Genomic DNA, 70,012 nt, shown 5'->3' on the forward strand with positions numbered 1-70,012 from the left:
TTTATATATATATACAGGGTGTATACTTAATTTCTGACCCCCCACATGTTACAAACACAAGATTTTGAGTTGCTCTCTTAAATGCTACTTTAGCCCGAAAAATACTTTAGTATGTATTTTGGTGTAACTATACTTTCTGCACGTAAAACGCTCACTTCAGATAGGATATGACCTCAGAAAATGTTTATGGGAGCCATTTTGTCAACATACATAAAAATGATATTTTCATTCTCCTTGTCTTTCACGGCCTTTGGCATTATGACTATAGTTTTAGCACGATTTTTAAGTAAATTGTCCTCATTACTCCTTAATATGTGATCTTAGTTTGCCAATTAATAACACATTTTTTCTTCACTGTTTATGACGTATTGCTACTCTTCAAAACCGGGGTCAGAAATTAAGTTTACACTTTTTAATGTTTAGCATTTTGGCTACAAGAAATAATCAGCATTATTTTTATTTGCCTTATTTATATCAGTGATACTTGGTGTCTGTTTATGATTTACATTAATTACTCTGTGTGTATTTATATGTATTATATGTATATTTTACTGACATGTATTATATAACATGTGTTTTTTAGCAATTTACTCTGAAAATGAGTTCTGATAAACAGTTACTTCGTCACCGAATTCAAGTTTTATGTAGTCAAGGATTAAGCATTAAAGAAATCACTAGACAGTGTAAAGTTTCTCGAAATACTGTAAGGAAGTGGGCAAGAAAACAAGAGGGTGACGTCACAGATGCTCAGCGACCTGGAAACCCAACAAAGTTTTCACCAAGAACCAAGGACAAGGTCAGAAAGTGGGTCAAAGACAAAGTCGGAGTTGGAACGAGAACTGTAGCTAAGAAACTGAATTTTTCAGACAGTTACAAAAAAAGAGGAAAAACAATTTCACACAGTGCTATCAGTAAAGACTTGCGCAAGACCACATGGGGAAAGCATGCCTATACACAGAAAGTGAAACCCACGTTGTCGCAGAGAAACATCACTGATCGCGTAAATTTTTGTACTCGTTTGCAAGAAGAGGGATTCGCAGATGACTCACCGGATGGTAAAGTGAAACGAGCTCACGTATTGTGGACTGATGAGAGTCCAATTGAATTATATCCGGCTCCAAACCGTCAAAATCAAAGAGTACGTACAGCAACACCAGAGTCAATACCTTATGTTCGACATCCGAAATTCGGTCTCAAGATTATGATAGCCGGCGGCATTTCTCGATATGGCAAAACTGATCTGGTTGTTGTTGAGCAAAATAAAACTGTTGATGGAAAATATTACCGTGATATTATTCTACCTGTGTACAAACGTGCAGCTGATGATAAGACCATCTTTCCTGTGAGAAATAAAGTTATTCTGATGCAAGATGGAGCAACTTGCCACACGGCAAGAGCAACAATGAATGTGATCAACAGAGACTTTCCAGCAGTGTGGACCGACTGGCCTGGCAACTCGCCCGACTTAAATGTCATCGAACATATTTGGTCAAGACTCCAGGACAGTGTTTTACACAATCCTCGACCTCGTAATCGTGAACAGTTGATCAGATGTGTTGAACAGGAGTGGGCTGCCATTACGCAAGAAGAGTGTTTTCGCCTAGTAGAAAGCCTGCCAAGGAGAATTACCCAATGCATAGAAAGAAATGGACAAAATACTGATTACTGACTATTAACATATATTCTTTGTCTAATTAAATTGATATGACAGTAATAAAATGGTATGTGTTGAAATACCGTATTCTTAAACCGAGGTCAGAAATTAAGTATACACCCTGTATATATATATATATATATAAATATATATATATATATACTATTGAAGAATCATTTAACAACATTATTTAAATAATAAATAATAATATTTTTTTGTATAACAGTTTAAGGAATGCTTTCGAGTCTATTCCGCAAGCGCACATTCCGAAACGCTCCTTCCGTAAGGAACCGTTTCGCAAGTATTCTTTCGAAATGATTTGTTTTGCAAGTTTCTTTTCGTAAAGAGTTATTACGGAATAATTCTTATTTTTTTCGTATAACGCATTACGGAAGGTGAATATGCGCAAGAACAAATTCCGCAATAGCAACTTGAAATACGGAAGGTAAAAATGCGAAATTTTCGTAAGTTTTTGTTTACGGCGAGCAACCCTAGTTTACACAACGTAGGATTAACGTTAAGCAACGAAAAACGTAATTTTAACATAAATACAACGTAAATACTAATTTTGGGGCCGCACAGTGGAAAAAAAAGGTCTGTTTCGGGCCAAAAATTGATAACTTTTTTGTAGCTAAAAATAGAGATTTGAAATTTTGCACAAATTTAAATAAGTATATGACTCTTCTAATGAAATACTTTTTGTAAGAATTTTTGTAATGAAAAGTTAAAAATAAATAAATAAAACTCAAAAACTTCAAAATTGGCATTTTTTTTTTATTTATACTTAACATAATACTTTACAAATGTATGAAAATACCTTAAAATTATTAGAAACGGCAAAAAATACATACAATGCTTACCTACTAGTTATAGAAATATTTAAAACAGTTTCTTAATAACAATTTTTAAATAGTTGTTTTTATGAAGTAATGTATAGGTATACTAAAGGTACCATATCATAATTACATAGGGAGTTTCAGTTCCTGAAATCAGTTCGTTGACTTTCAAAAGCTGCAGAGTAACTTTATCAAGTTCTTGCACATTTTTGTTATACGGTTTTCTAATGCTGGTGATGTATGGATCGGAAGTGTACAGAAGAGTATGAAATACATCCTCATTTGTAACTGATCGAGAACATTTTCTGGCTTGATGAAGGAGAAATTTTTTATAATCCTTATAACGGGATTCTTGCGCATCTTCTGAAAGTTGACCGGTAGGAAGTACTGCAAAATGTTTTATGATATTTTCTCCGTGAAGTAAGATTTTGTGTACTGAAGATGGCATATAGTACCATCCATAATTGGTCACATAGATTCGGGCAGCTTCTGCAGCATAACTACCAAAACTTTCAGCATTTATCATAACACCTGAGGAGAGACTTGCAGAATTATGTAACATCGCTTAATCGAATTTTCATCCACTCCAGTGATTTCAGCGGAGCAGCTTGCATTGTAAAAAAATCTTATAGCAGTATTACATTCTTTGGTATTGACACTTACTTGTCTTGGTTTGTCAATGATTAACCCTAGCTCCTCACGAAAACGTTTCTGCACCAAGATCTTCTTCTCTTGCTTTAGCCGTTTCTTTTCTTCACTTGTGGCTGCTCATGTTTGGTAAAAAAGGTTGTAAGAAATATGTAATATCATTTCCATACAACGAATCCAGGCATGTAATGTAGACAATTGGTATTGATAAGAATTTTCATTTTCAGGCCTAGAAGCCACTTTGATCAAATCGTTTATTTGCCGTGGAGTAGCTCCACATATTGTACATGTAAACTCAGAAGGCGTATCCGTTAATGCCTGAGCTACTTTTCCATCTATCATTGTTAGAAAAAGTTCATGTTTTACTTGTACACTTTTACCATTTTTATTAATTATAGACGGTCGCAAAGAGTTTATTTGGCTCTTTATTTCATCTACAATGGCTTTAGTTTTCTCGGGAGTCTCTTTGCAAAATTCTATGCATATAGGTTGACAAGAACGAACAGATGAAGGTGCCGGATTTTGCCAAACAACTGCCCCAGTAAGTAATTTCTATTGCAGAAGATGGTGGATAGCAGGTCTGTTTAATTTCTTGAATTTTATAATATGGTGGGAATATGGAACAGTTTCGTTTATTTGTCACCTTCCTCATGTAAAAATATTGTGCTTTTGTTAAATATAGTCAATAAACACGCTGAGTGCTTCTTCATCCGTTAGCATAATTTTCTGACTTGCGTTTTCCTTAAAACTCGATATTAATTTTTTTTGTCTTTATCAGCAATCCTTAATGATTCCACAAACTTTTCTTCTGCTTCTTCTCCTATTAAACGCAACGGCTGAAGATATGTATTAAAGATGTGCTCGAATCCAAATTCCTTAAGTAACATGGAATTTTTTTTCTTTTATTGCTGGATTCTGACGAATCTCCATAAGACACGCACGGTCATCCGCGTTTTTCTAAAGAAGTAGATGGCGTGGAGTCGGTAATTGCCTCTTCTGAGTTAGGTAAAGATCCAACCAATCCACTGTTCTTAGATAAAAAAAAAAAGCTTCCTTTTTCCGTGACGTCTGTATCCATCGTTTATTAAACGACGGAATAATGTGCCTTTGAATATCACTGATTATGAAACACAAGCTGTCCTCAGAAAGTTGATAATTATCTTTTAAAATTGTTGACAGTGCCTCAACTGTCCTTCCTCCATCAATATAGGAAAGCAATAATTTACATTTGGAACACTTAAAAGTTTTCATTTTAAAAAGTCACTAAAGTAACCTACGTAATATTCAATAGTCAAACGTATCGGTTTAATTTCCACTGCGAATTTGTTATACTGATATAAATGTTTCAACTCTTTATATATTGGCAGTGTACATTCACCACAAAATAAGTACAAAAATACAAGAATGCCATGGTATCAATAAAAAATTGATAATAAATTAAAAAACATACACCAAGCTATGGTTATAAATGAACAAAATTTGAAACCACGTTAAAAAGCGGTTATTATCACTCTTTTCTCGATAATTTCGGAAACCACACGTTTCTGCAACTCATTTTTATACATATTTTTAATAAACATCTAGGCTACAATACTACACTAAATGTAAAGCGTGGGGAAGCGTGGGTAACTACCAAAAGTCTCAGTGAACTTGAAGAATATTATTTTTTTTCATTTATTTTATTGTTCAAATAATTACTCCTAAACTGAACCATGTAAGTAAAAATGTATAATTTTCTTAAAATCTCCATAAAATGAGCTTTTCAAAAATGTATAGTACTTAATACTTATTTCTAGAAAGTTTTATAGAAAATCAACTTTTAAAGTGATGAAGCGAACAGGTTTGAAATGAACATCCGCAAAAATAATGAACAATAGGGCTTCAAATCTTTTATTTTTACATAAAATTATGTGAAATTCCTGCATTATAGTAATGATTGACTATTAAACTATTAAATAAAATTGAAATATAATGACAGTAGCGACATTAGTAAAAAACATTTATGATATTGCTCTACAATATTCCACTGTGAGCCGGTGTCACGTTAAATAAGTAGCCCGTTAAAAAAGTAGACAAAATGTTGTATCTGCGCATGCGTTAATTTACGGATACTTATTTTAACGCCATTTTAGGCGTTAACACGTTCGCTGCCGAGCTATTTTAAGCTATGCGTTATTTCTTCGCCGAGCCATAATGTTTACAATGATTAATTTTTGCCGAGGCTGTTTTACGTGGTTTCATTCTCATTGCCAAGGCTAGATATCAACATTTCAATAAATAAAATACTTTTAATCTGAAATAGTTCTATAGTATTTTTTATTCTGAATATAACTGACAAAAAAAAAGCACTACGAGTATTCTCGTAGCTTGGCAATGGGGAAGGAATTTTTTTTCTACAGTGCCGAAGTACTCGTAACACCGCAATGAGTATAACTCATTGCGGTGACTAGATCTTTTCAAGATGTAATTGAGAACTTGAAAATTGTAATTAAGAAACGTAAGATGTAATTAAGAAACACAACATGTAATTAAGATACTTTAAAATGTAATTGAGAAACCCAACATGTAAATAAGAAATTGCAATATGTAATTTGAAATATATATTATATTTTCTCTGATTACATCTTCTATGTTCTAAATTACATAATGTTCTAATTACATCTTCCATGTTCTAAACTACATAATGCGACTTCTAAATTACATGTTACATTTCTCAATTATATCTTACGTTTCTTAACTACAACTTTCAAGTTCTCACATCTTGAAAAGGTGTAGTAATGCACCTTATTTGATGCATTATTATTATAGTGTTTCAATTTTTTTGCACATGCACATTGGCAGTTATCATGAGTAAAAAAGGTAATTTAGATTTTGTTTTCTTAATTCTAAATCGTTGTGTTTTTTAGACTAGAAGCTAAAATATATTTGATAACTACATTCTACTGTATGTTATTAAAAAAGTGAAAAAAAATGTGAAGTACACAATAAGATGTTTTTTAATACATTAAAAAACATTTTAGTGTGCACTTCGAATTTTTTACACAGTATACCAGTTAATGTGTTTTATAGATGAGTAATTTCTTTTTTATAAATAGATAATTTATAAATTTATCTATCTCCTATTAGCTCAACACAGATATTCCACAATTGGATCAGCACATATGGTAATGGAAGATTGTGAGGATAGTGAAGATGATGATATTAAAGATTCGGATTCATTTTTCGCTTATACTACGTCTTCGAGCTTGACTGCATCAGAATCAGGTTCTGAAGATATTATCACTGAAGAAAGTGATGACAATCAGTACACAGACGTTCATCTAGCAGCCAATGCAGAAGATTTTTTAATGCCGCCGAAAAGAGCTAGAACAACGGGTGGTCCATCTAGAAATTCAAACCAATGGAAAGATGAGCCGAATATTGTAAAACAAGTTGAATTTACTGCCGATCTTGGTTTGAAGATATACATGGAGAGCAAGAAACCATTAGATTTCTTTAGACTATTTGTTACAGAAGAGCTTATAAATACTATGGCAGTTGAATCTAATCGCTACGCAACGCAAGAAATAAATAAGCAGCGTCCCCTCAGAAGAAGCTCACGTTTTAAAGATTGGAAACCAATAAACTCAGAAGATATGCGGCAGTTCCTTGGAGTTCTTCTTCATATGGGGTGTGTCAAAATGACCAATAGAACACTATTGGTCTAAGAACAGTCTCTATATATTTCCCTTATTTTCTAGAATAATGTCACGAAATAAATTCCAACTAATATTACGGTTTTGGCATTTTATTAACAATGAAGATTCGGGTAGTGGACGCTTATGTAAAATTATTGGACTTCTCGATCACTTAAATAATGCAATGGATAACATCTACTGTCCTTATAAAAATATATCAATTGATGAGTCAATGATGCTTTGGAAGGGACGTCTTGTATTCAGGCAGTATGTGAAAAATAAAAGACATAAGTATGGTATCAAGTTCTATGAGCTTTGCGAATCAGATGATATTGTACTAAAAGTAAAAATCTACTCTGGCGAGACAACTCTCGGTAAACATTTGTTGGGTCAAACGGGAGCTATTGTTTTAGATTTAACTGAAACATTTTTGGGAAAAGGTGATCACCTGTACACCGATAGCTTTTACAGTTCCTTTGAATTAGCAAAGCACATGATAAATCAAAAAACATATATTTGTGGTACTTTAAGAACTGACAGAAAGTCAAATCCAAAAGAGTGTACAAAAGCAAAACTGAAACAGGGAGAGGTTATAAGCAGAAGCAGAGAGGGTGTAGTGGTTGCTAAATGGAAAGACAAAAGAGACGTGCTAATGATTAGCAACATGCATTCGTTGCAAATGATTGAAGTGACAAACAGAAGAGGAGAGAAGAAAATGAAACCCAACATTATTAAAGATTACAATCAATATATGTCAGGAGTAGATAGGGCGGAACAAATGGTATCATATTATGATTGCCTAAGAAAGACAATCAGATGGTATAAAAAAGTAGCACTTCATCTCTTTGATACTTTTTTGTTTAATGCTTACTGTCTAAACAGAAAATATGGGGTAGATAAAACAATTTCCTTGCTTAAGTTTAGAGAATTAGTTGTTACTGATTTATTGGGTCAACGTTTGAATGATATTGTGCCTCGAATTACCAATAATAGCTTCCACTACTTGTCTTCAATACCAACGAATGAAAAGAAAAAATTCCCAACCAAAACATGTCGAGTCTGCTCTAAAATAAAACGTAAAGAAACACGATATGAATGTGCTGTTTGTGAAAATAGACCTCCGTTATGTATCGGCGAGTGTTTCAGAATGTATCATTCAGCAGAATAGGTTTACACTTAAATTTTCATAAAATAAAATTAAATTAATATTAATGTTTTATTTTTATCTGTTTTAAGCTATTTCTGTATTTATCCGCATTTAAATTAGGTTCTCTGGATTTTTAAATTAAAATCTTGAATGTAATATTTTCTGAAACCAAATGTGAAGCCAAGAAAAAAAAAAAAAAGAAAGAACAGACAAAGCCAGTCATGCACAAATATTATTTGAAATAAGTTAGTATAACTACGAGTATTCTCGTAGTTGGCAAATAAATGACGCCAACTTACTACGAGTATACTCGTAGTTGGCAAATAAATGACGCCAACTTACTACGAGTATACTCGTAGTTGGCAAATAAATGACGCCAACTTACTACGAGTATACTCGTAGTTGGCAGCGAAAGTGTTAAATAAGTATCCCGTTAAAAAAGTAGACAAAATGAGCAATCAAGACAATATTTTTAACGCCAAAAGTAATTTTAAACTTAACTTTAAATTTTAAGTTAAGTTGAGATTAAGTTAAAGTTTTATAAAATCCTTATTAATAAGTATGACTTTAAAAATAATCTTATAAGAACTTAATATTTGCAAACATATTTAACGTAACAATACGATAAATGAAAATTCCTAAATTAGGAGCGCCGCACTGCCCTTGATTAACGATCTTATATTGTATTGGGTCTTATGTTTATAGATTGTGATATAAATGTTATAATATGTTTATATTTTGATATCTGGCGCCCACCTTACACGGGGCCTCCTGAATAAGTAATATCATCTCTTAATTTAATAGTATTTCTAAGAGTCATTTTAGTTAAAAAAATTTAAAAAAAAGCAGCTTAATCTATAAATTTTTTGCTGATGAAAAGTTTCATATTAGTGTAAAAAGTTTAAAATCTATTACACTTAATAAACTTTAGGAATCTATTTCTGATCTGGAAAACAAGTTAATGGTTTGAAATATAACGAGTTCAGTTTTTGATCTAAATATGATCTTAAGCCTTCCTTAACGTTACAATTAAAAACCAACATTATCCAAATTAAACCTTCCAAACACGCTTACGTGGGATAATGTGTAAGCGATTAAAACATGTAGAAGATTACAATTACTTGGAAACAAAATGAGAAATGTAAAAAAAAAAACATGATAGCATATTAAATTGTTAAAAATTTATTTTCGAAAATAAATTTACATTCAACTTTGTATTGTTATTTAACTTGTGTCCATTTAAATATACCTCTCCTAGATTGTCGGTGTTTGCCTTTTCAAATAAACACCAGGGATCGAGGTTTACCTATCAAATATACTTTTAACATAAGCGATGGAATCTTTTTTTTTAATTACTCCTAGCCATAAGAGCTTAAGTTGCTGTACCTAACTCAAAAAAAAAAAAAAAAAAAAAGAAGAAGAAAGTTTTCATTCATTTTATAAATTGAATTATTTACCAGATAATTATAATAAATTGACAGATGATACAAACAAAAAAGACAATTATGTTTGAGTTTAAAAAAGTACAATCTAAAGTGAAATATAAGAAAAATAATATTAGAAACTATTTTTAACTTTTTTATATTTATAATTTATAACTTTTACTTAATAGTTAGAGTGGTGATGCAACTAGAATTTAAACTACAGTAACAATTTTTTAAAAAAAAATTAAATTATTATAATAAATCTAATTTAAAAAACTCCAGATTAAACTCTAATATAAAACTGAGTAAACTCTAGTCTAGTTCCACCTGTACTACTTGCAGTGCTGGGCAAAATACTTTTTAAAAGTATTTGAAATAAAAATAAAATAGTCTACCTAAAAAGTATTTGAAGTGAAAATAAAAATAAAATACAAGGAAAGTATTTCAAATAAAAATACATTATAAAACTATTTTAAATACAAAATACAAAATACTGGAATTGTAACGACTCGAATCGTACATCACAACTTTATTGACATAATTTAACCTTTAAATCAACGTTTATTGGCCTTTAAAAGTAACAGTTTTTCGAATGTTGCATCACTAAGACAGTTCCTTCGTGGCGTCTGAATTTGTCCAGCGGTGCTAAATAACCGCTCAACAGGTGCGGATGAAGGTAAGGTCGTATTTTACCTCACAAATACGTGTTTTATAACTTCATATTTTGCCAAGATTTTAAAATCCGTACCAGAGTCGCTTAAGTACGATAAACATTCGTTGTTGACTGTTGTTTGTTCTGCAATGTTAATTTCGCTAAACGAGAAAAAATCATCACTCATGCCACTGCCACCAGCTGATTGAGTAGCTGGAAGTGGGTCAGGGCCAGAAATAGTATTAGCTCTGTCCAACAACTGTTGTTGCTGAGACTTAGCTGCACGAACGAAGAGATCACGACAGAAATCTTTTTTATCACCCGGAACCCATCTCATTTTCAAGTAGGGATGCGATACTGCTGCAACTATCCTGCTGGCATTATGTTCAGAAAATGATAGATGAACCTCAAATCTTGTTTTCAAGCTTGTAAGCTTAGATTCTGCAAATTTCTTAGCATGCTTCAGTGATTTCTGCTGCAGGTCCTGCAACTTCTGCTGTACGGTGTGCAGCGTCGGAAATACATCGCCAAAGTACACATTGTCACCTTGTAACCTGTCAATGGCAACAGCAATAGGAGCCATTATCATTACATACTCTTCTAGACATTCTAACTCCTTCTTTTTGAACTTTGGCAACTTCAAAACGTCGCATATTTCTCCAAGCTTATCTTGCAACTGGAGAATGCATTTCAGTGCATCATACCGGGAGTTCCATCGTGTAGGGACTGGTATCAGTATTGCCCTTGCGATGATTTTTTTCACAGCATCCGATGCCTTGGAACTTCTATGAAGCAAATTCCAAATGCTGGTACACTTGGCTAATGCAGCTCGATAAAGACGTTTGAAATTAGCATCAGAATCACATGCTTTATCTGCATCAGTAGTTGATGCGAGGCTGAGAGAGTGACTATTGCAAGCTTCATGGTGAGGCAGAACAACTTCAGTATCATCATCCGTGTCTTCGCTAACTGGTAAATTTAGGACTGCAGTCATGTCCGCTATTTCAACATCATTGTCGGAATTTTCTGCTTCATCATCATCACCAGTTCCTGTTTCCTGAATTTGTTCTTCAGCAGTTGCAGAGATCCCTGAACCAGATGCAGTACTGCTAGTATCTACAAAATATTCTCGGAAGGCTTTGCTGAAGTTAGAGGCATTATCTGTTACTGTTGCTGTAATTTTTTCCACGTGTAACCCATAATCATTATGAATTTTTGAGATCATTGCAGCCAATGAGTCGTAAGTATGACTTCCAACAAAACGTTGACAGGAAAGAGCAACAGATATGCGTGATACTGAGCATTCAGTACTAATATCAATATAGTGAGCTGTCATTCCTAAGTAGCTCTTTTGGTTCACTGACCAAATGTCAGCTGTTGTACAAACAAATGGTACTTTACTGAAGACTGTTCTTTTATCATCACGCATTTTTTGCAAACGGGCGTTTAATCGCTTGCCTAATGTTTTGCGACAAGGTATACTGACATTGCGATTGAGTCCATGGATCAAATTTTTGAACGCCGGCTTTTCCACTGTGATCAAGGGGCGCATTTCTTGCACAACGTAGTCAGCAATAAGCTTGTCAACTTCATCCTGTGAAATGGATGTTTGATTTCGAGGCATAATATGCATTTGTTTCAACTTCTTAGAAGCAGGACCAGATTCGACAGAAGGTCCACCTCCAACTCCAGATTCCATCTCAGTTACCGAGCGCTTACGCTGTTTTGCAACTGAAACCTTGTGCTGCTTGTATTCCTCGATTCGCTTTTTGCCATGAGCATTCTGCAACAACAACAACAACAGTCAATCAACCGAGATTATTGCATTTATTTGTGTTATGTTATAGCATTAGCGTTTGTCTGTGTTGCTTTATGAGTTTATTGTTTTTAATGTTTAGTGCGCAATATAATATAGTGTTTTTGTAGTTATATACATACCTGAAGATGTTGAGTAAAATTAGAAGTTGCTTTCAGTGAACCACTGTAGGTTTTTTTGCCAACACATAACAAACACTGTGCAATAATTTTAACATCCCCTGTAGTTTTACTTTTAGATATAATTTTGAAAAATTTTCCATCAAGTATGGCAGGGACGGCTTGTTCACTCTCAGCATTTTCATTTTCTACAATTTTAGTCGTTTCCCTCTCTTCCGCCATTTTGAATTTTTGGTAGATTGGTTCCCTCTAATATAGTAATTAAATAACAAATTACCATTACCAAGGGTGGTCTAAGGCAGCTCAATCCAGCCAAAGAACTTTTTGTAGTTGCGTCATTGTGTAATTCATTGTGCACAATGAATATGTAGTTCAATGACTATATATGGCTCGATGTGCATAATTCATTGTGCACAATGAATTAAGAAATGATATTTAAATTGTAAAAGCGGATGAACGTCAGGATGAAATACATAACGTATATAGAATGTAGTCGTCTTATTATTACACTTTTGGAAACCAAGTTTTAATTAATTTGCTGTTGGTGGAAAAGTATTTTGTATTTTGTGTTTTAAACAAAATAAAAAATGGCCTTGAAAAGTATTTGAAATTAAATTGAAAATACTAATGAATAAAAGCATTTCAAATAAAAATAAAAATAATACAAATGTATTTTAAATAGTATTTTAAATACTTTCATTTAAAATACTTTTTAAAATACTCAACACTGACTACTTGTAACTCTAGTTCTAACTCTAACTTATAACTGCTACTTGTAACTCTTCTTGTTGTATCTCTACTACTTATAACTCTAATCAAAAGGCGAATCAATCAAAGACACTTAAAATTAGTTTTTGTTTAAAATAAGTTTTCGTTAAGAAAATATTTTTATGTATTTAACAAAAAGATGACAAATCATTATGCTCACAAAACAAAAATTAATAAATTAAATATCTAACTTTTATTAAGGTTTTCAAAAAATTACTATTACACAAAGTTTCTAAAATTACTAATTCACTTATTAAAACAAAAAACTGAAAACCGCTATTATCACATGATTAGGTCAGCATATTGTAAATATACACTCAAATATTTTTACTATTTTATAATCTAAAGAGACACTACATCAATATTATTTTATTGTACAATGACAGAAATCATCACATTGAATTGATAATGAGCATACTTTTTTACCATATGATCAAGAAATGTAAGGAAACATCTCCATCTTATGACCTCCATTATAAAAGCAGTAGCATTTGCAATAGCATAAAGCCCACAATCATTTCCATTGTCTTGCTTTTGACATCTTATGACCTCCACATTCAAAGAAGAAATACATTCATTTATTAACAACAATCGTGCAACTCTGTGTACCAGTAATGGAACAGTGCCTTTATTAAATCTAGTAAACAGTGAATCATAATACTGAACAGAATTAGAACCATTTTCAGATGTTAAATTACTTATTAGAACCCAATGCGAATTTCTAACATTAAGTATCTGGACAAACTTTCCAGAAATAGTATAACCACCAAAGTTTTTTGAATTAAAAATCCAAGAACTTTGAAATCCACCTACTTCAGGAAATTGGTTTGAAAGAAAGCTTTGTACAATATCAATTAAAGTATCATCGAGCCAACAAGATGGATGTTTTAAAACATCTATGCACAGCTTGACTGACTGCGCTGATAATGTTGAATAAAAATTATCTATAGAAATTGCAGGACAAACTAATCTTTTGGATTTAGATATACTTGCGTCAGTTAGAGAAGTTGGATGCTTTCTATTGCTGGATTTTTTTTTAATTATTTTTAAATCATCATTTTTAATTAATTGTTTAGCCATTTTAAGACAATAACCATGCTCTTTTAAAATCAATTGGGTGGACAATGCTTGATTTTCTGATAAATAAGGCTTTATACATAATACAATTTACCATCTAAAGTATGTAAAAATTTAGATTTAATTCAATGATAATAATTATTTATTTAACAAATTATAATGTAATGTTTAGATACCACATAGTTTGAATTTTTTTGCATACTTTAAAAAAGATTTACGCTCTGATTTGTAATATTTCATCCTCACATCAGAGAGATATTGTTTAACATCTTCAACAGAATACTTATGAACAGGCATTTTTCAAATTAAATTTTTGACTTGTAAATTAGAAATTTAAGTAACTTTGAAGATAGACCTAACGGAACAAGGCTACTTATTTAACGATAGATTTCACCTACATAATGGAAACTTAACATCATATCTGCGCATGCTTATCGCATGCGCAGAGCTATTTGTCTACTTTTTTAACGGCTAGGGTAAAGTGACCAAATCCGAGCCAGTGACCAAATTTCAGCCACATTTTAAATTCAACCAGTGGCGTACCTAGGGTAAATAGCGCCTGGGGCAAACACCGATCACGCGCCCCTCCTCCCCCACATAAAGTACTTAATTACAATTTTTTTAATAAATGATGACACAAACTTTATTTTATATAATATATTTATTTTATATAATATATTATTTCTTAATTTATTTTATATAATTCTCGCTTATTGTATTGCAACCAAGTCTCTTTTGCGCCCCTTTCAGGTTGGCGCCCATGGCACGTGCCCTGCCTGCCATACCCTAGATACGCCACTGAATTCAACATTTCTGTCTTGGTTTCTGCTTTATGTTTGTAAATGCAACTTTTTTGAGACTAGTATGAACTCAGCCAATAAAAAAAAACAGCATTATTTTAGTTGGCGGGTGTTTATAATAGAAGTATTATCATAACAAATACTTATCTCAAAAAAGTACTACTTTAGATTTAAAAGATCATGTAAGCATCCAGTTTGAAGCTTATAAACTTTAAATATTTATTACTTAACGAAATGGTACATATTTTAAACTATAAATATATTTCTTAAAATGATAATTTTAGCTTTATAACTATGCTGAGTCATTTCTATAGATTGCATTTCTGAATTAAATGCACCTGGTAGAAAGACCTTTTTCCGGCCAAGGCCGAAATTTACCTTTTTCCGGCCAAGGCCGAAATTTACCTTTTTCCGGCCAAGGCCGAAATTAGGTTCACGAGTGTCTAAAAGTAACTCATGCTTGTAAGAAATTTATATTATTAGATTTTTTTCTTTTAATATAAGTACTTTATGTTACATTTATATCCTAAAAGTTATCAATCTTAAATATATGCATTTATTTAGTTAAATATTTAGGTAATATTTTTTAATTATGAGAATGATGACTTAAAAATAAACAAAAGTCTAAATAATTGAATAAATTGTTTTATTTAGATTATTGCTTATAAATGAAATTATATTTAAAAATAATCTTTGATTGAAAATTTTGATAATTTATTATATAAAGTTTTCATTTTAGAATGGCTGATAATAAAAAAAAAATTTATATTAAGAAATAATGTCTTCCAACTCGAGGTAAATATTTGAAATATAAAGAGGAAGTGTTACTTGAAGCTATAAACAGTGTTATTACTTCACCTTAAATGTCTTTTAAAGCTGCTGCTAAATTTTTTAAAGTACCTCAAGCAACTTTGCAGAGCAGGATAAATGGAAAAATTGAGATTGGTGCAAAAGCAGGAAGAAAAAGTTTGATGCCACTTGATCTTGAAAAAAAGTTACTCGATTTTGCAGACAACAGAGCTAGGATGGGCATTGGTTTTGAAAAAGAGCAATTCATGGTATATGCTGGCAAGCTTGCCAGAAAATATGGATATTCTTTTAAAAATGGAAAACCATCTAATAAATGGTGGTAAAACTGCTAAACAACCAACATTACAAAAAAGTAACTCTTCGACAACCAGAATCAACAGCATCAGTTCGTCATCAATGTATGAATCCAATAAAGGTGGCAAATTATTTTACCGCACTTAAAGAAGTCATTAAAGACTGTCAGTCTAAAGTAATATGGAACATGGATGAGACAGGGCTGCAGCTAGACTTTAAGGCGCACAAAATTGTTGCTGCAAAAGGAACTAAATATTTACATATGAGTACCAGTGGAAATCGAGAAATGATTACTTTAATTGTTTGTGTGAATGCAGCAAGAAGAGCCTTACCACCTCATGTGATTCCAAAAGGGAAAACAGTAAAATCCCTTCAAAGTTTTCAAGTTCTAGATGCCCCTGAAGGAACCAACTGGAGTCCAAGTAAATCTGGTTGGACTAAACAAGGGGTTGCAAAACTATGGTTTGAGCTTACATTTTTAAAAAACATTGGACTACAACGTCCACAAGTTTTAATTTTGGATGGACACGATTCCCACAATTTTGTAGAGTAAATAGATATGGCCATACAAAACCGAATTGATATTGTTGAATTACCTGCTCATACAAGCAATTGGCTTCAACCTTGCGATCGAACTGTATTTAAGCCATTCAAAGTTTCATATAAAAAAGCAGCCCAGGATATGATGTCTAATCACCCTGGGGTTATAATAAACAAGGCCAATTTCACAGGACTTTTAACCAAGGCCTGGAATAAAAGTATGACAAAATCCAATATTGAATCTGGCTTTAAATCATGTGGAATCTTTCCATATAATCCTTCGATTATTCCAGCTGAATCTTACTTGCCAAACTATGTGTATTCTGAAGACAGGTTAGTGACTAATCTCTTTGATCAAATTAAAACAACTGATAATACAACAACAGTTGAGCAGATTAATCAAACAACAGACAGCGCAAAAATACTTTTACTGGATATTGAGTCGGACCAACGTAATTACCAACCCAAGATTTGCTATAGCAAATGATCATGACTATTTAGCTGAACCAATAACCATAGTAGAAATTCCAGAACATAGCAGTGATAGTTTAGTGGAACTAAGTATGAAAACTATAAAACTAAAAGCTGCAAGTAATAAAGCTGTATTTACCAGTAAGTTTCAAGACAGCTTTAGGATGATGTCTGACTCTGAAATTGAACAACCTATTGATCAGTATGAAATTGATTTTACAGTTTCAACTCCTTTAACTTCTGATTTTGTAAAAACTAGATCTTTTGCCCCAAATTTCTTTTTTAAAAATTCATCTTTTCCAGGATATGGAGATAATGATATTTTGCCATATTCAGATGCAAATTTTACAAAAAGCAAAAAAGCTAAGTATGCAGACAAGTTTTTTGTGCTTACTTCTAAGGAAGTTATTAAAGCAGATACAAAAAAAAGCTCAAAATGAAACGGAAAAAGAAATGCATAAATTGAAAAGACTACAAAACTTAAAAATAAAGGAAGCAAAGGTATTGTAAAAAGATAATCCTAGAAAAAAACCTTTGATATAAAAATGAACCAATAAAAAAATAAAAAAACGTGTGATTTTATTATGTTGTTATGAATTTTTGTTCTTATTGTTTAATAAAGTCTTTTATATAGTTCACTGAATTCTTTTTTTTTTTTTTTAATATAAATATTATATTCTATGAAAATCTTTTAAAACAGTAGGTCAGGTTATTACATTGATATTTATTATCCTGATTTACACATAATAGGTTCTTATTTAAAATATTAAACCTAGTTTTATGTTTGGTTTTTATTTGCATTTTAAAAAAAATTTCCTTTTATTTATTACCAACATGTAAACGTTTTTTTTTTTTCTTGCCCATGGACAAGGTGGTGCAACTCATGAAAACATATTTTTTTACAAGTTGAGGCATCCTTATTAAGTTTAGGCAAGTTTATTGATTAATGCTTCCTGAAAACATATTTTTTTACAAGTTGAGGCATCCTTATTAAGTTTAGGCAAGTTTATTGATTAATGCTTAGTATTAGGTTAAGCAATCATTTTCTAATTGATGTTTAAGAACATGTTCATTTCAACTTTAAACTAAATAAACTTTAAGTGAATCCAATTTTGCTAAAACTGTTTTACTTATTGTTTATCTGTCAACCGGCTAATTTGTAGAATTAAAAAAATTACTGATACAATATTTAGTAATACAATTAATTTTTAAATATTTTAAATACTAACCCATAAAAGTATTGGTAAAAAGCTTGTTTTTTTTATTGGCTGTAATTGGGTTCATTCCGCACACGCCTGGCTGAAATTTGGTCATGGTGGTCTAATTTATATACTTTTTGTTATCGTTGTTTTTTCAAACAGTTTTCATTTATAATAATTGCCGTAATTCTATCCTAAATACTGAAAGATTTATCTTTCTAGAAATGTATAATTTTCATATAGACTTTTTTGTTAATATGTCAGTAGAAACAATTTTGTAAAGATGCGGCTGGAATTTGGTCACTTTACCCTACTTATTTAACGTGACACCGGAGAATGCAGATAGTTCAAAAATAAAGCTGGCGGAAAATGCAGATGGTCCAATTTTGTTTTACGCGGAGATTACAGATAGATCAATTTTGTTTTTGGCGGAGATTGCAGATAGTCCGATTTTGCGCGGAGCCATCGATATATGAAGAGCTTATTTTCAAAACGCGTTAAGGGACATTTTTGAAAAAACTGCCCATTATTATAAAAATAAACAAATACTTTTAAGTCATGTTAGTAACTATTTTCAAAGACTTCAATATTTTGATTTATTTTTAGCTAAAAAGTATTTTTATTTTCAAAACGCGGTATGATTTTTTAAATTTCAAGGAGGTTTAATACACAGGAGACGGCACGGTATATATGTTTATATAAAACGCGCTGAAGCCAGTTTTGAGAGTCAGCCGCCATCTTAGTTTACCCAAAACATTTTTATATTTTGCGCAGAACTATGGAGAAAACACAGATGAAACGAAATCAAAGCACTGCAACAAGTCAATAAATAATTGGCCAGTTATACTTTCGAGGTTATATTATGTTACAATGAATTGTTTGCTAACTGATTATCTGGTTCAGCTTATTCCAAAATATATGGAATACTGAAACAGACATTCAGATAGTTGTATGTCAACACAAAAGGGAAATATCAATAATGCACCTTTTGTTTTCAAGTTAATGCATATTGTTCTTGTTTGCTACTTGTATTTAGCGCTGAAATACATGTTTCACAGTGTAGCGAATTCCCCAGAATTTCCCCTAAATACAGCAAATCCTGCAATATAAGCCACAATACTTTGTGAACATGTAGACAAACAACTAGTATCAGGAACTAAAAAATAATCATGATCAGTTACAGAGTTTTCTAGTAGTTCAATAATCCTATTTCTGGTAGTAGAGTTATTCAAAACACAAACAGAAGGAACATCAATGTTTTCAATATTTTAGTATTTACTAGAAGCAGTCAAAATAGGTACAATTTGCAATAGCAAACAGTTTCCACGAAAAGTATCTTGAATATCATTATGTACTGTTCCAATAAACTGTTATATAGTTACAAACCAGGATATAGCTTACAAATTTGAAATTGAACACAAAAAAAAAATTTTGTGTTAAATTTCAAATTTTCTTTTGAATAACTTAGGGTAGTAAAAGACATGCATTTAAAAACACTGTTAACTTCTGGAAGGGGGATTTCAGAAAAATTACTTAATATTTTTTTATTGAAATAAATATATTATATGTGAATTTTTTTTTTTGCAATAAATATACTACATATGATTTTTTATTTATAACTTTGTCATTATTTTAGATATTAGTAGTAAAATTTTCAGTAGTAAAAATTTCTCGTTTCCAATATCAAAATATGAATTTATAAACTTTCATTTTTATACTTTGCAGAAAACTTGGGAAAATTTTCTCTCTGTATCAACCATTTACATAACATTAAAATGTAATGCCACCAGTACAATCTCAAGATGGTATGTCAATTTAAATCTGTTTTTAATATTTATCATTTTATTATTATTCAGTATAAATCATTAAAAGCTAAATAAAAAGTTATAACTTAATTATTGTTGTAAACCATAATAAAAAAGTCTTTCATGTATATTTTGGCTTTTATCAAATATAAGAAAAAGGCTATACAAGAAACACAAACTTTTATCGTATATAAAATAGCGTAACTAATGACCGTATGTATAATAGGTTTTATAAATAGCGTTACAAATAACTGTAATATTCAGAAGACGTCAGAAATATTCAGAAGTGACGTCATGAATGTTATATTACATTATTACTTAAATTATAACAATTATATATATATATATATATATATATATATATATATATATATATATATATATATATATATATATATATATATATATATATATATATATATATATATATGTATATATATATATATACATACATACACTTAAGTTATAGCTTCTTATCTTATATACATCTAAATACATCTTGTTTCAACTCACAAACATATGGTTTTCTTTTCACAAGAATCTTTCGTGTATCTGAAATACAGTCTCTGTTGGTAGCATGTTTAAATACAGCTATCTGAATGTCTTTTTCAGTATTCCGAATGTTATTGAAATGAACTGAAGAAGACTATCAGTTAGCAAATAATTCTTTACATGATAGTATAAGTTACCAAGCATAAAATGACCAATTATTCAATCATTTGATTGCAATCATTGCAATGTTTTGATTTGGTTTAACAAAGTTTTAAATAAAATCCTTAGTTTCGCGAAATTCTTTTGGGTTAACCAAGATGGCGGCCAAATTTCAAAACCGGCTTCAAAAAAGTCACGTTATGCCGTCTCCTGTGTATTAAACCTCCTTGTTAAATTTATTTTCAAAACGCGGTTTTTTTTTGGACCAATCATAGCGTGTAGAGAGATAATTTTTCGCAAACGCAATAAACAACTCGAAGAAAAACTTTAAAATGGCTAACTATGATTGTTTGGATGAAAGTGTTGTTGTAGCGTTGAAGTCTCGAAAAAGAAAAAAGCAGTGCTCAGCAAGAGAAATGAGAAAGTTATTTCGACATTCAAGTGGAGGAAAAATTCCTTCTATATCGTGTAATCACGTTGCAGGCTTTTGCAAGGTGAGTTTATTTGATTTTATTGAGCTTATTGTTGTTAAATTATGTTATAATAATCTTTAAATTTATGACAAATTTATTTCAGGCTCGAGATATTACACCAGACAATCTGTTTAAATGTCATTCAGAATTCTATTGTAATTCCAACAAAGTGTCACAGGATGCTTCTATCCTTCAAGTCGGCTTGACGTCACGAGAAAACACAGAAATAGCAACCATTATGGTTCGGGGGAAAACAAACTGAGTTTGTAAGTGAAGCAGTATAGCTAAACAATTGACAAAGCATAAAAGACAACCATGCCAAAAAGCTGTAGCGTTCCTGGTTGTCAAACAAATAAATTAAAAAATCCAGAACTTAGATATTATTGTTTTCCAGCAAAAGAAAGTTTAAGAATAAAGTGGATAAGTGCTATTCACCGAGCTAAAGTTGATGATTCTGGTAGAGTAAACCACAACAAAAATTGGTCTCCTAAATCAAAATCAATCTATGTTTGTTCTTTGCATTTTATATCGGGTAAATAAATAAATATTATTTTTAATACGTTTGAAGCTCCTTTGATTGTTTAAAAATAATTTTCAGGTATTAAACAAATTATTTTCCTACTTTTAGGACGGAAAGAAAATTTTGAAAAACACTCTGATGCTATACCTTCTAAATTTCCATGGACAAGTATAAGATCTCCATCTAAAATCTCAAAAATAAAGTTATCCAATGATATAGTTTAACCTCATCTCCAATTAAATTTACCTAATATATCTGGTAGGATCCAAAGATGTCAAAGAAGAATAAAAAGGGCTTCTGGTATTTATATAGAGTTATATATAAGTATATAAATATGATTCAGGGTTTTGCAAGCTAATGATTTATTAATAGTGTTTTGAAATATATTGAAGTCTTTAGTATAAATATTTAACAAATAATAGGAAAGTTAAAAGGATAATTAAAACTTTTCATTTTAGTTAAAAGAAAATTGATCAGCAATCCTAAATCAATAAAAAAAGAATTATCTGGTGAATTATATGATTATAAAGAAGAAGTTGATTTTTCTGTTAATGATGGAGAAATGGAAACTTTTACTGATGATATGAATTTGCAATTACCTGTGGTATCTTCTTCATCAGAATTAACTTTTTCTTTGCAGTCACCTATTTTTACTTCAGAAAGAGAGGAACTTTATAATGAAATGGATGAACTAAGAAATGAAAGGGATTGGTTAAAAATAAAAAATATTGAGTTAAAGTTAGCTGCATCTCCATTTTCTTTAGAAGCTTTGAAGCAAAATCCGTCTGTTTGCATGATGTTGACTGGCTTAGACTTTAAAGTGTTAGAAAAAACAATAATTTATGTATGTGAAGATATATTTGACAGCAGAAGACCAACAAAATTGAGTAGTTATGATCTAGTTATTATAACCATAATCAAGTTAAAGCAAAATTTAAATTTTGACTTAATTGCATATATATCTAACATTAGCAAAACAACTGCTATTGAATATTTTTACGAGTGGCTTGATATAATGTATTGGAAACTTAACTTTTTGATAAAAATGCAAGATCGAGATCACATATTCGACACTATTCCTGGCATTTTCAAAGCTAAGTTTCCACGTTTAACATGTATTATTGATTGTTTCGAGACATGTTGAAGCACCATCTTCGCTCTTAGCAAGGGCTCAATTTTACAGCCAGTACAAAAGACATTGCACAATTAAAGTGTTTATTTCCTGTACTCCTCTTGGGGCAATAAATTTTTTGTCAAAATGTTATGGAGGCAGAGCTTCGGATTTACTAATTACACGCAAATCTGGATTTTCTAGTAAACATATGCCAGGAGACCAAATCTTAGCAGATCGTGGATTCACTCTACAAGATGACTTTGCTACTGGGAGTTCTGCTGAGTTGTTAATCCCTGCATTTACACAGGGGAAAAAACAGTTATTTGTCAAAGAAATTGAAACATCTAGAAAAATTGCATCTGTTAGAATTCATATTGAACGAGTAATAGGATTGATGAAAAACAGATACACTATATTAAAAGGTATCATACCATTAAAGATTATAAAAAATATTAAGAATAAGTCTGCAAATAGTATTTTGGCAAACTGTGATAAAATAGTTACTGTATGTGCTACTCTGACAAATTTGGGAGAAGGCATTGTATTTAATGATATGAAAACCTAAGATTTACTTTGTAATGATTTATTGTATATATATATATATATATATATATATATATATATATATATATATATATATATATATATATATATATATATATATATATATATATATATATATATATATATATATAAAATTAATGTTAAAATCTTTAATTTCAATTGTTGGTTATTTTATTGAGTTATTTTGTAATTCATTTTATTGATTTACTATGTATATTTTTTGCCCGTTTTTACATCTCTGTATGGTCTTCGAGAGTTTTTTATTGTTAACTAATTTTTAAAAAAAAACAAATAACATTTACATGTCAAAATCATGTTATTTCTAAAAGTTATAACTCAGTGCCTTAGAGAGGGAGGGGTAAAGAAGGCAATTTAACCAGGGCACCAAGATTCAAGAGGCTCCTGCCGACCGGTTAATTTTTTTTTTTTTTTTTACAATAAATCGAACAAATACTAATGAATGTAAATGTGAAATCTGCTTAATAACCTGAGCACCATTTTTTTGGCTATTGGAAAATAAAAATAAATTACAAAACCAGAGTCTCTTTTAATTTAGTTTACCGGTAACAAAGAGTCGTAAATCGTAACGCTCCAAAATAATCCTAATAATAATTTATTCGCACAAAGAGTGTTTATACATTTATGATATTAGGACCATTAAAATATTATAATTTTTTCGTTTTTGGAAAAGATTTTTCGTCACTGGGTAAATAACATTGGTAAAAATAATATTTTTTCTCATAAACTAAGACAAATAAATTTTAAATGGTATTGTTTCTTTTTGTTTATTCAAGTTTATACATTGTTTGCAGTACCATGTTTTACCTTTCGGTAGTCGTTTCAAACCAATACAAATCGGGTGGTACCAGTTATTACATTTATCGCACCCTACCATACAGTCTAATTCTCCAGGAAACCCACAATTTTACAGGATATCACTTTTTCAACTTCGTTAGGGGTATGGCTTTCCGGAGCTGACGGTGTGGAGCATTCTAAATTCCGAGTAATCAATTCGGGCAAAACATTTTTTTTCCAAAAAGAATCACAGCAGCAGAAGTTCAGAAGAAAAGTTTTTCAATTAGATCAATGAGAAACTTTTTGCTCATTTTTAGTGACCTTACACATTGTTAGCTGAAAGTCTAATTTCCGACATTTTTTGAAAAAGCAGCTGCCTAAATAATCTAAGGATAAAACAACGTTGTTGTAACATTATTCACAGTTTTTCACAAAGAAAAGTCTGATTAAACTAAACTCATAAAAATGAATTCCCGCCAGAACCGGGCGTTTTCACATAAATATTGAGCTTTCATACAAATATTGAGTCCTAAAAAAAGATTGCTTTAGCTTTACAAAAAACTGGTTGTCCAGAAACTGTTTTTGTATTAAATGATCCTAAATTTTATAGCCATGTATTGAAGAAGCTGGATTACAATATAGAGACTGAAATTATAAAGTTTTCGGCAACTTGGTTAGTCAGTTCTTTGTAATTTTTCCTACTAAAGCTACCTTGTTTTTTTTTACTTAAATTTTGAAAAGAAAAATGCGCTTTACTTTGAAACAAAATTCTCTTAATTTACATTAATTTATTTTAATTTATTTTAAACTTAAACAATTGTTTTAAAAAGCTCTTATGCATTAAAACTGCGTCAGCATTCTAAATAGACTGTTTTGTTTCTGTTATCATGTTGCGAGCTGAGAATTCTTTCAATTTAGAATCTAAATTTACTTCAATTTATCAATAATTAATTTCTTAACTTAACTTTACTAAAACCGTGATTTTATATTACAAAAAAGAATTAAATTTTTCTAATTCAGATGTATCACTGAGATTTTTGCTTCCATTTAATCAATAATTAAATCTTTAAATTAACTATAACCGTGATTTTATACCTCAACAACGAATAAAGTTTTCTTATTCATATACATCACTGAGTTATCAAACACAAATTTTTTCCGATGATATGAGTACAAAACATCTACCACCATTGAAAGAGTTATTTGAAATAAAAAGTGAAGTGACTGGTAACATTTCATTTACCTTTGTTTAAGATTAAATCAATATTAACTAGATGTTACTGTTTGATCTTTATAATCGAAATCATCAATAATAAAAATATTATACAATAAAAGCGAAAACGAAAATGAAAGCTTATACATACTTTTTATTCTTATCACTCCTCATTGATAAGCCAACCGATGCGGAGATGCAATACAGCTACCCAATAAAGAAGACATCATCTCCATATTCTTACACAGTCTATAAAAACAAAAAAGTGACTGCTGGTATAAATCCAAACAGTTTTGAAATACACACTAGTTATCAAAACTGCGTTGCTGTTTGTTACAATATTGGTTGGTGCAAATCAATAGGTGTCGAAGTCTTAAATGATACCATCTTCCATTGTCAGTTTTTTAGTTATATTCCTACAACCTTTATATCTGATGGAGCTTTTTTTATTTCTACAACACTGGTAAGTTCATAGTTTATGCAACTTTGATGTATGTATGTATATATGTATGTATGTATGTATGTATGTATGTATGTATGTATGTATGTATGTATGTATGTATGTATGTATGTATGTATGTATGTATGTATGTATGTATGTATGTATGTATGTATGTATGTATGTATGTATGTATGTATGTATGTATGTATGTATGTATGTATGTATGTATGTATGTATGTATGTATGTATGTATGTATGTATGTATGTATGTATGTATGTATGTATGTATGTATGTATGTATGTATGTATGTATGTATGTATGTATGTATGTATGTATGTATGTATGTATGTATGTATGTATGTATGTATGTATGTATGTATGTATGTATGTATGTATGTATGTATGTATGTATGTATGTATGTATGTATGTATGTATGTATGTATGTATGTATGTATGTATGTATGTATGTATGTATGTATGTATGTATGTATGTATGTATGTATGTATGTATGTTTGTATAGTTTACAACACTTTTCATAGCCAAGCTGTTCACATAGCTGCAATTTAATGTTGAACCCTTGCGGAAAATGTGATTGCAATCCATCTTGTTCTGGAGAAAATAGACGTCAACACATATGCAACTGCACGAAAGGTAAAGTTAGCGTTCATATTTTTTTCAACTGAGCGAATATTTTTCATAGTTATTTATGAATATTTTCTTATTGAAGACTTTTTTATCGTAAGATTTTTCAAAAGAAAACGTTTTTTTAGCTGCAGGAGTTTCAAGGAATTGTGAAGAGCATTACGATCATGGATTTAATAAAACAGGAATATTCCAAATCAATCCAAATGATACTCTGTTTCAAACAGTATGCGAAATGGATATGATTGAACGACAAAATCCAGGTTTCTAATTTCATTTTTCTAAATATGAAATATGCTAAAAAAAAGAGTTTATAGAAGTGAACAAGGCTTTTAAAGTTAAACATTTTAGTTGCTAGTTCCTTGAATTTTAAGTTAGTACTTAATATTTACATACATTTTCTTTAGTGATAGTTCGAAATTGTATTTTGAAATCAAACTTACTGGTTAAGTTTGCTACATATTATCCAAATGCCCTAATCTATTCATTATCTTACTGTGTTCAATGGTGCGCAAATCGCAAACAGAATTCAAACAATAATATTGATATGGTTTTTTATTCAAATACATGGTGCTCATGCGTCAAATATTATCAATTGAAGAAATTTAATTATAGTGATAATGAATACTTATACAGAGGGTTATACTGCTTTATAGGTACGGTTTTTTTTTTTGACGAATTTTTTCATAATAGACATTACCTTCAACAGAAATCACTTTCAATCATAGGACCAAGTATAAAGTGTATTAACTAAGATTCACATGAGCGTCACTACTTTTTACGTTAACATGATTTCATATGCAGTATCTAAATTAGTTTTGTTTATTGTTAATTGAGCAAGATCAGTTCAAAATATGACTAATAATTAATGCGTTATGAGAAGTAAAGTCTAGTTAGTTGTTATCAAGCTCAGGCATCCTTAAAATCACACCCATTTAACTGCAATCATATTTCCTTGGTTAACATTATCTAAGATAATTTTTGACATTTTCATATAACAAAAAATACATATTTTAAAGCCCATCTCAAGGTTACTCAAAAAAGTTTAATTGGTCTCAAATGTTTAACTAAGTTAATACCTAAAATATCGTCACTTTCTTTAAATATATGTACTTTTATCTTTTTAATTGATATTTAGCAATTTACCAAATAAATAATACCTTTCAAAACTTTTAATTCATATAGAACACTTTCAGGGCATTTTTATAGTAAAAAGGTAAAGACTGGTAATTTTAGAGCATCAAGGTCTTTTATTAGATTCTGACTATCTTTACTTACGTGCTATTTTCCCCATATTATTCAAAATATCGTTTAAATTTATTTAAAAAATTAATAAGGTTGCAATCTCAAAATTTTACTTGGATTCCTATTCAGACGATTCAAAATTCATATCATATTTAATTTAGTTTAAAAAGATTCACCGTATGTTTTTGACTATAAAAAAAAATCGTTTTTACGCCCACCTTTCTTGACCTCATCCTGGCCCTAAATTGGTGGCTTTTTACAAGGTTCATTAACCAAATTACTGCTTGAAAAATACGTTTAAAATGGCAGACCAAAGAGTTTTCTTGTAAAAGAAGATTCTTTGGGAAAAAACATAAAAAAGCAAATGAAATCACCAATTAAAGTTTTTCTGAAAAAAAATGCTAGTGTCGTTTTTTACTACGGTTCTCCTATTCAAAAAAAACTTCCTTCTCTAATTTAAAAAAACTTCCTGCTCTGATTTTGTATCAAATGCTTTAAAGAAGAAAGTTCAGGGCGCTGAAGACATAGAAAATGATAAAGGATATCGAATTGTTGAGGTCTTTTTTTAGCTGAAGCTATTGATAAACTGTGCTGTCCAGTATCAAAATGGGTGTTTGTATTAGCTCCTTATTTGAATTTTTTGATTGAATGTGGTTTTAATTGATTTTTTCAAACATTCCCAGTGTCGAAAGAATGGGTATGATGTAAACTTACGGATAACATATGTACTATTGGGTCCGGCCATGAGAATCTGCAATTATTTTCAACGATTATGAATATGCCTAAAAAAATGACGAAATAATAATGATAAATTTTTAAAGCTTTGTGGAAATGCATGTTAGACTGTTGTTAAAGAATAAATGACATGTTGAAACAATATCTAAAGAATGCAGGTCATACAAGTTTTATGAGAGTATTTATGGTGCTTATAAAGCTATTGGGTTGGAAAGAACGTTCTTTCTCACTTGCGCCGTTACAAATGGATCTCTTAGAACATGGAAAGTTCAATAGTTTTCTACAATGTTCTAGCATTTTGCTTTAATGAATAAACGATAGAATATTTTCTAAAAATTATTTAGGGGTGTACAGTTGATTCACTTCACATAAAATGTCAGATCAGAAATCCCATATTTGACACTGCATCTTATATGAGTTCCAGTTTGGTCATTCCTCCGGTGAAACCGAACATAGTACATGCCAAGCTCTAGATCAAGGCAGTATTATCAAATACACTTGTCAAATTTGGTTTTAACGTTTTCATTTTAATGACTTGATCAACTTGAAGGTTGTTTAAGATGTAGTTTTCCAATAGAAGTTGTTTCTGAAGCGGTGTGCAACTGATAGAGAAGGATCCAAGATTCAGAAGCCACTGTATAGTCTCCACGGTCCGATGACTTTACACATCAATGCTATACTTTTTTCATTGATTGGGAAAGTCTCTAAAGTCGGGGATTCAGGTTTCTCACATGACAAGGACATGCACTTGACATGGATAGCATGACAAGGAAATGCACTTAGATATCTATACATTCTTGTTCTCAAAAAAGTGACGCTTTGACTGGTTAGATAATTTAATAACAGGCAATGAGAAACGGTTTTGGTTTTGCTTCTTTTTTCATCGTCAGTGGATCGACGCTGAAGAGCGAATAGAACCAAAAACTAAAGCAGATCTGTACATTTCAAGCTCCTTCCTCCTAAAACCAACATAACGACTGATCACCATTTCCGTGCCTGCAATACACATTTCAGAGTAGATCTTTGATGATGTTTACCAACTCAAGGCCGACATTCGTAAATTCTTCAAGGTTCAGCTAGGCAGCTTCTTCAAAGAATGATTTCTTTATTCAGAGGATTGTAATAAATTAAATTATTTCATAAAAATGGAAAAGAACTTTCTTTTCAACCATAAAATTTCCATACAAAACATCAAAATTTGGCCACATTTTGATGTTTTGTCATTCTTGTGCTCAGCCTGATAGATATCAACAAAAAATGACCAAGACTTTCAAAAGAACTTGGTGAAAGTAGCCAAAATTGTAACATTTGGTCCAATTTCCATACAAAACATCAAATTTGGGCCAATTATGGCCAAATCGAGGCTTTCACCAACTCCTCTTGGAATCTTAGGTCACTTTTTGTTGTGATCTATCAGCCTGAGCACAAAAATGACTAAGACAATCAATAGAAAGGCTGGCAAGTACCGCAATCGGCGACAAACTTCCAATTCATGAAAGTGGGAAAGAACTTTCATTCATAGAAAACCGCTGATAGCTACGCTATCGATAACCGTGTGTCAATGATTTCTATCTTTGTCATCAAAGTTAGGAAAATTTATAAAGTTTTCAGAAACGCACAGCGCAACGATTTTCCTAAAATTATAGGAAAATGTTTAATAAACGCAAGATGTATACTAGATTTGCCATATTCCATTTATTCTTTTTGCCCTTCCGTGACACCGGAAATGACTAAAGGTTTACATTAAAAGCTACATGTTTCATGCTAGTTTTATACATGGTTATAAAATTTCATATCAGAGTTTTGGTGTGAGAAAAATAACAACACTATATGCAACTTTAAGGTTTCAGAAACAAGTTTAATCATTCCGTTATGAAAAATGTAAGTCGGAATTTGTTAAACCTGCATTTTCTTTTTCATGATGAAAAAAATACCTCTACTTTTTAACTTGCACTTTTGAACTTTTAGTTACAATAATTTTTACGAAACACCTTGAAATGGCAATATTAAAAACCAAGCATGGTAATTTCAGCATCAATAAAGAAACTAAAACCAGCTCGTTAAAAGTAAAGATAAGATGAAGGAATAAAAATATCGATAGGCCTGCATCATAAAAAAGTAACTGCTTGTTACGATAAAATTATTAGACACCATTGACACTTTGATGGGGTATTGTAAAAAAACTTAAAGAAACTAATTTATTCAATGAAATGATCGTTTTTTCATAGAAATGGAAACCTAACTGGAAAAATGATCCTCTTCCTATGTGAAATTCTGGTTTACTTTCGACTAATTTCTGAATCTGTTTAAAAGTCAAATGAATTATCTTTTTAGATGTTCGTAAGGTGTTCACCTTCTTAGCTAAAATTTAAAATTCAACTGTAAAACTAAAATCTAAAGTTCAAAGCACTCTTGTGCATCTGCATTGTATAAATTTTATGACATTAAACGTTATTTTTCCATTACATTGTAAAAATTGCTTACTTTTGTTCCATTGAAACTAACAACACACTTTAATTAAGTAAATCCTGCAACTTTTATAGACAATTACTAAAGCGATTCAAAAATACTCTGAAACCATTCTTCTCCGTCTGTTTTATTTGCATTATTGGATTTGTTAGTAATTCGATGTTCCTCAAAAGACTGAAAAACAAGGTGCTTTGCAACTTTTGGTAAAAGGGCAAACAACCTCTTCATGCTAAACTGTCAGGATTGCTTTTTCTAATTCCTCCTCCTGAGAAACTAAAAAATTTATGTTGCGAGCCCAGCATGTAACTTATTAATACATTTGCCGATAGGTTGTTTTTCTGAATACTTTTTACAATTTTCGACTAACACTGCTTCTCTCTCTCTCTCTTTCTCTCTCTCTCTCTCTTTCTATATATATATATATGTATATATATATATATATATATATATATATATATATATATATATATATATATATATATATATATATATATATATATTAGGGTGGTGCTCAAAAAACTTTTTCAAAGTAAATTGATGGGACAACCTCTATTTTTGTTCCTTTTAGCATAACAAACTTATGTGCAAAATTTGAGAAGGATATTTCATCATTAAGGGGTGCCACACGGGGTTGAAAGTTTCACTAAGGTTGACGCTAATGGCTGTAAGCACTTTAAAAAATTTTTTCTATATAAACTATTTTAATTCAAAAGTTTTTAAATAACAAAGTATTGAACATTGAAAATCATGAAAAATTAACTATAATTTCAATATCATTTTAGTTTTTCATTTTGTTTTGAATGGAAAAATGACTATTTAGTCCTGTTTAACAACAGTGGATTTCTTGGCATCTGGAAACTGTTTTCGATGCTCAGACACAGCATGGAGAAGTGCTTGCTTTTGTCCTTCATCTTTTGTTAGAATTTGGTTAAAGTCTTGGATAAGAGCAACTCCTCCCTGAAGGAAAGTTTTGGTGAAAATATTAGGGATGTTCCACTCGTAGTGCATTGGGACAGCAAGTTACTCCCTGATATATCAGGAAAACATGAAAAAATAGATCGCTTGCCTATTCTTGTTTCAGGTCAAGGTGTAGAACGTCTATTGAATGTGCCTAAGTTCCCAAATGGCACTGGAGAGGCAATGGCAAATGCAGTTGTAACAGCAATCGACGACTGGAATCTTGCAGAGAATATAAAAGCCATGTCTTTTGACACTACAGCCAGTAATTCTGGGATTCGCTCTGGTGCAGCAGTTCTTATTGAACAAAAGATGAATAAAGAGCTGCTCCATCTTGCATGTCGGTACCATATTTTTGAAGTTGTTCTTGGAGATGTGTTTAACTCATTAGCTGGACCATCTACTGGACCAGACATTTTGATGTTTAAAAGGTTTCAAACAGCATGGCCATCAATCGTTCGTGACAGATATGAAGACGGTATATCAGATCCTGAAACAGCTTTAGTTTTTAGCAGCAACAGAGAAATGATGAAAGAAGCTATTGGTTTCATTCAAAACTGCTTGCTGACAGAGAACCAGCCTCGTGATGATTATAGGGAACTTTTAGAACTGTCTTTGATCTACCTGGGTCATATTCCTCCTCGCGGAGTTCATTTTATGGCTCCTGGGGCTATGCATCGGGCCAGATGGATGGCCATGGCTATTTATTCAATCAAAATTTTTCTCTTCAGATCCCAGTATCGCATGACAAAGCGTGAAATAAATTTATCACGTTTCTTGAATATTTTTGTCTGCTTTGTCTATCTCAACTCATGGTTTACTGCTTCGCTGTCCATTCAAGCTCCACTGAATGATCTCATGTGCCTTAAACGACTCACACAATTCAGGACAATAAATTTAAATGTTGCGAATGTAGCGATAAAGGCATTGTCCCGTCATATGTGGTACCTCAGTGAGGAACTGATTGCCTTTAGTTTTTTTGATGATCGTGTTGATGCAGCTACAAAATACGAGATGGTAAATGCAATGAAAACAAAAACTGGAAATGGAATTCCTGCAAAACGTGTTCAACTACGTGAAAACAACATTTCAATATCAGAGCTTGCTGATTTCATTAACTCGAACACCATGAGGTTTTTTGTTATACTGGGCATCTCAACTTCTTGGCTCGAATTAGATTCATCTTTGTGGAACGAGGACCAAGTTTTTATTGCAGCTAAGCATTTTGTAGCCGGTTTGAGCGTTGTGAATGACAGAGCAGAGAGAGGAGTTGCTCTTATCCAAGACTTTAACCAAATTCTAACAAAAGATGAAGGACAAAAGCAAGCACTTCTCCATGCTGTGTCTGAGCATCGAAAACAGTTTCCAGATGCCAAGAAATCCACTGTTGTTAAACAGGACTAAATAGTCATTTTTCCATTCAAAACAAAATGAAAAACTAAAATGATATTGAAATTATAGTTAATTTTTCATGATTTTCAATGTTCAATACTTTGTTATTTAAAAACTTTTGAATTAAAATAGTTTATATAGAAAAAATTTTTTAAAGTGCTTACAGCCATTAGCGTCAACCTTAGTGAAACTTTCAACCCCGTGTGGCACCCCTTAATGATGAAATATCCTTCTCAAATTTTGCACATAAGTTTGTTATGCTAAAAGGAACAAAAATAGAGGTTGTCCCATCAATTTACTTTGAAAAAGTTTTTTGAGCACCACCCTAATATGTATATATATATATATATATATATATATATATATATATATATATATATATATATATATATATATATATATATATATATATATATATATATATATTAGGCCATGCCAAAATATCACGATTTTCAGAAAATGAAAGGTCGCGGTATAAATACCTGTTCTATACATAAAAAGAAGTATATAAACCAAATTTGAACTCTCTAGGACCATATTTAGTGCTGGAAGATGATTTTAGGTTTTTACGCAAATACGAGAAATCGTTGTTTTTTTCTGAAAAAAAATATTCTTTTTGAAAATGAAGAAATAAAAAAGTTAGGAAAGGTATTTTTTAGTTTAAAATCTAATATTGTTACTATAACAGACTTTTTACAATTTGGCCAGTGCACTTTGGTCAGCTTCTAATGATATTAATGCCCTGTGCTCTCTGACAACTAGCAGTATATCTTGCCTTTTGTCCTCCTTTAATGTGCTACTGATATATCTTTGTATAAGATTGATATTCCGCTCTGCTGGGTCATTTGTAACATTTAGAGATTTTACAAACTCACAAAATGATATATAGGAATCATTTTCCTCCAGCTTTCCAGCAGCTAAACCTGTTTTCCAGGTAGGAATTTCGTCCTGTATGCCTAGAACAATGAACAGAGCCCAACTTTCCTCTGTAATCAACTCTGTTACCTCAGAGGTTGGTAAAACTAGGACAGCATCAGGTTTACCATTGGGAATAGTGTTGATATCTGGTACCTCAAAGGTCAACAGCTTGTCTAGAACTGCAAGCTTCTCTTCAAAATCTGGATCTGCCAGTATTAACACAGCAACCTTTGGGGCAAGGTACCAAGAGTGCTGCTGAAAAAATTTCAGAAAAGCATTGCCAATTTTGACATCAAACTCTTGTTGTATAACATAAGCTGACTTGAATGACAGGAAATCATTCTTAACAGCATATTCTGCTTTGTATGAACGTAAATACCATGGAGCATAAAAAACTGCACATATAAAAGCTGACTTTTCCAGGTGAGGTAACTGATCTTTAGGCAGAAAATCTATTATACCTGATGTCATAACAATAGCTAAATTGTAAAGACTGTCAGCCATGAAACGAGCATTGTGATTGGCTCCTGGTTGATAAATTTTAAAACAATTCAGCTTTGGTGGTGAGACATTTAAATAAAAAGCAGCATACTTAACTAGATGATTATAATCATCTCTTGGAAACACTTCGTGATTAAGAGCAAACTTCAGATATTCCTGAGCTTCCAGGTAAAGTTTATGAAGTTCAGATCCAACTTCCAGCTTCTTCTCATCAAATTTCTTAAACTCAGACAGGTTAGCTTTTTGAATTGTGGCGTGATATACTTCCCAGTCCTTCTTGAAATCTTTATAGAACTGTCTATCCGGTGCAGCAGTAGGTCCAAGGACAATTACAATTGCCTTATGTATTGCTATTTCAAACATGTGATGTCTGCATAACAGCCAGAGAACAGGTTTTCCCAAAATATAGCACAACCTGGTTATAATTCCTCCATGGGCTCCTGTGTTAACATTGGTAGTATCTGCAACAATTGCGAAAATTTCATTGCATATTTCAAAGGACTCAAGTAAGTTGTGAATAATTTCTGTTTCATCAACAGCTTTGCCAGACTCTGCAGGTAAAACACCAAGTAAGAGATCGTTTTTATTCTCAAATTCAGGACTAGTAACACTGACAGCAACTCTATCTCTTACAACAGATTGCAAGGTATTTTCATCTAAATGTTTTAACAGCTTGCCATCAAAGTGGAGAACAAGATGTTTTCCAGCCATTGTCTCTCTGTAATTTTCTCTGATGGTATTGCTTAAATAAAGATCATTTTTAACACAATATATTAGTGTTATGATGGTTTATTTTTAGGTAAATATTCCACTCTTTAAAGGTATAGTAAGATTTTAATCATTACTTTCATTTATAATAGACTTACATTAGAAAATCAGGGATAAGAAATATGGCATCTGAAGAAAAACTTTTTGATTTGAAAAAAAACACTTAATTTTGACTGGCAAAAAGTTGGCATAAAAGACTTTTTCTTTAGGTGTCCCTTTAAAAATTACCTTGATATTCAATTACTTTCGCTCTTTCTCTTGAAATACTGGATTTAGAAATGGCCATCTGATTAACATCTCCTCCCAGATAATTAACAACAGACGACAACAGCCAGGTTTGTAATTCAATGCTGATTAACCCTCTAGCACAAATAGGTGTAGTTACTGCCATCAATTCTTCTCTTGTAATCTTTTTATTTACTTGCATTGAGCCTTTAGGTAAGACTTTTGGGGTTTTATTATGAGCAGCACCATATTCAAAGTCATCATCACTACCTTCGAATGAGTCTTCTTCTACAGCAAAATCTGGATCTGTCAAAGTTGAGTCAAACATATCCAAATTGGCTGGACCAGACTTGTATCTAAAATATTTACATAAATAAGTTAGGATTTCATTTTTAAGAAGTAAGCTTTTTAACAGTTTTAAAGTAATTATGACACTTGTTTTACCTTTTCTTAGTTGGCGTCAAGTTTTCATCACTTTCATCAAGTGGTGGGGGAGCTGATTTACATCTTTCTTTCTCCTCTAGGTACTTCATTCTCATTTGTTCTTGTCTTTTATACCTTTCTAGTCGTTTCTCAATGATGGTAGCTAGCTCTTTATCTGGCTTAGAAATAAACCACTTCCTAAAACAAAAATGTATAACATTAGAATGCAATAACTTACTCTGATGGACAGACAGATGGATAGCTGAAAGACAGACAGACTGAAAGCCCTACATAAAGTAGCTGCGCTACTAACAATTTGATTAATATAGAGAAATTTACAAAAAGGCTACAATATAATTGATACTCTTACCTGTCTGTTTGCTGGTCTAGATAGAAATTTAGGTCTTCTTCAATAGCAGCTTGTGTTCTTGGTGTTATTTTGTCACTTCTCATCAGTTGCTCTAAGTTATCTTTGCCTATGTCAAACAACTGTTCCATTGTTGAAATGAATTCATTCTTAATATTTTCTCTAGTATCTTTGGTATCTTTCAGAAAAACACGTTTTTTCAAAAGTTGATACTTCTTGTGTAGAGCTTGAAGTTTGTCAAGAATTGAATATTCTGAAATGATGTATGCTTGAAACCCTGCTTTGGTCCAAATGTTGACTATTTGTCTAATCAAGCAGTCTGATTGCGTCTCAAGGTCACAAAAATCTCTACCTAATTAAGAATTTTTAAAAAATATTTTATTTATTTAACATTTATTGCACCTGAAAAAATAATTATTTAGTCCTCTTTAATCTAGGAATAAAAATGTTTATGTTTTACAGTTATGTCTTACTTTTGCACACCAAGTTCCTTGTTCCTTTTTGCTTCTTACAGGCCATGTTAATTTGTGTTTTAATAAATCTTTTCTTTTTACTTGAAATTAGATATTGATAATATCTTAAAATACTACCATTGGTTGGAAGCTGTGTATTTGGTAGCTGTGAAATTGGGTTAGTTAACAGATATAATGGTCGTCTGACACTTTCACTTACATGGACATTTTTCTTCTTTTTCGGACCCATTTCTTTTGAAAAAGTTAATGTTATTTTAACTATTTTTAACTATTAAGCTATAAAAAATTATTAACAGTTTATAATATATATGTCATGTAGTGATTGTAATCTTAAACTAAACACAAAATGGTGCAATCTTGTTATTTTGCCATCCTTCATGTAATTTTATCATACTTTGCGTATTTTCGTAAAATCCTGATTTCATCTTCTGGCACCTAGAATTGAGATAGAACAATGAAAATTCATATTTTTGTTTATTTTTATGTATAGAATAGGTTTTTAAAGCGCGACCAAAATTTTTTTTTTTTGGCATGCCCTAATATATATATATATATATATATATATATATATATATATATATATATATATATATATATATATATATATATATATATATATATATATATATATATATGATTATTGCAAAAAGTATTTAGATTTGTCATTTGGTTTATTTGAAATTTGAATTTATCATTCACGCTTTCATTGATCTTTTTAATTTCAGGCACAGGATCCACAAATTGTGAATTATCAAATACTGGAAGCGAAAATGGAATAAAATATTCACACTATTGTGACGTCCCTTATGATTCTAATCAATGTGTAAGTTCTTGTCAAGATTATCAGCTTACAAACCCAACACTGGATGGATATGTAGCAAGTGGAATAATTGCAAGTAGTTGGGAATGCAAGTGTCTTTATGGAAACCTTGGTAATTATGTTTATCAAGATGGATGTTCTTTTGAAATAAGTTTTCCAGCTCAAGCACTTCCTAGCCAAAAAGGTATGTTTGAATAGATCCAACTTTATTCGTTTGAAGGGTCAGATACAGATACATTCCATGAGTGTATAAAATTTAACCTCTTTTTGCACCAATTACTTTTACCAAAACAAAAAAGGTGATTTTAGGTTGATATCTCAAGTAGTAGCGCATGTCACTCATGTAAAATTATCCCACTTTTAATTGGTCAAAAAACTTTTTAATGCTTCCGTACAATAGGTTGCCATAAAATAGTCAAAAGTTTGAAATTTCAGAAAAATCAAAAACACAAAGTTTCTTTCCTGTTCCACAACCCTTAAATTGGTTAAATCAATCATTCAGCTTATTTGGTCCATTGAAAGTGCTACATGTAATTTTTCAAATATTGTGTAATGGCCATCTTTTACATTTTTTTGAAGGGTTAGATTAAATTCAGAAGTAAATTTTTTTTATCTAAAAAAAAAAAAAGCAAATAAAGCTAACAGAATCTTTTAGTAAACTATTATCTTACATAAATCTTTTAACCTTTGGTTTCAGATTTACTTGCTCAGATAGCGTCATAATTTTGTTATCAGCTTTATATGTTCCCTAAGTACCAGAAGAAGGTCTTGTTTTTGATATTCGTTGAGGGAACTGTGAACAAAGTTTTCAAATAAAGTAATATTTCATTCCGCGCAGTTATTGGTCAAACTAAGCTTGCTAACTAGTTGAATGAAATACTTTTATGAATCTAGAGCAAACAAATCACTTCATGTATACCAATCTCAAACAGATGCGATATGTCTTAAAAATATAAAGAACAGCCTACTTTCCTTAGTAATTAGAACATCAAATCTACTATCCCTGGAGATAATGAGAGCAAAGGAGCTTCTACAGAAATTTCTTTTAACTTAGGAATCAGAAATTTTAAGAGCCTTTCCATGATAAAAAAATTTAGCATTTGTTTTCAGAAGAAGATCACCTAATAATAGTGCCGCAAACTTAGGAGAAAATACCATGAGTATTTACTCATATTTTTCCAAAGTAAGTCACCAACTTCATGATTTGATTCTGTTATAATTGTTTAAGCAATTTTGGATGCATTTGATTGATTGAGAACGACATGTTATGTTTTACCGAATTCAAGGAAGACATAAGTATAGTAAATAGCTACAATAAATCCTACCCTGTAGATTATATCTTTCTTTTCAGGAATCAGGTAATCAATTATTGTGGGTGTCATATTAAGCATTAGGAGGTATATGGCGTAGGCGACTAATCTTGCATTTTGATAGGCACCTAGCCTGATAGATTAGAAAAATCTTTAATTTCTCAGATTTAACGTTTATGTAGAATGCCAAGTATTCAATAACATTTTGATTTTATATCAATTTCCTTAAAAAAAGATGTATGTTTATAGGAATACTATTTGTATAATTGCTACATACTTGGGGGAAATCTTACATTCTAGTGCATAGGCTGCAAAATCTTTTCCTTTCAAATATGGTTTGCAGAGATTACTCCCCACAATAAGGTCTTGCTCAGGAAATTGTTTGAAAGTTTTTACTGCACCATAGAAACTAATGAAATTAATTTGTCATTTTTGCTGAAAAATTTTTAGCAACTTAATAACAGAGTCCTCAGACTTTTCCCTCAAAGTTGCTTTAAAAGGCCAAGTCATTTTCGCTTCGGTAGTATGATGCCTACACAGGAACCAAAGAAATGGTTTACCAAAAACTCTTGTCAGAATAGTTATTTCACTAGAATGACATCCAGTATCACTAATTGTGAGGACAGGACAAAATCTTACAATATAGTCAGTAATTTCTAAATATTTTAAGAGATTCATAACACTGATAGCCATATCGCTACTTTTAAAACGACATTAAGAAAATAATCTTGGTTTCAAATATTGGGCAAGTTATAGATAGTTCACTATGCTGGTTATGAAGGGTTTGATTTTGAACGCTGTGGCAGGCTCTTGCACTGGTGGAAGTTGTTGCAGCAATAAGACCCTCCCAAGTTAATTCTTTTTCCATTCTGAAACATGCTGGTCGAAACTCATACCTCTTATTGAGCTTGACTTTTAAAAATTATTACTGTGGCTGAGACTTCTGACTCAATAACTATTTTACGAAGCCTAAATTAAAATAGAAATGTCTAATTCAGTTATTTCCTTCAAAATAATTTCATTCATCATCGTAGTTCAAAGTTTCATAATGTTCCGTATGAATCTAATGTTTGTGTGGGTGCATGCCAAAGGTATCAGTCTATATACCCGACTCTAATTGAATATGTCGCAAGTGGAATAATTGCAGATTGGGAATGTAGTTGTCTTTACGGAAACCGTGGTTATGACAACAATCGTTATGGATGCTCTTTTGAGACTGTTCTTTCAACCCAAACACTTCCAAGCATAAAAGGTATATTTGAAATAAAAAAAATTGTATAATTGTATAAGTGGTACAAAGGTGCTGCAAAAATTAAATAAAACTACCTCTTAATTCTTCTTTTATGTTGGCATATCCGACAATTTATCTCATAACCCCTGCATAACCGCCGTATCTCCCTATGAATTAATCTCATTTCCATTTTTCTAACTCCCCTAATTCAAACTTTTTCATCTTCTCTCCTCACCTCGTAAACTCTTTTTTAATCTCCTCGTCTTTACTTGTTTTTAATGGACACTTTTCCATTTTCCTTTGTTAGAGTGTAAAAAATCAATAGTTGATTTTAGGAGGTCAAGTAATTAAAACGGCATCTTTTTTACATTTTTTTCTGTAGCCGGCTTACTCACAATACGTGTTTTATTCATTATTATTTGCTGTTAACAGTGAAAACAAGTGCCTGTGGTAAATTTTAACTTTGTGAAAGACTTACCTTCGCCGTCTATTTCCTTTTATAGGTGTTTGGATTCCATTGATGACTCGCTTTGCCAGCTGGGACTCAAACTTCTGGACAAAAAGCTATGATGCTTATGAAAATGGTTTTGGTTTAATAAATCAACAATGGATTGGTTTAAAAAAGCTGTACCAAATAACAAATGCATTTTTAACTGACATGAGGGTTGATTATACGTTTAAAGATCTGATGTTTAGCACCATGTATGACAATATAAATGTTGGCTCAAAAGATGACAACTACAGGTTCACCTACTCAAGTTACAGTTCAAGAGGGTGTGAGTTCTAATCAATATTTATTTTGTTACAAGCTAGAATTTTGGCCACAGAAATAATAAAATTTACAAAATGAGTGGTAGAAACGCTCAAGAATTAGCTGATTTCCCAAAACAAGAAATATATATATTTACAGTAGCATGCATTTAGTATTTAAGTCTAAGAACTTTGTTTAGAAAAAGCAATTTTGATAATTTGTTTTATACATTAGTAGTTTACTCTCTGTTTGCCATTTATTTGCTATAAGATGTTTTTGGTTGAATTGCTTAAATAATGAAATGTTCCACAACTAAAGTTATTATTCTCCATTTAAATTAACTAAAATAAAACGAACTTTCAAGAAAAAAATAATATATAAAGTTAGAATAAAGACTAAATTTTTATTAAAAGTATTCCCTATGCGCATGTCACCATTAATTTAGTAGTGATTCAACACTTATCCTTGGTAGTGATTGAGTACTTACTCACTGATGTTCATCTGTAATCTTTTGATCAATAGTGATTGAATGGTAACTTGTCACTAGTGGATAAGCAGTGATAACACAACTGATTTAACATCAGCTCACTAGTGATTTAGTTGCGATTGAGTATTTATTTACTGGTTTTCTGTAAACCTTGCTCATCAATGATTTCTAATGGCACTTTCACATATAAGGAATCAACAAAATAGTTATAGTTTTTACCAGGGCTGTGGAGTCGGTAAGCTGCTGTTCCGACTCCGACTCCGACTCCGACTCCTTGATTTTATCATGGACCGACTCCGACTCCGACTCCCGACTCCGACTCCGACTCCTTCATAAGTAACCAATTTCTAACAACAAATAGTTGTTTGTTTTACTACAGTTATTTGTTCGTAACAACAAATAACTGTAGTAAAATGTTAACATCGGCTATTTCATCACTATGATACAAATAATCCAACCACTTAGTGCTTTAAACAATATTTATAAGAAAACAATTTCTGAACAAACAACTTTTCTGAACTCTGGTTATGCAATAAACTCTTATGCAGTCGCTAATAACATTATGAATTTGTCAAAATCATATTTGAAATATTGTCAGTTGGACAATATTTCAAACATGAAAGAACTTGTTCTTCTTTAAGTTCATATTCTTTAAGAATCTTTTCTACTGAGACCTGGAGAAATTCGCTGGTGTGATTAGTTTTGGCGTCTTTTACTGCCAATATCTTGGTAACTGCTTCATTTTTTTAAAAAAAGAATTAAACATTGATTGCAAAATAGTTCACTCTGTTAAGAAACACAAAGCGTCCCTTGAGACATTCATTAAGTTCTTCTTTTTGTTTAACAGCTTTTTCAATCACTAATTTTCTAATATTCTCTCTCTCCAGAGAAACAAAGCTAATTGAATACTTACAGTCTTTCTGTTTGTGGAGCAACTCTTTGGTGCTTGGTGGTGGCACGCCTAGCTTTCTACTAAGAATATGTAGCGCAGTGCCAGACAATTTAAGTTGGGAGTTAGGGGATCACGAAGTTATATAGTTTAACGGAAGCTAGAGGAGAGCGCAAGGGAGGTGATATGTGATTCTCAGTGATAAGCAGCAAAATACCCTATTGCTTATCACTTATATTGCTTACAACTATAAAATCCTCATGAAAATTATGAAACTTTGAAAGATTTTTTTTAAACCGGAGTCGGAGTCGGTACAATTTTTCCGACTCCGACTCCAGCCAAAATGAGCTCCGACTCCGACTCCGACTCCACGACTCCGACTCCGACTCCACAGCCCTGGTTTTTACTGCCACTGCCAATCACTGATAAAAAATATTTAGGCGCCAAACAGATTCATAGTGAATGCATCATACACCAATAAACAGAAGTTGGAAGTCAATTTTCAAGTTGAAATTAAAAACAAAACCTAGGGTATTGTAATTCTTATTATAGAATTACAATGGTGCATGTATTTGTGTAATGTAGATACAGAAAAATAGTAAGAGACAAACAAATAGGAATGAAATTTTTATAACGTTTTATAATGATTTTCAGTTCTTTTTTTCTCAGCGCAGATACTTAACACACCAGCTTGTCATAACCAATCTCTGATAAAACTGTGGAGTTGAATATCTTTGGAGTCGAGATGCTGACTCTTGACTGCCTCTAAAAAAAAAAATGAACCTTAGAAATTGAAATATCTACTTTTTATTTGAAATATGAGTTGATAACATTTCTTAAAATGTTTTATTAAAATATTTACTTTGTTTATACCTATAACAGCTGAATAATTTTTTTTTAACATTATACGCCAATGAGAAATTGAAGCCTTGAGAAGTTTAAAGAAAAATTATAATTAGTTTTTTTTAGGAATTAAAACTTACATGTTTCCTGGTATCATTCCCTACCCCCACTGAGAATAACATTTACTTTTCAATATTTGGTTAAATACTCTGCCAACTCAACAGTGAACATTGAGTGTGATACATAAATGGATCATATACAATCTGTCAGTAATAATGAATAAAGTTAATAAGAATGGTGTGTGTGTGTGTAAACATACTTCAAAAAATCTTTTAAACTATTTTTCCAAAAGGTTATAAAATTTTTTATCTTAAAAATAAAAATTTAAAGAAAAAACACTGTTTGATACAGTGTTATAAATAATATGTATTTCGGTATTAACCGCTGGTCTCTCACACTTACCATTTGTAATTTTTCATATAGTCCTGCGCTAGCTTTCTGCCATATTTAACTCAAATTTCGTTTTATTGATCACACCAAGAACTTATTAATAGATGGATATTCAACGAATTGTTTCAAAAAACAGATATGCGTGTTACGGAATTGTTTAGATAACAGTTACAAAACAGTAGGTGATAATTGCAAAACCTGGGAGTATTTTTCTTTAATTCGACGTCGAAAAAAGATGGTCTTGATTCTCCAATAAAAGTATTTCAAAATATTTTTCTGAGCTGCATTTTGTGATACATAAAATGAGTATGACAGAAAACTTCAATATTAATCAAGAAGATTATTCTTTGCTTGAAAATAATGATAACGAAATTGAAATAGTTGTCAAAGATTTTATTGAGCTAGATCTTTAAGTGTTAGCGGACTTCTTATCAGTGGATTTCGATTTAGAGCTCATGTCATCAGCAATTTCTACTGAGAAGTTGATTGCAGAAGAAGCAAAAAAAGCTGAAAAAATACAGATGAACGGTTACCAACTAAATTTAACTGTCCGAAATGTCAAAATAAATATCTTAGGGAATCGAATTTTAAAAGGTATGAAAAGAAATGTTACATTGGTACTTAAGGTATGTTTATACTCGCATGTTGTGGAACTTAATGTCTAAACTAGTGCTATTTTATATTTGCAAATTTTTCCAGATTATGAAAATATTGTTAAAGTTCTTAAAATTGATTTTAGAAATTATTCAAAACTATAAATTTTTGTAATGTACTAAGAAACTTCCATATAGAAGAATGCAAGTTGTCTTTATTACGTTTATTACATATACTGCTGTAAGAAAATGTGCAAAGTTAAAAAATGGCTAGTTAAAGGTAATAGATGATTGACTTTTGTTAGTCTTTAACCTGGATTCCATTACACGCAAGTTAATACGGTAGATGTTACTAAAATCACAACAAACTTCTGACCATATTAATGAACAATCTTTAATTCTAATAACTTTAAAGTTTTCAACCGTATTTCCTTGTTTTGTTTCAATTATTCCAACATCCTCATTTGATGTGCTTCGGAAATTTTTAAAATCAGAAAATTTATTTCTGATTAGAAAAAAAGATAGTGGAAGTCATATTACCTTTACAGATGTTTATGCATGAAATGTTGGAGAATGTAATATTAGCAGATTAAAGATTTAGTTGATCTGGAAGAGATTTGTTAATATTAATGAATAATGGCACCTCACGATTTAAAACAATTAGTCTCCGCATGCCATTTGATTGGCGATAAATATTAATTTTAACTATTACAAAATAACTTTTGTTATTTTCATTGTAACGGTCAAAACCATGTTTTGATGCAAATGCTTTATATTGTGGATGAATACTTATCACATGTAGTTTTTTATTTCTTCCAACTCTTGTAAGTGTATTACATGTATTATATACATAACAGGTTTCTGTGTGTTCAGGAAAAGTGAAGAATTTATCACTCCTCTCAACTTCAAAGCCTCTTTTTGATTTTAAATCTAATCTGCATAAGACCATATCACATGATTTGCATAAATATTCAGGATGAACTTTTTGGTTGTCTGAGGTTATATCCAGCTTGTAAAAACTAAGAGTTGCTTGTTTAAAGATAACAACAGGTTTTATTTGAGAGGGACTATTCTATCCATTATTTATCCAGTAATGAGATAATAGAGAGGAATATAAGATAACTTCTTTTGATATATCTAGAAAAGGTTAAAAGTAAGGTTGTACATCACTTGTAGAATGCTCAAGAATATGCAATGAAAGGTATTATGTTATATTAGTAACAACAATAAAAATAAAAATAATAAGATAATTATTTTTATTATTATTGTTGTTACTAATAATTTCATAAGTTAAAGTAGCTTTACATGACTAACTGTTTAAAAATGCTTTATCAAAAATGCTCATTAAAAATACATACTTAATATTTCATTCCAACTTCTGAAATCAATAGTCTTTTTATGAACTTTAAGATGCTTTTAGTTACAACACTTTTAGACAAAATGCGATTTACAGTATTGGACAAAACATTTGCAACCAAATAATGCTAATTTAATTTATATAAAAGTGCTGCATTTTTTCAATTTAGAGAAATAACTATGTAACTGTTTAGAGACAAAGTTCTTCAAGTTTTAATCATCACAAAGTTCATTATTTGTACACGAAAATTAATAAATTTATCAAAAGCATTTAAAAAAAGTTGATTTCTTTCTGGACAAAACAAGTGCAACTCGACAAAATGTTGATCAAGCTGTATTTCGCTATCAATATTTCGTGGCGAATCCTTTGTTGTCGATCACAGCCTTGCATCTTCGAGGCATAGATTCGATCAGGTGATCAATGAAACTTTGTGGAATCGCTGCCCAGGCCTTTTGGATTTGTTCAAACAGTTGATCCTTATTACGAACACCTTCACGATTAATTCTGCGGCTGACAATCTCCCACAGGTTCTCGATAGGGTTGAGATCCGGAGATTGAGGCGGCCAATCCATCACCGATAGGTGGTTGTCTTGAAACCACTGCTTGACTATTTTTGCAGTGTGTTTCGGATCGTTGTCTTGCTGAAAAACCCATTTTATTGGCATATTCCATTCAGCATGAGGTAACATAACATCTTTCAGGATATTTTTATACATGAAACGGTCCATTATTTCATCATTTCGATGTATTGGACCAAGACCGTTAGCAGAAAAACACCCCCAGACCATTACATTGCCTCCACCATGCTTCACGGTCTTATGGCAGTAACGTAAATCGAGGCGTTTTCCGGCCGGTCAACGTATACGGCAAATGCCATCGCTCTCAATGATGTTGAACTTCGATTCATCACTGAACAGGACAGTTCGCCATTTCTGCACATTCCAGTCAATATGAGATGTAGCAAACAGGAGTCTTTTCTTCTGGTTTTTTAGTGAAATCAGCGGTTTCTTTGCAGGGCGTCGAGAAAACAATCCGGCTTCAACAGCACGTCGTCTGATTGTTCGGTCCGATACAAGCAGCTCTAATTGCTTTTGTATCTCGACTGATGATATTCAGGGATCCTTCTTGACGGATCTGACGATCATAGAATCCTCTCTAGAAGTGGTGGAACGCGGTCTTCCACCTTTGTTATTTGCTGCCAACTTCCCCGTAGAACGATATTTGGAACATAGTCTTGATACGGTCCATTTTTTCACGCGATATTTATCACAAATACTTTTTTGTGACATTCCACTTACGTAATCGCCAATATTTTTCTTTCTTAGTTCCAATCCAAGACTGTCGGGAGCCATTTTTGCACTTGAAGTCATAAAAATAATAAAAATAAATAATCACGCTTCTCAAGGCTTACCGTGTTACATTTACAACATTTACCTTGTGATGATACAATAATGCTCTGTGGAACACAACGTCTTGGTTGGATGTTGACTGTATTGATGTAATGAAATACTTGTTGTATTTCACTTCTTGTATTGATGTTCTTCGATAAAACACTTTGATAAAACTCACTTCGATAAACTGTCTTCATAATACTGACTGATTGACTTCCATATACTGACTGAATTACATGTCGATTTACATGTCTCTTATATAGTAAAATGAACCTGTGTGAACCTGTTCTGGAAGATTTTCGATGCTTCTTTTCGATGCTTCTGGAAGCTTCTGGATGCGTCTGGATGCTTCTGAATGTTTCTGGATATTTCTGGATGCTACTGGATGCTTCCAGATGCTTCTTCTAGAAACTTCTGGAAGCTTCTGCATGCTTCTGGAAACTTCTGGATACTTCTGGATACGTCCTTTAATTATTAAAAAACTTCCGTGACGTTGACACGGACCAGACTTAAGAAAATGAAACAAATCAAAAAAGTTGCACTTGTTTTGTCCGCTGCAAATGGCACTTGTCAGCGAAATTCTGCCTGTGTGCTGTCACCTGTCAGCTGATTGCTCATGTCATGGCATGCTATGACTCCAGACTCCTGAGCTGTTTGCTGTGGTAGTATAGTTCGTTTCGTTTTTAAGACATGTAAACTTAGGAACACTTTTTAGCATTGTTCGATGTTGGTTGCAAATGTTTTGTCCAACACTGTAGGTATTGAAAATAAGAAAATTTATAACTAGGACGTTCGAAAAAAAAAAAAATGCGAGGCAAATAAGTTCGACAAAAATAAGAAATACTCTCTGATTTGAGCCTTAAAGTGGGAAGCATAATCTGAAAGTGGAGTGAAAAGAACACTGAAAATCTCTTATTCGACCTTTAAACTATATCATAGCAATGTCAACTTAACGAAGAAAGTTTGTTTGACTTTACCCTATCCATTCTAGTAAACCATACATAGTCTTTTCGCAAAAGCCTAGTTTTAGACGTCAAAGTTTAAACACATTCAAATTTTTATTAGGCGAAGTTCATACCTCAAATCAACCATTTTCGGATTTGTGAGCTATTCTTGACTAATTTTTTTGTCTTTTATAACCATAAGTATCAGTAAACGTATATTTATAATGGGTTTACTGAGGGAGGTTTAGTAAAACAAAATTGACGGGTTGGAATATCTGTTTCAGATATTCCAACCCGTAAAATAATTTAGAAAATTGACGGGTAACACGCATAGTTTTTGGCTAATTGGCGGCACCTATGATTTATAGCAACGCGTGGAACGTCCATCTATTAATTCGTCCTTGAACAATTTTTTACGTTAAACTACGTCATGCATTCATGGCAACCGAGTGGTGATTGAGTTACGATCACTGATGATTGTCACTCAATGACCACCAATCCCTGCCAACTCCCGATAAAATAGTGTAATTCTAGGCACAAACATTATGAGATGTCTTGCGGGACCAAATAATCTTAATAAAGGCAAGTTAATGAAATATATCAACTTTTGCATTAATCATACTTTTATATACTTTCGTAATGATATAAAAAGATATACTTGTAACTCAGCTTTTGAATAAATTTTTAAAATCACATATTATCACTTCATTCGTTTCTTATTATTTAAATATATATTCCCTATTTAGATAGTAAATAAGCTGATGGTACTTAAAAAAAACTTTTTTAAAGAAATGTGTTTTTGAAAAATAACTTTAAAACAAAAAAAAGCATGGATAATACTAGACAACTTCTTTTTTTTTATATCTTGTTTTGTGGTGCCAAATCTCGATCTTAAAACCGTATAAAATAAGATGTTCTCATGTAAACAAAGTTTCTAATTAGACTTTCTTTCAAGTGAAAGGCATGAACAACATTTTCATTATAGTATTAGTATAGTATTAGTAAATGCTGTAACTGGTGTGAGCCAGTGAGTGTGGTATCAACACACTATGACAGCCGATTCGCTTAATTGCTGCTCATCCAGCAATCAAGACCTGCTTTAAAACTGTTAACTGATTGTACTGTAATCAACTCACTTGGCAAGCTATTCCATAAATTGACCGATCTATTAAATAAAAAGTTTTCACAACATGCTTGCTTAGAGATTTCTTTGACATATTTAAAGCTGTGACCTCTTGTTTGAGTTTTTTGAATACTAATTTTTTTTTATTGTTTCCAAATTGTTAAAACCGTTGAAGAATTTATAAAGTTGAACCATATCTCCTCGTTGTCTTCTTTTTGTCAAGGTAGTCAAGTCGAGAGCTTTTAGACGATACTCATAGTTGATTTTTTTAAGTGATGGTATTTATCGAGTTGCACGATGTTGAACTCTCTCTAATAATTCAATTTCTCCCTTTCGAATAGGTGACCAAACTTGTACTGCAAACTCTAACAGTGGTCGCACAAAAGAAACATAAAGAATTCAAACGAAGATATCTAAGCAAACGAAGCATTTTTTAATCTGACCCAACATTTGGTTGGCTTTACCTACGCATTTTATTACATGATTTTTCTATTTCAGATTGCTTGAGAAGATTACTCCAAAATCACTTTCAGATTCTGTTATGTTTAACTTTTGTTCATTGATATAAAAGGGTGATTTTTTGTTATTTTTGGCCAAAATTATAAAGATAAGTAAAATTGCAATCACTTTTTACTATTTCAATTGTTTGTTGTATAATATTTCTTTTATTTAAGTTTTAATTTGTGTCAAAAAAACAGTCTCCATTTTTAGAATCAGTTTTAAATAAATTACTTTCACTTGGTTTCAAACTTGAAAGAACTTGAATACATTTTTGGCCAGTTTGAACTTTCTTTATCAAATAATCAGCAATTGTTTTAAAAACCTCTTTCACTGAATGTGAGAATATTAAATCACTTAAAACATTTGGTAATACACAAGGTTCTAATTTTTCTTTAATAATGCAGATAGCTGCTTGAAAATCACTTTTTGATTTGTAAAGATTTGGTTCTCAAACATCATGTTGATAATTAAGTCAATTATAACTGCAACAGAGTAAGCTGACTGAGGGAGACAATTACTTTTAGAATTAGATTGTTCTATTAAAATTAGTACTAACACATTTTGATAAGCTGATTTGAATTGCATTGCTATTGGTCTGTTATTCTACCCTCCTTTACTTCGTATTAATGCAAAAAAAACCTCTTCAGAGCCCTGATTAAACTGAGCTGTTCAAACATAAAAGAAATCCTCATAAAGCAATTCGTTTGTGAGACAAATAATATTAGAAATAGTGACATCTAAACCTCAATGGCTGGATAAACCTTTTTACTGTGAGCACCACAAACATGCCGCTCCTTGATTTAAACTCTAAAATCTTTGAGCTGCTGTATAAACCTATTATTTAGAGTTAAAGCAAAATGTGTTGGTTTATCTGCTTTTGGTTTACAAGAATTCAGTATTTCAAACAAAATATCCATAATTTTGATAAAAAAGGCTGTAGACAAAACATTTTCAGGCAAGAGTTTGACAGAAGCATATACATTCAAAGCAGTTGCAACTTGACTATTAAATATTGGTACTATCCTAGCTGAATTGTTTGAACACATGGAACTATTACTTTAAATATAAGCAATTGGTTGTTTCCATTTTGTTGATAACGCATGGACCACCAATACAAGAATTTTGTTTACTTGTTTGCCATTAGATTTTATTCTAATGACCTTGTCACTGTTTTTGTCAAAATCGTCCAACTTTCTTTCCTCTCTTGTTTACACAATTGATGGCTGATTAAAAAGATCGCATATTTAATATTATCATAAGTATATCTATAAAATTATTCTAATTATATATATATATATATATATATATATATATATATATATATATATATATATATATATATATATATATATAAAGTAAACAACAGTCTTTCATAAAATATTGTTTAGAAAATGGTCCCGCAAGACATCCCATAATCCAATGTACAGACAATTACTCTTAAATATATAGATTTTCAGCCGAGTTGGCTGGCATTGATCACCACTAAGCAGTATTAAATCACCAGTAATGTGCGCATAGGGTTATTTTTTAAATTATTGCCAAAATATTGCATGTGAAAAATCTTCATTTTATATAAATATTTTTTGAAAAAAAAATGTTTTCTTTTGTAAAAAATAATCATTATTAAAATTATTTCCATCTGTGAAAGATTCAGTTTGTATTGGGCAAAAAAAAATTATTCAAAATCAAAACTTAGAAAAAAATGATAACTAACCATTTGCGCTGTATTTACTTTTTTAGTAACAACAGTTAACTTTGTTCCTCTCCTCCTCATGCATTTTATAAACTACTATTTGTTGATTATAAAGAGGAAGCATAAAGGGAGGAGCAAATTGTAGTCGTTTGGAATAAAGTGACTAAGAATAACCGAAGGGAAGGAGAGAGGTCGAAGTAAAGGCAAGAAAAATCATGATTATTAAAGTTAAGATATTAATCAAATATTCAGAGCGAGTTCTTTTTTAACAACTCTCAAAATTTAAGAGTTTTAAGAAATTAACTAATAGTTTTCCGTTTTATTTAAAAATCATTTAAAGTATACCAAGGAAAAGTGGAAATAATGAGAATTCAGAAAAATCAATTTTTTTAAAAATCAGACGGAGTTTTGGAATGATTGATTTCTAATAATACTTCCTATTGTTAATAATACTTCGTCATTTCAAATTCATCTGGGTTAAAAGTTGAAGAATCAGGTTTTTCGTACGTATCACTGGTGCTCTGCTTTCTTGAGTTTTCATTCGGTAGCGTATGAAAGGATGAATTTTCAAAAAAGGTACAAATTTAGTTGTAGTGTAACCAATATTATCTTGGAATTGGATTCGAACTCCATGCTTTTTCCTCGCTACACCAGTTTGTGCAGGTTTTATTAACATAAAAATTGTTAATATCTTATTTTCAAAGTTTGCATTCTTCTTCTATCGGTAATTGATAAACCTATTTGTCAACTTGGTGAGTTTTTTCTTCATAATTTGTTTTGATAAGCAGGAAAAGTGTATTTTTTTTAAAGCCTGATCAATTAGTCCACAATATCTCCCAACCTTTCTTGTTTTTCTATCACATCGTTTTTGCATCGCTAGGAAATGCCCAGTAATACCCCTCTTCAGAGGCAAGCTACATAGTTTGCTTAAGCCCGCTTATCGCAACAATAATTCAGAACGTCTCGTAGTATTGTCTTTTACATGATTAAAATCCTTTGAATAGCTTCCACACCATAATAATCACAAGTAGAATGAGGCTGATATAAAAACTAAAACAGAAAAGCGAGTTAATATAAACATTATCATAGAACTTAATCACAAGGTAAATAAAAATTTAGAGAATTCATTTCCTAAATTTTCTCTGCTTTTTATTTATATTGAGATTAAACACAAACAATGAAGCTGGAAGTAGAAAAACAGATAGCGCAGCAAAACTGTTTAAAAAATGTTATGAAAAATGTTAAAAAATTATAGCTCTGATGTATATTATTAATCTAACAAAGCAACCATGTCGAAAAATATTTTGGTAGATTATGACATATAAAAGTCCTTCTTTATTAATCCAAACTTAATTACCAAACTTCTGGTGCAAAAAAAAAGGATTCTTTTCTATTTATTCTAAACTTACTATACAAAAATTGTTTTTAGACCTTTCAGGAGGACTTTCATTTTAACTAAGAGTTGAACCTTTGGAATTCATAGAAATTTTTCTTGCACAAACGTGATTTTGTTCAACGTGGTTCTGTTCAATGGTATTTAAAATCTTTCTTCCAGTTACCATAAAGAAACGGTTACAGTTTTTAATTTTTAGGAAAGTTGGCAAAAATAAATGTCATAAACCTGATGAAGATGAACCATTATTGCTAATCATTAACCTTCTCCTATTTACAACTTTAAGTAATTGGTATTTGAAAGATCTTACCAAAGTTGTTATGCCTATTTGATAATACAACTTAATGCAACTCCATCTAAAACTATATTACTGAAATAGCTATTTACCTTTATTGTTTTTATTTTTTTAGCATGTAAGGAAAAAATTATCAATTAGTAAAAATGTTTTTAAAAAATTGCAATCAAAAAAGTACTTTGTACAAATGAAATTTAAATGAAACTGTGATTTTATAACAACCATAATTAAATCAAATTTACTGCGAAAATGTTTTTTGCAGTTACTGTTTTAGCCTCAAAAAATATCAAATTTACGTTGTTTATTGCAGCTAATGAACCAGACTGGTTTAACGCGAATGGCACGATATTTCAAAAATGCAAAAACTGGTGGACAACAATTTGCAATAACAATGAAATGTTTCCGACATCAACTAGTTATATCTCCTATGGGAAAACTAAAAACTTGGTATCTATTCAGTTCTTGTTGCGAACAACTGGTATAAAATAAACATTTAAAGGGTTTTGATGATGCTACTTAAAAACACTTTGGCTGCATCACAAATTATTAACTACACCTTAAAAACACTTTTTTTTTTTGCATTGTTTTTTTTTTTTTTTTTCTTTAAATGAAACCAAAGATATTGTTAAAATGAGGTATGTATTGGTTCCAACTGTTAAGAAAAATTTACTTGTTGGAATGAATATAACATTTTAAAAATGTGGTTGGTAAACAGACACATGGAATTCAAGTGTTTACAGCCCAACCTTAACTTACAACACTCAGTTTGGCTCAGTTATGTCCTTGAAATCCATTCCATTTTTACAGCGCACAAAATAAAAAGTTTTGTTTGACTAGGTGTGGCTGCATTCGTTATTTCTTCGTGACAGAGGAATTTTTTTAAGCTGAGTTGGCTTTTATATGTTCTAATTAAAAATTAATATTTTATTTATTAACGTAATATATTGTAACTTACTGAAATTATGTTATTTACTTTATGTTTCTTTTACCAATATGCTAAAAATACTGCACGGACACATGTATCATTAGTTCTAATTGTACCACAATTATTGATCTTTAAATTAATTAGAAGCCAGGCACTGTCAGAAACGACAACCTGTTTTACAGTCATAATTTGAGAATTATGACTGTTTCACTTTTATTTGAGTTTCTATGAAGGGTAGTAGTTTTCTTTGCCCACTTTAACAGGCATTAATTACAGTAGTTTTCTTTGCCCACTTTAACAGGCATTAATTAATTACCGTTTGTGTATACAAGTAAAAGCGTGAGAGATGTTTCGAAAATAGTAGAGTTCAAGCAAAGGCTTGCAGCTTTTTTTTTTTGATAGACTTTTAAGGCATTGCAAAAATTAAGATTAGAAAACTACAACTCGATTGCAGCCGCTTTGATTTAAATAAAAGTTTAGAACTAAAAAGTTCTGAAAACAATAAAATTGCTAGAAGTAAAAGGCTTATTAACGGGCGGCAACGCATTTTGACGTACTAGCATTGTGAGTGTCGACGTCAGCTTCTTTTGTTATCAAAGTGCAAATCCTTTCTTGTTTAAGTCCGTTAACTCCGTTTCTACATTAATCTAGTGTATCAGGAGGAAGTCCATGACTTTTTTATCTTGGATAATCTAGAATAATCCGATGGTTCCTTATTCACAAACTAGTTTTTCATGCGTCGATTATTATAAAACGATACGTTTTTATGAATATCCCACCGCGCTCTATACAGGATCATACTGTTTAATAGGTACGATTTTTGTTGATGGATTTTTTATATGAAAATTGCTATCCAAAGACTTTTCTTAATAAAATTAAGATATTTATAACTTAAAATATATTTTAATTCGATTAAAAAAAGTAATTGGATTGTTTTTAACTTTATGATTATCGTTTTTACGCTCACCCCTGTCTATGCTTTACTGTTTGAAAAATATTTTTAAAATGGCCGAAAAAATTGTATTCTTAAAAAGAAGATATTATAATTAAAAGAAAATTCTATGTTAACAAATAATATCCATTCTATATGGACAAAATGTACACTTGTTTCTTTTTTATAACTCCAGCCAACATTTTTTTCTCTGTCATTTTGCAGCTGGGATTCATATTCTTTAGTGATTTCCACCAAATTTTCACCATTTCCACCATTTTTGGACTTCTGTAGCTAGTTTTTTAAGAAAGTCCTCGTTGTTATTCTTCTTCAATCAACACCTACCATTGTAAACCACGCATTCCCATATTGGACTAATTAGTTCTGACATAAAACTAAACAAGAAAAATAAAAAAAAATAAAAAAAGTCTTTGTTCATAAAAATAAGTTATAGTATATATATATATAAAACACAGTATAAGTATATATATATATAAGTATAAGTATAAGTATATATATATATAAAACACAGCTGTGTAAAAGAACTAAATTTAGAAGTAGAATATTTGTCTTGAAAAAACACTTTCTTGACACGGAAAGGTAGAAATCAACTCCAATCATCAAATTAAATAAACCAAAAGAGAAAACTTTTTATTCCAAATATGTTACGGAATGGTCATATTTTCTTAAAACAAAATTATGCATTTTTTATTTTAATTATCAAGACTTTGCCATATTCTATTGACTCTGTTTGTCCTTCCGGGAAACCGGATATGGCTAAAGTCTTACATTCGAAATTGTATGTTTCTCACTTGTTTTATACATGTTTATAAAACTTGACATTAGTGATTTGGTGTGAGATAAATAACAACCCTAAACGCAATTCCATCAAATCTTTCTGTTTCTTAAAAATATCGGAATGGTTGAAACCTGCATTTTCTTTTTCATGACCATTGGCACTACATTTTAACCTGCCCCTAGAACATTAAACTTTCAGTTACTATAAGTTTTTCAAAATATAAAAAAATGCCAATATTAAACATCTAGTGAGGTAATTTCAGCATCTGTAATGAAATAAAACGATAAGAGTATAAAATGAAAATATCGTAAGGCCAGCATCTTAAAAAGCAACAATTGCTTTTTTTTTTTTAATTTTTTTTTTTACTGATTACTGATTGTTACAATAAAATTATTAAACTCTATTGACAAATTGAGGGCTGTTGGGGCGCATCATAAAAAATTTTATCAAAACGACATTTTCAATAAAATGATAATATTTCATAAAACAGTAAAACTAAACAGAAAAATGATCAAACCTCTTCCTAAGTAAAGTTCTTGATCCACTCTTAGTTCTAGATCTCTAATTAAATATGTTAAATATTTTGTTTACAAAATTTCAATAGTTTTCTGCTACTTAGCTATGATGCAAAATTCAAAATTTTAGCACTGAAATCTAAAATTCAAAGAGATACTGAAAAACCATATGCTTTTCAACAATTGGTGACAGACCAAACTACTTCTTCGTTTAAAATAGTCATAAGTGCCTCTTCTAATTCTTCTTCCTAAGAAACTGAGACATTTTTTGGGAGTACAGCACTTAATTTATGAGCACATTTGCCGATTCGGAATGGCAGAAATTAACTGCAATCTTAAAAATAAATAAAACAAAAGAGAACGCTTTTTAATCCAGTAATGTTTGCTATAAAGAGTTTGTAGTGGTAACTTTTATTGACGATGTATTTTTTACTATTGTCTACTAAAACTTCTTTTTCTTTTGTTATACACACACACACACACACACAATTTAAGAAACCTTGATGCTAAACCATCTCAAACAATACTCAGTGAAGGACAAAGTAGACTGTAGCAGAAAAAGATAAGAGTAGACTAGGACAGTATAAAGTGAGAATACAGAATTTAGGATAAAGTTTTGTTATTTGGTTTACTTAAAAGTTGAACTTATCATCTTTAACTTTTTAATTTCAAACCAACAGCACTCAGTTTGTGATCTATTAAATAGTAACAGCTGGTATGGATTTGATTATTACCATGATGCTTACGTCCCTTATGATCCTAGCCAATGCGTAAGTTCTTGCAAAAATCAGCTGTCAAAACCGACAATAAATGGATATGTAACAAGTGGAATTGTTTTATATGGTAGGGAATGCAAGTGTCTATGGAAACGGCGATAATTATGTTAATCAATATGGACGTTCTTTTCAGATTAATTATCCTGCTCAAACACTTCCGAGCCAAAAAGGTAAGTTTCGAATAAATCCAACTTTACTCGTTTGAAGGATCAAATAATAACAAAATACTTGAAAGTGTAAACTTTAAATTCCTTGTGTATCAATTATTTACCAGTGATATAAAAAAGGGGTTTGTCGGTTTATCTCATCTAAAAGTTGCGGGTGTTACTCATTGAAAATAATCCCACTTTTAATAGGTTTTTAATGTTCGTACAGTACAGTATTGTGAGGACGGGGATTTTACAATTATTTTGTTTTAGGATTAATGTGTGACGATGGTAGTATTGAGTGTGTAAAGTTGTGTTAATATGAGCGGGATTTATAGGGAATTTTCTTTCGGATAGAATGTGAGGCAGCACTGTCAGTGTGTAACGCAGATATGGTAGAAGCGCGGTAGAAGCATCAGACTTTTTAATAACAGTTGTTTGCGCATATAATAATAACAATTACATAGCCTTAATCGAAATGCAAACAAAAATAAAATACTTATGACAAGTTTTTTGTTTCTCTTACTTATTTTTCTTAATCAATATTCTCAATTATTTCTCATCAATATATATTCTCTTAACCCTACTATTACGTTGGGGTCCAAACGGACCCCACGAGTAGTTTGTTTTTGCATTATATATTTATGTAGTTAGTATTTTCTTTCAAAATTTTATGTGTCTGCTAAATATCAGAAGATGTACACAGACCAAAAACATATCTTTTGAACATTGCTTCCTTTTTTAAGTTATTTTCAAAATATACATCAATGATGTTGAGGTCCATATGGACCCCAACATAGTTTTTCTTATAAACTTAATTGTTTTCATAACTTATGCTTTTAAAAACTGTTTTTATTTTTTTATTTGAAACTTAAACTTTCTCTTTGATATTTTTAGATATATTATTTAAATCTAGATTTCATAACAAATATTAGAACTTATGGCTGAAACTAAAAAAAAGAGTTTGTATTAGATACACTGCTGAACAGGCTAAGGAACTATTGTTTGCATCGCTTGATAAAGATTCATCAAGTGAAGAAGAGTTAACATCTGATGATGATGATGAACAGGAAGAAGAAGTTGTTGAAGTAACAACAGACAGCTCAGAATATACTGAGTCATCAGATGATGCTGATTTTCAAGTAGATACTCCTGTAATTTCAAAAGTAGTGAATAAGTCAACACCGGTATTAGGAGTTAGAAGATGTAGAACTCGTGGTGGAGTTAGAGGCACTAGCAGCATTTATGGTACAAATAGTCAAGGGAGAATAAGTTATGCAAATCAGGTATTAGAAAGAGGAAATATACATAATGATAGAGCTGAGGAAATAAGTCCAGGTAAAACTAATGAATTAGTTGAAACTGAAGTAGAAATTAGCAATGCAACAAATGTTTATAAGTGCCCAAAAAGTAATGAAATATGGCAAAAACAAAGACTAAACAATTCTAAAAAATTTGCAGCACAAAATGTCATGAAATTAAAACCAGGATTAACACCATATGCAATACGTATGACAGATTCGATAAATGCTGCTTTTCAACTTTTTTTCACCCCATAGATCTTCAAGATAGTTCTAACTAAATCAAACAAAGAAGTTGAAGTTGTTTTTAAAGAAAAGTGGGCACCAATATCTGAGGATGAACTAAATGGGCTTCTTGGACTTTTATTTTTAGCAGGTGTTTATCGATCAGCAGGTGAAGCTACAGAGGAGCTATGGGACATTAGTGATGGCCGGCTGATTTTTCGTTCTGTAATGAGTTGTGAGCGTTTTCATACCATTTCAAGAGTTTTGAGATTTGACGACAAAGCAACTCGATTATTAAGATGCAGCAATGACAAATTTGCACCTATTCGTGAGGTTTTTGACATTTGGGTACAAACTTTTTCAAATAGTTTTAGACCATATGAAAATGTTACTGTTGATGAACAGCTGGTTCCATTTCGTGGGCGTTGTTCTTTTAGACAATATATAAAATCCAAACCAGCTAAATATGGATTAAAGCTATGGTTATTGTGTGATTCTAGTACCAGCTATGTCTTGAATGCACAAATTTATACTGGTCGTGTTCATGGGGATGGCCCAGAAAGGAATCAAGGGCAGCGAGTAGTACATGACTTAGTTGAAGTCATAAAAGGATCTGGAAAAAATGTCAAAATGGACAACATTTTCACCTCAGTAACATTTGCACAAGAACTTTTGGAGAAAAAGTTAAGTCTAGTTGGAACGATGCGCAAAAATAAAAAAGAAATTCCTACAGAATTTTTACCTGCTCGAACACGAGAAGTCTACTCTTCATTGTTTGGTCACAGAGAACAATTAACTTTAGTCTCATATGTCCCAAAGAAAGGAAAGTCAGTCATTCTGCTGAGTAGCAATCATCGTGATGCAGAGTTATCAAACCGCCCTGACAAAAAACCACAGATAATTCTGGACTATAACTCAACAAAGGGGGGAGTAGATACTCTTGACCAAATGGTCTCTACTTTTTCTACAAAGAGAATGACCCGCAGGTAATTAAAAATATAGTAATACTCTATATTAGTTTATGAAATCTATTATTTATTTGTCTATTTTTTATAATTCAGGTGGCCTATGGTAATCTTTTACAACATCCTAGACATATCTGCTGTTAATGCTTTTGTAATTTAGATGCATTTAAATCCTACATGGAATAAACAGAAGACGCATCGTAGAAGATTGTTTTTAAAAGAACTTGGTAAATCTCTGGTAGCAAACCAACTCCAGTCAAGACTGTTACTTCCAAATTTTTCTTTAAACTTACACGATTCTATTTGCAAGTCACTTGCAAATATTTCATCACGAAATGTTGAATTAAGTTCTTCAATGTCGTTCAACGATCCACAAAATAACACAAAAAGAAGCAATGATGAAAATAAAGCAAAAGATAATTGTAATTTTGATGTGAGAAGAAAACGAGGTAGAAGCAAGCTCTGTGTTAGATTACTTGATAAAAAAGTTCGAACTACTTGTGATAAATGTAACAATTTTGTATGCTGTATACACAGCAAAATTATTTGTGAACACTGTGCAAAGTAAACCATACATGCATATATATATATATATATATATATATATATATATATATATATATATATATATATATATATATATGTTCAGATTTTTTTTTTGTTAATAACAAAGTATTATTTTTGGTATCTTTTTTTAATTAAATTATCTTTGTTTAATCTTTTTAAACAAAGAATTATTTTATTAAAAACATAATTATTTAGTTGGGGTCCGTATAGACCCCAAAGTAACAAGTGCAAGTCAATTAGCGACGGCGTAGTAGGGTTAATATTAACTCATACAAATAGCAATATATTAGGATAGATAATAACGTGTATTTAAAGTCACTCTTTTCTTACCAATTCTTCTAATAGGTTTCTCTTTAAAATCTCCATGAATTCTTCTCATAAAATTCTCCTTAAATCTTCGAAAATTCTTTTCTCATAAAATCCTCTTTTAAAATCTCTTAAATTTCTTTTAAAACCTTTTCTCATATAACCTCTTAAAATCTCTTAAAACTTTTTTTTTCTTTAAATACTTTTTTAAAATCTTTTATAACTCTTTTCTCATAGAATTCTTTCCTAAGAAGAATTAATCAAAATCTCTTAAAGTTCTTTCTTAATACTTTTTCAACACTTCTTCATTCTAAAAAAAAATCTTTAAAGTCCAAAATAATCTAAAAGATTTTCTCAACCGTTCCTTTTCTATCTGTCCGCAGGTGTTATTTTGAATTCTCGTCCAAAACAATAGATTTCTTTTTCTTTAAGTTCGTTCTTTTGTTTCAACTTCTGCGTCATGGTATTCTAAAACAGGTTTTACAAGTTCTTTTTTTATTAGTCTTTATATCAGAATGGCTGCAGAACTTTCTAGAGCTTTACTAATTATCATCATATCATTTTGTTTCAAGTCCTGTTTGCAAAAACAGTTTTAAACATTAATGGTGGGAATAATTCATTTTTTATGTCATTAGACATGTTTGTCCACCTGGTGTTTTGGTTGACTCGCTCCTTTCTTCGTTCGAATGTAGTGTGTTTGAATCGGGTAAAACTTGAAGATGATTTTTATAATATTCTCATTTTCCCTCCTCACAGTAGTATGTCATAAATTACGGTCAAAAAGAAGTCCATGAGAAGTGCTACATGTAATGTTTCAAGTATTGAGTGTAAGCCAACTTTTACATCATTTTGAGGGTTATATCAAATGTACTAGTTAATTCTTGTTTTATCTTAGAAAAAATATATAGTATTAATAGAATCTTTAAGTCAATCATTATTTTACATAAGCCTTTTAACCTTTGGTTTCGGGTTTACTTGTTTAGTAGCATATCTTTTGTTAATCGCGTTCTATGCTTCCTAGCAACTAAAAGGATGTTTTCTCTTTGATCTTCATTAATAGATTTGTGAAAAATGTTTTCAATTAAACTAATAATTCTTTCCGCGCAGTAACTGGCCATCTTAAGGTTGCTAACTAGTTGAATAAAATGCTTTTATATCTTGGTCTAATAAATCACTTAATAATTGCCATTCTTTAGCTGATGAGGTGTGTCCTTTGGAATTAATAAAGCAGGAGGACCATTTAAAACAAATTTCTGATAACTCAGGAATCGGAAGCATTGAGAATTTCTATTTGATAATTACTTTTGCTTTCAGATAAAGATTACCTAATGATAGTACCACAACCTCAGGAGATAATACAATGTGTATTTACTCATGCTCTCGCGAAATGAGTAACCAACCTCATAATCCCATTGTATTTGAATTGTTTTGGCAGTTTTGAATGCATTTGATTAATTAAGAACGGCATGTTCTGGTTTACTGAATTTAAGGATGTCTGATGCATAGTAAATAGCTATAATAAATGCTATCCATGAGATCATATCTTTCTCTTAAGACGGTATTCAATGAGCTTGGATGGCATATTAAACATTAGAAAACACAAAGGGTAGGCAATTAACCTTGCATTGTAACAGGCACCTGTGCTGATAGATTAGAAAGTAATTTAATGTTATAGAACTATAATATTTAGACTTATAATACTATTAACATTTATATAATTGCCTCATAAAAATCTCACATTATAGAGATTTAGTTACAAAACTCTTTCGTCTTTAAATAAAGTTTGCAGAGATCGTTACCCAGATATAAGCTTCGCTCAGAAAATTGTTTAAATCTTTCTACAACACGATTAGCAGAAATTAATCAAATTAATCAGCCATTTTTGTTGAAAAATCTTTTAGTAACTTATTAGCAGGTTGTTGGACTTGATTGGAAGAATTTAATTGAGACTTTGCGTTTAAAGACCAAGCAATGTTTGCTTCGGTAATACCGTACCTACACAAAAACCAAAGAAATGGTTTACCAAAAACTCTTGTCAAAATAGTTATTTTACAAGATTTCCATCAAGTATTTCTTATTGTGATGTCAGAATAAAATCGTACAATATAGTCAGTAATTTCAAAAAATTCATTGAGATTCATAATCCTTATAGCAATATCGCTTCCTTTAAAAGAGCACCAAGAAGAAGATCACCTCCGGGTTCAAACTCCGGGCAAGTTACAGATACTTCAGTTTGATAGATTTTCTACTTGACTTAAGCTGTCGAACATTTCCTTCTAGGTAGTTCCCTACAATAGTAATAAAGGGCTTGATCTCGAACGCTTGTACTGGTGGAAGTTTGTGCAGCAATGAGACCCTTCTTAGTTATATGCTTTTCCACTTCTTCACACGTGCTTGAGCTTTACACATGAAAATTAACATTTTTTTTCGGGTCTAAGACTTCTAACTATATTAATTTTGCAAAACCTAAATTAATGAAATAAATGTCTAACTGAGTTAGACATTTATTTCAAAAACAGCTCATATTTACCTAAAATACCCTTGCGATACCTATTCAGAAAGGATGTGTATGTTTTCTATTACATTAACTTTAGCTTTTTAACCCAAATTAAAATGAATATCTATATATGATAAACAAACTATATTTAAATATTACCAGATAGTGATTCAGTTTGCTTTTATTTTTTGTGAAACAAGTTTCTCATCAGAGAAATCAAGACTTTTTATTTTTAAAAATCATTTAAAATTCAATTATCGTTTAAAATCATGCTGAAATAGCTTCCTCTAAACAACTTTTTATTTTAATTCTTATGGAGCATTGGAGCATCACTGTCCTTTAGTTCTCAATTTTCGTATTCTTCTTTCCTCTTTTATCTATTAATCTTTCTCTGTACTTTCTATTAATCTTTATCTTATAATCTTTTATCTTATAATCTTTATCTTATAATCTTTTATCTTTATTTTATTAATCTAATCTTTATTTATCTTTCTCTGAAAAATCAGCTGCGTGTTATGATCATGTTTGTGTTTAATCAAAAGTTGTTAAAAAAACTTAGTATAACAAAAACTTGAATAAAAAAACAAAAACTATAAAAAAAGAATTATAGTTCTTATTTAGGAAAATAAAGTCTACAGATATAAGCTATCTGAAATTTCCTTTTTTATCTAAAAATTCTTACTGTTGAACAAACATTTGTATTTGCAATCCAGATGTTTAAGCTTTTTACATTATGCTTTTCTCAGAAATCAAATAATGACTGAAACATACTGACTCACAAATATTTTCAATTTGCCGGAGAAAGCATTACCTTTCTATATTTGAATTACCAACCTGCTTATTTCCTTTGCAGATAACACCCTCTCGTGTTCGAGAACGTGAAATGTTTAACTTAAAATGCTTAATTCTGTTATCGCTACCTGAGGTCAGATAGAATTAACCTGAAGGACACTGCAATTGCATGGTACTTGGTTTGTATAAGGAAATCAAAGATTAAAATTAGATAAAAATGTAAATTAAAAGACACGCTGCAATTAAACTGTTTAAAAACTGACTATAAATAATCACATATTTTAGAAACATCTTGACTTTTTAAAACTTTTTTTTTAAAGTTGCTTCTCATCGAAGAGTTTTAAAATCCATCGAAAATGATGTTTTCAATCTCATTTTGTATCACTCTACCATATAGGAATGCGCCTAAGAGGTAAATTTTCTGTTATAAACAAAACAGTTTAAATAATTTTAATTATAATTTATATTTGAGTTTCTTATATATGTTTTAAGACAAAATATAGACTAATATATATTTTAAGACAAAATATAGACCACCGTCTTATTATATCTATATGATAAAATAATAAGACGGCGGTCATGGTTTAATCGAAATTTGATATAAATCGAAATTCATTCGAACAACTTTAGTTTGAAAACAAATTTGTTCGAAAGTTGCAACTTAGTTCAAATTTCTATGGTTCAAATTTCTATGGATGTCTTATTGCATATTATATACAGCGAATTATTAACCTTCCTCCTCGGGCTGCAAATGTCATTAACCTTCCTCCTCGGGCAGCAAATGTCATTAACCTTCCTCCTCGGGCAGCAAATGTCATCATGTATTATGATTTATTACCATCTGGGTCTCAACTAGAACCTAGTCTCGGCTTTCGAACAATGTTTTTGTAAAATTACCTGGACTACTGATTGTAATAAAAATCTTTCGAACTTACTCTTTTCCGAACAATTCTACACAAACTTTATTGTATATTCGATTTAACATTTCAGAAACAAAAAACTACTCAACCTTAAAGTTGGAAGAAAAACCGACCATATTTTGAACTATGTATATTTTCAAACTAACCACTACCGCTCTGATTAAGATATTTGGTAATGTGAACTTTATCATTAAGTATGGCTTAATGAAATAATCTACTTCAAAATCTAAAATAAATTTAATGCTGGTTGTTAAGATCAGTTAAATGATATTAGGATCACTTAGACTTTTAATGTACTCAAATTAAGCATCAAGACATTTAGTCAAAAAGATAATCATAAATATCTAATCACTTGTCCGTAAACAAAGTTGATATTTCTTTTATATTAAGCGTGTAAATCCAACATCTAACAACAATTTATTCAGCTAGCAATTATGTTCTGCAAGAAATGTTTTGGGTACGCAAACGCATAATTTTATACTTCGTTATATTCGTTTTAAAGTGATTAACTTAGTGCTTCATAAAGTGACTATATCTCTACGAAAAGATTTCAAAATGTACCCAGCTTTACTCTTGACGTGTTTTGATAAGTTAGACTTGTTCAATTTTCAATTTTCACTATTCTTTTCAGATTTTAATGATCTGAGTTCCCTATTATCAGTGATTATTAACAATAAACATTGAAGATCGTCTTGAATTCTCTTCAAAGTATGAAACACATGAGTTTTTTGTTTTGCAGTATTTGTTTTACTAACATACACTGCAAAATATATAAATGTAATCATATATTACAGATAGTACTTGTTTTCCAAGATAATAATGCTGGGGAGTAATATTTGGCTCATAACTGATTTAATTTTTAAAAGACATGCCACATGTCATCATATTGATATGTCAAACAGAAAGTTGAACTTTTTTAAAAGCTCTGTCTGGTTTCCAAACATTTTTATTTGATTATCTGAATAACTAGTCGACTCTTAAAATGAACCCTGCTCTTTATTCTTTTAATGCCCTCTGTCTGATGTAATAGCTTTGTTGTAATATCAACTGCTTTTAATTTTGTTTTGAACAAAAAGCCGATTTAAGAATAATATTAAAATGCGTCCTTGTCCCTACATGAGAAAATATTTAAGAAAATAAAGCATGAAAGATTCAGTTTCGTCTGTATTTATGAGCTTTGAAAATACTTACTGGAGTCTGGATTCGGATGATAACTCGTTTGACGATTGGGATTCATTTTTTTGGCAAAAGTCTTTTAAAGAATATGAAAGCGGTTTCAACTTGTTATCAACGATGGATTGGCTTAAAAAAGTTAAATGAAATTACCAGCTCGTTTACAACTGATATGAGAGTTGATTACACGTTCAAAGATGATGTAGCATTTAGCGTCATGTATTACAATATAAAGATTTATTCAAGTGAATATGGATATGCCTTCGACTACATCTCATACAATTTAACAAATAGTGAGTTAAAATATCTGAAATATTTTTTCACAATATTAAAAAAGTTTATTTTCATTTAAGCTACTCACGTTTGATAATTTTAAAATTACGACGTCTTTTCTGCAGGTCCTAAGACAGATTTATTTTGTAGATCATGAAGTACAATTACTTGTTAACTCTAGAAAATCTGGTAAGTTAAAATTTAAATAATAATAAATTCTGGTAAAAAAACAAGTCTTTTACCTTTTAAGTAAAAATGTAATCACTTTAAAAGAAGATTTTGTTCAGTTACATTAATAATGAGTTAAAAAAAGCCAAGTTAGAATTATTCTCTAACATTGGTGACTTAGACACAAAGCAATTTTTTTATTTGATAAAAAAAAGCGCTTCTTAGTACTAACAACGCGTCCAATTTTAACTATTCAAAATGTCATTTTTATAAGCTCATCCCTTTTTTTTTTTGAAAACTTTTGCCTATAAAAACGAGTGCAATAGTTTACCAGGAACGAGATTTTAGCCAAGAGTTGGCTTTAAAATACTCGCTGTACTATAAGTAAAATTTTGATTCTTGTTTTAAAAAGGCTTAATTTAAATAATACATATTGGAAGATTGTTACTTGACTTTTCAACAACCTTCTGTTAGTTGAAATAATCAAAGCATTCAGCAAAAGAATGAAACTTTTATACTTACATTATCATGTTTACTTCCTCCTTGGATCATAACACTCTTTGGACCACATCACTCCTTTGACCATAATTTTATTGTTAAAACTTTTCATTACAGTTTCGGAATAAGACTTCTAATGAGAAGTTTTGACAATATAATCATCTTTTTACAAAAAAGTAAATTTCAAATAGAAGAGCGGACTGCTCTTCACAATAATAAAATAAATAAAACATATACCAACACAATGATCAAAAAATGTGCACTGAATGACATTTTAAATGTTGGTAAATAAAAAGAAATTTTATTGAATGATAAAAATGATTGTCAGTGACGTAAGCGAAGATTGTTAAGTGATGTGCAATACATTAAACTTAAGAAAATCATGCATTGACATCCAGCAAAAAAAAGTATGATTTTTATACGTTCAAAGTATCATTGAGTTCCCGCATTTAACTAAAAGTTTATGCGTATTTTATTAGTTTTTTTTGTTGATAAAAGTAGCAAAAGCGCAACATCAATTGCTGCTGTTTTTTAAGGATATCTCAAGCTAAATTGAGACTAACAGATTTGCAAACAAAAATAAATTAATGCCTTTTTTTTCCTACAACTAACAATTTTTTCGGACAACTTCTTCAAAATCACTGAACTGTCTAAAGTTTCTTGATTTATTGATTTTATTTTATTGATATTACAATTTTTGATAGACGTTTACAGCTTTTTAAAGATATTCTCAATAAAGAAAAAAAAAACTCTAACATATCACTTCGATATTCTAGTTTTAACTCACCAGTTTTCTAGTTTTACCTCACTTCTCGATATTCAGTTTTACCTCACCAATCCAACCAGAGCTTTAATAATCCAGTGAGTTACTTTCTAAAAGTATAAGTATATTTATGTATAAGAATACTTTGTTTGATTGTGTGCTTTTCTTTTGTAAAAGTGTTAAAATGATGCTTGTATTGATTCCAGCTTTTGATACAAATCCATTTGTTAAAAGGAATACATCATTTAAAAAATGTGGTTGGTGGACAGTTACTTGCAATTCGAATGCTTATCATCCGAATTAACTAATACCATTAAGTTTGGCTTTGTTAAGGACTTGAAATTTAATCAATTTTTGCTAAGTACAAAGTAACAAGCTATAACTGCATTCCCAATTTATTCGAAGGTTCTGAGAAGGGGGTGTGTGTGAAGAAATGTTGTTTGTCTCTGAAAAACTCCGTATAATACACACAAAAATGCTTTTTATGCAGGTGTAAAAGGATAAAATCCACTCATGAAAATCAATAATATTTATTTACGCTAAAACGGTTTTTTTATTTTTTTTTTTTTTTATTTTGAGAAAAGAATGTACAACATATATATGAGGACGACATTTTGCTTTTGAATTGAGATATTTAATTGCTTCATAATGTTTCGGTTTTGTTTAAATACAAGTAAACTGAATATCTCTTCTATCCATAGATTAAAATAGGTGCTACAACTATTTCTTTATTATGTAAATAAGTTTTTTAAATTGCTTTTTCAAGGTTAATTAGAGTCGGTGTTTTTTTTTTTTTTATGTTTTTTTTAATAGCTCCCAGTAAAAGTAGTCCCACTTACGCGTTTACTAGACTTGGTTCTCCTTAACCCACCAAAAAGCTTTACTTACTATCTAACTTTACTTAGTATCTATGAATTTTAAATAAGTTTGGATTCACCATCTTGTTACTATTCTCTAATAAAAATTTCAGTTGAGTTTGTAATGCACAATTCTTTTATCGCTTAAATAAAATATCAAAAAATGTTGTCTTTTTTTGCATTTTTGGAGCTAAAATTAAATAGACATGATTTAAGGAAATATTTCCTAAAAGTATTAAGAATACTGAAGTGATGGTTGAAACCCTGATTATGCTAAAGAGATTCTTGAAATCGTTTTTAAATGAAATATCTTCTGGATTTCAATAATTTAAAGTAAAAAAGGTGCTTGCTTTAAATATTGTCTAAATTCCCTAATGAAATAAATTAAATGAGTGATGTGTAATGATTAACACATCAAGAAATTCATTTTTAAATCACCCTATAATAAACCGATAGATGTTTATTGCCACGTCTATGAAATTAAATACCATAAACACCACTGTACAAAAACATCATAATATTTAAACGATTTATTTGCGCAGTGCTGTCTTGTGCTTTGCGTAAAGGTTTAGCCTGCATGTGTCCTCACAAATCTTTTCGAGTTTAAAAACCTTTTAACAAATCTTACAAACCTGAATACTATTTGAAACGTAGTTTTACTTTCTATCAACTTCTTTTGACAATTCCTTTTATTACCTTGACATTTTTAAGAGAGTCAATGAATATCTATGGACACCGTTCTGTAGCTTTAACGAGGTCCCATTCGCGCACCAGTTTTTCTTCATTAAAATCATGTTGGTCAGAGAACCGACTTTTCAAACCATTTTTTTTGTGTTTTCAAATTTTTATTGCGAAGAAATGGTCTCAGGTATCAATTTTATGCAGAAGGATACGCCGTGCTTCAGTATCCTTAATTGTATATTTATTCAACAAACTATCTCTTATTCTCATACAAAAAAAGCAGACCGCTTTTCTTGTCTTTCTGAGCTCGGACTTTTATTTTTGGTTCTTTTTTATCTTTTTGAAAATATAACAAACTTCTCCAATTTTTGGTGCAAAAATAGAGAGGGGGAGGAAGGAATCACCAGTTAAATATATCCTTAATAATAATAAAAAAAAAGACAAGGAATTAAAACCCATAAATACACTCTATAAGCTGTGCCAAAGTTATTCTATATTCTAAAGTTATTGTATGTTATTTTATATTCCCACACAGCATTAGAAGTCTTTAAGACATCTTTAAGTCATCTTTAAGTTGTCTAGACGTTTTAAAGTTTTCTTAAAGATGTCATATGTTGGGTAGCTTGCATATTCCAAAATATAAATGGCTTTACTAAATTTCCTCTTCTGATCCGAGAAAGCTCTGATTTAAAGAGCAAAATAGCTAAAAATATGATAGTTACTTAAATGGAATTTTTTAATAAAAGCTAATGCTATTTTGAGAAAAAACGCACTTGCTTCAGCGCTACATTAGTGCTGCAAAGTCTTTAAAAATCTTGAAACATTTTTTAATACATAAAGTTTACATATACACAAATTTCTGAATGCTTGTTTTAAGATACTTCGCTATTACTTTATTTAAAGGTACCATGGTTGTCACAATGATAACACTTTGATTTTTATAATTGAATATTCAATATCTGTACATTGGGTCCCCAGACAGAACAAAACTCTATTTTTAAATGAAACAATATTTTTTAGCTGCAGGGGTTGACAAAAGTTGCAAATAACATTGCGATCATAGATTTATTGGAGTCGCAGTATTCTAAATCAATCCAAAAGGTGTAAAATTTGAAACTTGCGAAACGAAGAGACTTGAATGACAAAATCCAGTATGATGTTTTACTCAACTCATCACATTTATTGAATTGACGTTTAATGCAATTGAACCTGTTAGATAACGTACATTGAGTTTAA

At 30.8% G+C, this 70,012-nt stretch overlaps 5 protein-coding genes, 1 long non-coding RNA gene and 2 pseudogenes across 11 annotated transcripts; 4 read left to right on the forward strand and 4 right to left on the reverse strand.

The window, feature by feature from the left end:
* Positions 1–9,840: 9,840 nt before the first annotated feature.
* On the reverse strand, positions 9,841–12,394 carry LOC149888393 (uncharacterized). The gene is made up of 2 exons (XM_090086663.1): positions 11,977–12,394; positions 9,841–11,821 (listed from the first exon to the last, which is right to left on the reverse strand). The coding sequence occupies exons 1-2, from the start codon at positions 12,193–12,195 to the stop codon at positions 10,076–10,078; spliced, it is 1,965 nt and encodes a 654-aa protein (XP_089942789.1). The 5' UTR covers positions 12,196–12,394; the 3' UTR covers positions 9,841–10,075.
* Positions 12,395–13,033: 639 nt separating this feature from the next.
* Positions 13,034–14,115, reverse strand: LOC149888394 (uncharacterized; annotated as a pseudogene).
* A 1,794-nt stretch (positions 14,116–15,909) lies between these two features.
* On the forward strand, positions 15,910–16,275 carry LOC149888395 (uncharacterized). Its single transcript, XM_090089077.1, has one exon. It carries the CDS (start codon positions 15,910–15,912, stop codon positions 16,273–16,275), a length of 366 nt encoding a protein of 121 aa, XP_089945203.1.
* Positions 16,276–20,760: 4,485 nt separating this feature from the next.
* LOC149888396 (uncharacterized) lies at positions 20,761–23,060 on the forward strand (annotated as a pseudogene). Its single transcript, XR_016452953.1, has 4 exons — positions 20,761–20,882; positions 20,965–21,393; positions 21,490–21,681; positions 21,840–23,060. The product of XR_016452953.1 is annotated as an uncharacterized LOC149888396 (transcript).
* A 1,878-nt stretch (positions 23,061–24,938) lies between these two features.
* Positions 24,939–53,716, forward strand: LOC149888397 (uncharacterized). Of its 5 annotated transcripts, none has more exons than XR_016452467.1 (8): positions 24,939–25,530; positions 26,052–26,163; positions 26,283–26,417; positions 26,562–26,810; positions 37,353–37,559; positions 40,492–40,764; positions 43,859–44,002; positions 53,009–53,716. XR_016452467.1 is itself a non-coding variant. In XM_090087294.1 (7 exons), exons 1-7 carry the CDS (start codon positions 25,201–25,203, stop codon positions 53,185–53,187), a joined length of 1,485 nt encoding a protein of 494 aa, XP_089943420.1. In that variant the 5' UTR covers positions 24,941–25,200; the 3' UTR covers positions 53,188–53,716. The 5 variants fall into 5 exon arrangements, 2 of the variants coding, with proteins under 2 accessions (XP_089943420.1, XP_089943419.1); XR_016452466.1 differs by having other exon boundaries at positions 24,941–25,530; positions 37,353–37,631; positions 53,009–53,189; XR_016452465.1 differs by having other exon boundaries at positions 24,941–25,530; positions 37,353–37,631; positions 43,859–44,034; positions 53,009–53,124.
* Positions 31,115–32,964, forward strand: LOC149888398 (uncharacterized). The gene is made up of 2 exons (XM_090087537.1): positions 31,115–31,267; positions 31,386–32,964. Exon 2 carries the CDS (start codon positions 31,744–31,746, stop codon positions 32,962–32,964), a length of 1,221 nt encoding a protein of 406 aa, XP_089943663.1. The 5' UTR covers positions 31,115–31,267; positions 31,386–31,743.
* Positions 33,524–36,856, reverse strand: LOC145189936 (uncharacterized). The gene is made up of 5 exons (XM_090087295.1): positions 36,628–36,856; positions 36,158–36,506; positions 35,809–35,985; positions 35,368–35,720; positions 33,524–35,114 (listed from the first exon to the last, which is right to left on the reverse strand). Exons 1-5 carry the CDS (start codon positions 36,854–36,856, stop codon positions 33,646–33,648), a joined length of 2,577 nt encoding a protein of 858 aa, XP_089943421.1. The 3' UTR covers positions 33,524–33,645.
* Positions 42,740–43,493, reverse strand: LOC149888399 (uncharacterized). The gene is made up of 3 exons (XR_016452468.1): positions 43,421–43,493; positions 43,099–43,221; positions 42,740–42,880 (listed from the first exon to the last, which is right to left on the reverse strand). It is a non-coding gene; the product is annotated as an uncharacterized LOC149888399 (long non-coding RNA).
* Positions 53,717–70,012: the final 16,296 nt, after the last annotated feature.

The sequence above is a fragment of the Hydra viridissima genome, unplaced genomic scaffold (assembly GCF_058129835.1).
Source record: "Hydra viridissima isolate aposymbiotic clone 2 unplaced genomic scaffold, HvirCarnegie_v1 scaffold_5, whole genome shotgun sequence".
Lineage (NCBI taxonomy): Eukaryota > Metazoa > Cnidaria > Hydrozoa > Anthoathecata > Hydridae > Hydra > Hydra viridissima.

What these genes read in the sequence shown, in the direction of transcription:
- LOC149888398 (XM_090087537.1), top strand. Translation starts at nt 31,744, where the DNA reads ATGGCAAATGCAGTTGTAACAGCAATCGACGACTGGAATCTTGCAGAG.
- LOC145189936 (XM_090087295.1), bottom strand. Translation starts at nt 36,856, where the DNA reads ATGGGTCCGAAAAAGAAGAAAAATGTCCATGTAAGTGAAAGTGTCAGA. An exon ending in TTGACGCCAACTAAGAAAAG is followed by an intron (nt 35,721 to 35,808) that starts GTAAAACAAGTG and finishes TAAATATTTTAG; the next exon opens with ATACAAGTCTGGTCCAGCCA. An exon ending in GAAAGTAATTGAATATCAAG is followed by an intron (nt 35,115 to 35,367) that starts GTAATTTTTAAA and finishes ATCTTTATTTAA; the next exon opens with GCAATACCATCAGAGAAAAT.
- LOC149888393 (XM_090086663.1), bottom strand. Translation starts at nt 12,195, where the DNA reads ATGGCGGAAGAGAGGGAAACGACTAAAATTGTAGAAAATGAAAATGCT. An exon ending in ATTTTACTCAACATCTTCAG is followed by an intron (nt 11,822 to 11,976) that starts GTATGTATATAA and finishes TTGTTGTTGCAG; the next exon opens with AATGCTCATGGCAAAAAGCG.
- LOC149888395 (XM_090089077.1), top strand. Translation starts at nt 15,910, where the DNA reads ATGGATGAGACAGGGCTGCAGCTAGACTTTAAGGCGCACAAAATTGTT.
- LOC149888397 (XM_090087293.1), top strand. Translation starts at nt 25,201, where the DNA reads ATGAAAGCTTATACATACTTTTTATTCTTATCACTCCTCATTGATAAG. An exon ending in CATATGCAACTGCACGAAAG is followed by an intron (nt 26,164 to 26,282) that starts GTAAAGTTAGCG and finishes ACGTTTTTTTAG; the next exon opens with CTGCAGGAGTTTCAAGGAAT. An exon ending in GATTGAACGACAAAATCCAG is followed by an intron (nt 26,418 to 26,561) that starts GTTTCTAATTTC and finishes CATTTTCTTTAG; the next exon opens with TGATAGTTCGAAATTGTATT.